This window comes from Puma concolor, chromosome B4 (assembly GCF_028749965.1).
Source record: "Puma concolor isolate L17-30 chromosome B4, mPumCon1.1.hap2, whole genome shotgun sequence".
NCBI lineage: Eukaryota > Metazoa > Chordata > Mammalia > Carnivora > Felidae > Puma > Puma concolor.
In genome coordinates this window covers 103,233,518-103,298,048 of record NC_141673.1, presented here as the reverse complement: position 1 = coordinate 103,298,048, position 64,531 = coordinate 103,233,518, and the positions used below count along the sequence as shown (strand labels likewise).

General features: G+C 45.9%; 1 protein-coding gene and 1 long non-coding RNA gene across 3 annotated transcripts; one reads left to right on the top strand and one right to left on the bottom strand.

Annotated features, from left to right (window-relative positions):
- The first annotated feature begins 5,307 nt into the window (after positions 1-5,307).
- Positions 5,308-51,543, top strand: KCNA6 (potassium voltage-gated channel subfamily A member 6). 2 transcript variants are annotated; one of them, XM_025930246.2, is made up of 2 exons: positions 5,308-8,492; positions 51,161-51,543. In XM_025930246.2, exon 1 carries the CDS (start codon positions 5,864-5,866, stop codon positions 7,448-7,450), a length of 1,587 nt encoding a protein of 528 aa, XP_025786031.1. In that variant the 5' UTR covers positions 5,308-5,863; the 3' UTR covers positions 7,451-8,492; positions 51,161-51,543. The 2 variants fall into 2 exon arrangements, with proteins under 2 accessions (XP_025786031.1, XP_086570391.1); XM_086714265.1 differs by having other exon boundaries at positions 5,308-10,606.
- On the bottom strand, positions 22,324-27,403 carry LOC147579379 (uncharacterized). The gene is made up of 3 exons (XR_015253862.1): positions 27,024-27,403; positions 24,797-24,890; positions 22,324-22,882 (listed from the first exon to the last, which is right to left on the bottom strand). It is a non-coding gene; the product is annotated as an uncharacterized LOC147579379 (long non-coding RNA).
- Positions 51,544-64,531: the final 12,988 nt, after the last annotated feature.

Sequence of the window (64,531 nt, the reverse complement as noted above, 5' to 3'; positions counted from 1 at the left end):
CACTGTTTTCTGGTCAGAGGAACTTCTACATTGGCCATCCTGAAGAGCAGAGAGACTGGGGCAGTGAGCCTCGCCCAGAGGTGAGACCATAAGATGAGGGACACAGTGTCTGACTCATTATAGCCCTGCCCCCAACCATCTCTGTGTGGTTTTCTTTCCACATTGGAAAGCCAAAAAGGGGGTGATTCTTCTTAGGGAGGATGTGTGTATACTTGTGCACTCAAGTAGGAACTGAGGGTGTTGACTACTTACCACTCTTTTCTCCCACAGGGGCCTATGGGTGATAGGGTAGGTAAAAAGAACCATCTCAAGATTATTCAGAGAAACAAGGCCGAATCTATGGCCTCTGTCCTCTCTCTCTAGAGAAAAACTATAAGGATCCTACTGTTGGGGTGAGGACAAGCACACACGTACATGTGCATACACACACACACACACACACACACACATACAGAGCAAAGTGGAAAATGTAATAAAAGAAGACTGGAAAATAGAATAGGGTGATAATTTACATACCTGGGATAAATACATTTTAAATTCCAGGGCAGAGATAAGAATACAAATGGTTATCAACTTTTGTGGCACATTGTATGTGCTCATCTTGGTTAGTACATACCTCCATTTTAAGGTGACCTTTTTCTTCCCACCCTGTGCTCCTGATCTGATGGAGATATTGTGTGTATCTGGAAGTCAGCATGGCCTTGTGAGATTTGAGCCTGGAGGTCTGGTCACAGTTGTTGGTTTCCAGGACAAACCCTTCTCCTGGTTCTCCTTTGACCCCACTGACCACCTCCTTGGTCTCCTTTGCTGATTCCTCTTCTACCTGAACTTGAACTGTGAATTGTAGAGTACTGTGCAGGACTTGGTTATGTTTCTCTTCATTGTCCATATTCTGTCTCTCGAAGACTTTAGTGACATGGGCTTAAATATTTACTTTTTTTTTTTTTAACTTAAATTCAAGTTAGTTAACATGCAATGTAGTCTTGGCTTCAGGAGTAGATCCCAGTGATTCATCTCTTACATATGACAACCAGTGCTCATCCCAACAAGTGCCCTCCTTAATGCTCATCATCCATTTAACCCATCCCCCCCCACCTCCCCTCCAGCAGCCCTCAGTTTGTTCTCTGTAGTTAAGAGTCTCTTATGGTTTGCCTCCCTCTCTGTTTTTATCTTATTTTTCCTTCCCTTCCCCTATGTTCATCTGTTATTTTTCTCAAATTCCACACATGAGTGAAGTCATATGATATCTGTCTTTCTCTGACTGACTTATTTTGCTTAGCATAATACCCTCTAGTTCCATCCACGTTGTTGCAAATGGCAAGATTTCATTCTTTTTCGTCTCTGAGTAGGCTTAAATATTTCTAAATATTTTACATTCACAAATCAGTCATTTCTCTTTCATATTCCAGACCCGAATAAACAATCACTTCTTGATGTCTTTATTTGCATGTCTAATTTTCCTCTCCAATTTAATATTTCTAAACATGAGGTCTAGATTGATCCTAACCTCTTTAACCCCGTATATTCTCTTTCTTAATAAATGGCACCCCCCTCCCAGTTTCTCAAATCCCAAACCTGGCATTGGTCGCTTGTTCCTCATGTCCTATCCATCACCAATTCCTGCTGATTCTGTCTCTTAAATACTACCGCCAGCCCCACCTCATCCCCACTCTGGCCCTGCTCACTTTACCTTTATTCCAGCCCGTGTCACTATCAAGTTTTTTCCATACTACTGAATTTCCCTGGCCCATTTCTCCTTTTGCCACTTTGTAGCACATTCTCCTCACAGTCTTTACATAAATGATGTGTCCTCTCAGTTTGAGAACTATCACTGGCTCCACATCCATCACTCGTAAGATAGAGCCTAAACACCTCACTCACCTGCAAGAACTTATCCCTTGCTTCTTTTTCTTACCTTTTACATCTCTCCCTGTGCCCAGTCTCTTCTCAGAACATGGTCTTCTTTATTATCCTTGAACACCCATGACCTTTCTAGCGCAGAGCCTTACGCATTTGTCTGCCCAGATGCTTTCCCCCTGCTTTTGGATGGCTGGCTCATTCTTGATCTTTGAAATCTCAGTTGAAATATTATCTCTTCTGGGGGGAACTTTCCCAACCACTCTGTTCAAGGTTGAATCCCCAGGTTGATTTCTGACATAGGTCTCATTTATTTCCCTCAAAACATTTACTACAATATATAAAAATCTTCTCTATTATTTACTGTTAAAATACTCTGTCTAGAATGTAATGTATTTGTTGCATGAATACGTAAGCTTGTGGCTCAGTTGGTTAAGTGTCTGACTCTTGATTTCGGCTCAGGTCATGATCTCATAGTTCATGAGTTCCAGCCTTGTGTCAGGCTCTTTGCTTACAGCGTGGAGCCTGCTTGGGATTCTCTCTCTCTCTTTCTCTCTCTCTCTGTCCCTCCTCTGCTCATGCTTTCTCTCAAAATAAATAAATAAACTAAAAAAAAAAAAAAGAAAGCGTAAGCTCATACAAGCAGGTATTTCGTCTAGATCACTTCTAATCCCCTAGCACCTGAAACTATGATGAGCACCCAGCTGCTTGTCAATAAATGCTTGTTAATTACATGAATGACCTCTAACATCATTGCAAATATCTGAATTTAGATACAACAAGAAAAATCTATGCTGTCATGAAATAGGGGCTCAGTGAATGTTGGGGAAACATTCTCCTGTCACTGGAAGTGGTGTTGCAGTATATGGATGGGGTTGTGCCTTGTGTCTCTTCACCTGGGAACTGGCACTTCTGAAAGTGTGATTTTACTCACTCTACATATATGCTAGATAAGAATGGTCAAGGCATACAGCTTTCCTAAAGCTAAGAAAGGAGTCTCTTTCACAAAAGAACTAAAAACAGAACTCCGATTCATGAATTTGCGAATGGCTTTTCTATCCAGGGGAACCTCCTCCTGCATGGTGAAACATCTCCTGGGGCACAACCTTATGCCTGATGTGAAGGTAACCATGGAACATCAGCTCTGATGTAGGCTGGCGGGCAGCACCAGCCAGGTTTAACCCAGGGGTACTCAGTGGTGGTTCCTTTCACCTATTAGACTGTGCACCCTCCTGGCAAAATGCAGGTTCTTTCCTATGCTTCCCCAACATTTGTTTTGAAGAATTACTGACCTAGTTGACAACCTCATGAATAAAATCAGCAATGATGAAAACAAACATGCAAATAAATAATTCATTATAAATTTTGAAAACAAAGGCAAAAAGAATCATGAGCAAATCAATTTAAAATCCAGAGAATGACTGCAGATAATTGGACAAGGGTGAAAGAGTATCTTCTATATTGTATTTGTTGCTGTTTTCTTTTCTTCCCTTTTACATTTTTTTTTTTTTTTGAACGGAGCAACTTGTGTCAAGTCTAAATTGCTTAATTACATAGCCTGGAAATAGGGAAACAATGGACTGGATGACTGGTACGCTCACTTTCTTGCCTTTTAATGAGATATGCAAGGTGAGCGGAGGGAGTGGAAACCAACAGCAGGGGCACAGAAAGGAAGCAGAAGCTGTTGCCTGGTAGACCTGGTGAAGCAACAGCCTAGTGAATGAAGATGCAGTGGGTTGCTAGCCTCTCTCCTACACATTCCCTACCGGACCTCTGCCCTACACATCCAGAAGATTTAGTTCTCTACTCCCCTAGTCCCTCTGGCAGTGAAGGCTGCTGAGAACTCCTGTGATTTTAAAACACTCTGTGCCACACAAAGAACTCTTGCATGCATCTTGTGGTTTGAGGGTATCTTTACGTACCATTCCTATCGTTATCAGCAATGAACCCTTACTAACGATATAAAATGCAAAAGAAGCTACACAAAACAACTTGTAGTTGTCAGCCAATTAATTTCAGCCATAGACAACCAAAAAGGGAGAAACTGGGGCACAGAGAAGCAAATGTCAACCCTACCTGAAAGTGGACGTCTGAAAAGATCAGAGCAATTCTTTTCCACCAAACTCTAACCTGTCTGACCTAGTAAAGAAAGACTACATGGTCTCTAGTGGAAAAGGACAGAAAACCATTCTTACCGCCTCCCTCCAGGAGAGTTAGGGATAGTCTCTAACAACGAACTTTGGTCCCTACCCAAATACTGCCAGGGGAATCTTCACTGTAACATTACCTAGGAGCAGAGGACATCTTTTTCATTGGGGTGTGAGATAGTGTTGTGAGTTAGCACAGGTAGAGCTCCTGGAATGTGGCCAGCACATATCAGATGCTCAGTAAATATAGCTATTCTTTTTATCAACATTCTTACATACCACTTTCCACTCACCTCCTCCTCCTTCTTCTTGTCTGTGCAATAAGCAGACATTCCAGAAGAGTTCCCAGAAAGGCTGGGAGCAAATGAATTTCACGGTATGCTTCCTTGGACTATGATGCCTCTGAGATACCATCATCTTCTGGCTCTTTCTTCACAGGGGCTGCTGCCTAAGTTCCCAGGACTCCGGGGGGGGGGGGGGGGGGAACTTCTGATGGGGAAGGCAATGGGGGACTTCCCAACACTTTCTCTGCTATGGCTTTGCGATTCTAGGACAGCTGCAGCCTCACCCTCCCAGGTTTGCAAAGGGAGATGTGGGATTCTCTGGGGACTTACATTGGAAGACCATCTAAATTGGAAGCTCTGAAGACTTCTAAAAATGCTTTCTCTATTTTTTTTTTTTTTAAGTAGAGATTAAGGAAGCTGGCAAATGGGTCTTGGTAAATACAGAGGGACGAATTATGATTTGATTGTTTCATGAAATTTCTGGATGAGTGGAGACACAGTGCTCCGCGTTGTGTGTTGTGCGGTGGGGCGGGGTGTGTTTTCTCATGGATGAAATGCACTGCGCAGATCAACTCCCGTAAAGCGAAATAAGGAAAGCTGATTGCGGAGGTGGAGGGGGGTGTGGTATTAGGCTGCTGGTGCTTGGTTAGGGGGGCCGCGATTGTGAATGCAAGGGAGAGGCGTGCCAGGCGTGCGCGGGAAAGATTACTGGTGAGGCAAGTGTGTGTCTATTTCCACAGCGCCCTGGCTCGCTGCAGCCCCTGGCTGGGCGAGGGGTGTGATGTGAGAGTGGGGTGGGAGGGGGCAGCAGGCGGGGCCTGCCACGTCACTTGGAGAGTGAGTGTTGGGAAGGAAGGGCAGAGCGGAGAGCCGAGCCGCTGCAGCTGCCGCGGCTGCAGAGAAGGCTTGAGCGGTGGGGAGGTGGGTCCCCGCGCCCCGGCGCCGGGGCAGCCGCAGGGCCCTCTCCGAGGCCTGAGGCGCGACTCACAGGGAGGAGGTGGCGGCTGTGGCGGCGGGAACGGCGACCTTGGCCAGACGGGAGTCCGCGGTGCACGTAGGGCGGAGGCCGAGCCCCGCCAGGAGTCTTTGCCGAGCCGGAGGGAGGCGCATCTGGCGCTTCGCTCCCAGCGGCAGCCGGGGGGCTCGAACGGCTGGAGAGCGCAGTGGGAGCTGGGAAGAGCTAACCCGTCCGGAGGGCGGACCCCCGCGTCCCAGACCCCGGGCTCAGGCACGGCGAGGGGCGAAGCCACGCGTCTTCTCGGGCAGCCGGTTTCACGCGCGCCAGTTTGCTGTTCCAGGTATCCCAGTAGGCTGTAGCTGTATCCCAGGCGCGGCTGTCTTGGAGGCGCGGAGCTAAACCCTCTGCGTCCGGGCCCCCTCCCCAGACCCAGCCTTGCAGGGACCGGGGTTTCGGAGCCCTCGGACCCAGCGGCCAGGCCAGATCTAGAGCTCGGAGGAGCGCGAGCCCCACCCTAAACAGAGAGCGCCGCTCTGAGAGCCGGGAAGAGGTGCCGCGCTCCAGAGGTGGTGTCGTGGGCGCCGTCCTAGTGGCGGGGAGCGCACCGCGGAGGGGACATGAGGTCGGAGAAATCCCTCACGCTGGCGGCGCCGGGGGAGGTCCGTGGGCCGGAGGGGGAGCAACAGGACGCGGGAGACTTCCCGGAGGCCGGCGGGGGCGGGGGCTGCTGTAGTAGCGAGCGGCTGGTGATCAATATCTCCGGGCTGCGCTTCGAGACCCAACTGCGCACCCTGTCGCTGTTCCCCGACACGCTGCTGGGAGACCCTGGTCGCCGCGTCCGCTTCTTCGACCCCCTGAGGAACGAGTACTTCTTTGATCGCAACCGGCCGAGCTTCGACGCCATCCTCTACTACTACCAGTCCGGGGGCCGCCTGCGGAGGCCGGTCAACGTGCCCCTGGACATCTTCTTGGAGGAGATCCGCTTCTACCAACTGGGGGATGAAGCCCTGGCGGCCTTCCGGGAGGACGAGGGCTGCCTGCCAGAAGGTGGCGAGGACGAGAAGCCACTGCCCTCCCAGCCCTTCCAGCGCCAGGTGTGGCTGCTCTTCGAGTACCCTGAGAGCTCGGGCCCCGCCAGAGGCATCGCCATCGTCTCCGTGTTGGTCATCCTCATCTCCATCGTCATCTTTTGCCTGGAGACCTTGCCCCAGTTCCGTGCAGATGGTCGAGGTGGAAGCAATGGTGTGAGCAGAGACTCCCCAATTTCCAGGGGTAGTCAGGAGGAAGAGGAAGATGAAGATGATTCCTACACTTTTCATCCTGGCATCCCGCCGGGGGGAATGATGGCAGGGGGCTCATCCTCACTCAGTACTCTTGGGGGCTCTTTCTTTACTGACCCCTTCTTTCTGGTGGAGACCTTGTGCATAGTTTGGTTCACTTTTGAGCTCCTGGTTCGCTTTTCTGCCTGCCCTAGCAAGCCAGCCTTCTTCCGCAACATCATGAACATCATTGACTTGGTGGCCATCTTCCCCTACTTCATCACCCTGGGCACTGAGCTGGTGCAGCAGCAGGAGCAGCAGTCAGCCAGTGGAGGGGGTGGCCAGAATGGGCAGCAGGCCATGTCCCTGGCCATCCTCAGGGTGATCCGCCTGGTCCGGGTGTTCCGCATCTTCAAGCTGTCCCGCCACTCCAAGGGGCTGCAGATCCTGGGCAAGACCTTGCAGGCCTCCATGCGGGAGCTGGGTCTGCTCATCTTCTTCCTCTTCATCGGGGTCATCCTCTTCTCCAGTGCCGTCTACTTCGCAGAGGCTGATGATGATGATTCACTCTTTCCCAGCATCCCGGATGCCTTCTGGTGGGCAGTGGTTACAATGACCACAGTAGGCTACGGAGACATGTACCCCATGACGGTCGGGGGCAAGATTGTGGGCTCGCTGTGTGCCATCGCTGGGGTCCTCACCATCGCCCTGCCTGTGCCGGTCATTGTCTCCAACTTCAACTACTTCTACCACCGGGAGACGGAGCAGGAGGAGCAAGGCCAGTATACCCATGTCACTTGTGGGCAGCCTGCACCAGACCTGAAGGCAGCTGACAGTGGACTTGGCAAGCCTGAGTTCTCTGAGACCACTCGGGAACGGAGACCCAGCTACCTTCCCCCTCCGCATCGGGCATATGCAGAGAAAAGGATGCTCACTGAGGTTTGAGTGATGCAGGAAGGGCATCAATGAGAAGGACGACACTGAGCAAACAGTCTCAGGCTTCCTTCTCATTCTCCACTCCCTTCACCCGACCTCCAGCCGACTTCCTGACTCCCTCCCCTGCACTCAGTCCTGATACCTGGACTGTCAGCCTTGTTGCTTGATTTCCGCAGCATTCAAGGTTCATCCATCTAAGTGACATTTTTGAAATTCTAACGGTGCCACCCATTCATGCCCATCTTCTGTCATGTGGATGAGATTTCCGTCTGACCTTCCCTCATGACTGTAAATTTTCATGTCTGGGGCTTGGAATTCTCTAGGAACAAAGATGTCAACCGGATGGAAACCAAGCATACCTGGGTCCTATTTCTCTCCTTAGCATCCTTTGCTTTGGGGCATGCACCTGTCAGCTTCTGGCTAGGTGGTAACTAGCAGAAGCTGGAGGACAGAAACAGTGTTCATCTTTCTGTTTTATTCCCGTGCCTGTGACACCTGCTAGTCATCCTTCAGAGGACCCTTGGTAAAGCCTTTAGCTGCACAGCCTCCAGATATGTCATTCATCTTGAATCTTGGAAGGAATTAGAGAAACTACAGTTAAACTTGGCCATTTGGAGGCCATGAGAGTCAGTCCCAGACCAAAGGGGCCAATGGATTCTTCCAGGTGTCCTGGCACGGTGGACATCGGCCTTTGGTCTGCATTCAGTCTTTCCCTCCCCGACTGTCTAGCTTCCAGGAAGGTTCCTTCTCAGAGCCAAATACTCTTTTTGTGCAAGTGCCTTCCTGTGCAGAGGAACTGGAAAGAGGGAACCACAGAGCCAGGAGAAATGGCAACTAGCTTGACGGAGTATCTACAGAGTTAGTATCAGTTAAGCAGCCACTGTCATCTGGGAGGCGTGCAAAGAGGAGCCTTGTTGCAGATGGCAAGTTTGTCTTCTTTGCTTGCCCCCCAACCCTCTCCAGCACCCCACCCTCCTTCTTCCTGGGAATTTGACTTAGGATTGCAGTTGAAGGTTTTCCAAAGCAAACTCCAGCTTACACCTGCAGACAGGTAAAAGCACACATTGGATGCTAGCGCGGGTTTCTTCCCGTTTTATGTGCAATGGAATAGGTTTAGAGTAAGGAAGAAACATCATTCCTTTGTTGACAGCCTCACCGTTAGAGGTTTTTTGCTGAGTCAAGCAAACATTTACCTGGTCTGCCCCTTGAAGCTGCAGCTGACCTGCTCTAACTGGTAAGGTAATGTTACCACCGGGACTAAGTCATCCTCTTCCAGCGTGAAACTGCTGCCTTCACCCCCCACCCCCCACTTCCCCTCATTTCTCTCCTGGTAACATTGTCATTTGTTTGTTGCCTTGAAAAACTGTGATGTACTGTTCTGAGCTCTTCTGGGTGCAGTTCAGAAACCGAAAGGACTGTTAACATGTTTTTAATTTTGTATCTATGCTTTAAGACTCTTTGATGAGGATTTAAAAAAAAAATTTCTCAAAGAGCAATTTATGAGGGATGGCCTTTTGAGGGTTTTCTTGAGAGACACTGTGGCTCCTGTGAGTGCCAGATCTAAATCTGGATTTTGCCACAGCTTTACAGGGTAACACAGTTCCTCTTTGTGCCTCAGTTTCCCCACCCATTAAATGGGAACATTAATGTCTTCCCCTCCCTACCTCATGGGGAATGTCAATGTACTGGGAAGCTGGGGATGATGCTATGCAAATGTGTGAATTTTAATAAGGGTATTGATTTTTTAGTTCATTAGCCTGTTTCCTTCCGTGTCTCCCAGAGTCAAAAGCTCCCCGCAGAGTTGCTGCCTTGGATTCAAAGCCCAAGAGTAAGCCACACTGGGCTATTATCTCCTTAAATCCCTCCTTAACCTCTTGAACTGGGCTTCAGTCTCTTTTCTTACCCTTCAGCAAGGAGGATGCTCTTTAGACAGGTTCGGTGGGATCCTTCCAGAGCCAGAGGCCGCCTTGATTGGGAGTTTGGCTTCTCCAAGCCTGAAATACAGATAAGAGGAGTTCATGACTCAGTAACCTGCTCTGAGACCATAAAGTTCCAGTTTTCCAAATTCCTTCAGTTGCTTCTGGCTATTTGGGGAAAGGAGAAGGGCCCACTACAGAGGCAATAGGGATGCTTCCAGTGAGGGTAAATGTTGGAACATGTATGCATGTATCTCTATATGTGTGTATGTGATCATCCTCATCACCATCCCTAATGAAACATTTCCTTTTCAAGTCAGAGCATGCCTGAAAGTAAAGGGTTTGTGGAGAGCTGGGCTCTCCAGGGACTCTGGTTGCCATAGCAACCTTCCAGACTGTTCTCTCTATCTTCTGATTTGGGCAGCAAGTGAGAATGGGAGGCTACAAATTCCCAGTTTCCGAAATGAGAACACCTCCTACATAGTGGTTTAGGGGCTGGTAATGACCGGCAGGATGTGTGACCTTTGGAAAATGAGGGGGATACATACAGCTCCCCCAAACTTCCTCCCTGGACCTTTCTTCCTGGCCTTCCCACCCAGTCATCGAAACTGCCTCATCTCACCCCTGATTCTTCAGAAATCTGAATGCTAAGCAACTGCCAGTTAAACCAATGTCAGTATTATCTCTTTCAAAATGACAAGGGGAGACTTGGAGGGGACACGCTCCTCAAGAGGCGGCCAGGCTGGGCCTTGCCAAGAGTCCTGACAGTTATGGTCCGTAACAGTATCCTGGAGGTCCCGTCTCCTCAAAGAGAGGCTCCTCCCAAGTCTGAGAGAGACGGAGAGAAATGCCACTTCTTCCTCCCAGGGAATAATCTAGCTCCGTTCCTAGCAGTCTCATAGGTGGCTCTCCTTAAGACATCGAAGAAACACAGAGAGGCTGTGACCTGACCTAGTTTCTGTGAAGGATTTTGCCAAGTGATCCCTCTCTGACTCTGAGCCTCTTTATGTGGATTCTGTGCCCCAATAATCAAGAGAATATGCACCCCGTGCTTCCCAGATGGCTGGGGTGGCGATGTCACAGCTGCCGGCAAAGGCAGGGGTCAGTCCTTCGTTACACCTGACTCGAGCCGGCAGGAGCTCCCAAATGCCTTCCTGGATCTGGCAGGCACGGCGGAGATGTGGAATAGTCCTCCTGCCCTGATCATCCCCAAGAGAGAGTGGGACAGCTGGCCGCCTTTGCATCTGAGGTAGGTTCTACTGTTGGGGAACTTGGTTCCTGGCTCAGAGCTCTGGGTCAGATCGGAACTGGGGGAGGTGAGCGCCTGCATTCTGGAGACTCAGGGCTTTGATTTCCCATTCCTCAGCGGCCACCTCCCTCTCCTTCTGTGTATTCTTTGTGACTGCATGGACTTCAGTGTCCTTCCTTGGTTTCTGCTCTCTCACTGCTGTCTCCCCAACTCTTTCTAGTCACCTCCTCTTCTCTGCACCTCCCCTTCCTTCTAGTTACTCTCATTTTCTCTGTTTTTTTTTTCCCCCTTCTTGTCACATCTCTCTGACATTTGCCCTTCTGCTGTTTTAATCTCTTCTTCCTTCTATATGTGTCTTTCTATCTCTCTCCTTGTCTCCACCTTTTTAGTGGCTGGGGGCAGCTGTGGCATTTCTGTTGAGATCACACCTTGAACTCTAGGACAGCAGTGATCTGGGGTGTTTGATAAGGAGTCTGTTCTCCAGCTGAAGGATGCCCTCCAGCCTTTCCTGCCACCTCAGTGTACCATCATTTCCTGCCAGGCTGGCCCCTGTGTGTTCAAGTCCTGAACTTACAGAGCAAGATGAGATTGTGCTGGGTTTAGAAAAATGTTTCTGCAGAACTTTCCTGTATCTTCCAAAATAAAAAGAGAAAGAAAAAAAGGGGGGGGGAAGGGAGAGACAGAGAGAGAGAGAGAGAGAGAGAGAGAGAACCTCCAAGTCCCTCAACCTTAAGAAGCTTATAGAAAGGTTCAAAACAAAGAACAGTACACATTTTAAAAAAGAAAAAAAAGAAAAAGGGGTGCCTGCGTGGCTCAGTCATTTAAGCATCCGACTTTAGCTCAGGTCATGATTTCATGGTTTGTGAGTTCAAGCCCCATGTCAGGCTCTGTGCTGATAGCTCAGAGACCGGAGTCTGCTTTGGATTCTGTGTCTCCTCCTCTCTCTGCCCCTCCTCCACTCATCCTCTGTCTCTCTCTGTCTCTCAAAAATAAATAAACATTAAAAAAAAAAAATAAAAAAACACAGTAGAAACAGTAGGCTAAATGCAAAAATGAGGATTTAGGACGAAGGCATAAGAGTGGAATTAGCCTCAAAACACCTTAATGCAGGAGTGGCCATCATACTGACCTAATTCTTGAAGGTCCCCATAGCGTCCAGCTGTCTGTCTTGCATACTGAAAGCAGAACAAAGCAACAGCGTATATCCCAGGGGTGCGAGGTGCACAGGATGCTCCTTGCCAAGATGGATTAAAATTCTCTACCCAGTTTGTAAGGGGAGCTGTGTGTGCTGGAGGAGGTGGGCTATAGGCAGTCCCGCTGCATCAGGACATTGGGGGCTTTTTGGAGGGTAATGGATGTTTTCTAAAACAGGATTATGGTGATAGCTGTATAACTCTATAAGTTAACCAAGAAAAGTCATTGGATTGTGGGTCGGGGGAAAGTGGCATGAGGTTGATAACCTGGGAGTTTCACACCTTGGCTGGGAGAATGGTTTGGTTTCTTAAATCTAGAAAGTTAGCATCTCTAAAGATGGACCAGCTTAAATATCCAGGATGGAATGACAGATTTTTTCTTCTGCCACTTGGGGACACTTTAGAGCTTTCATGCAGTTTGCTCCTTTCTACTCAAGTGTGGTGCCAAGAACTGCCTTTTTTTTTTTTTTAATTTTGACAATCATATCATTGTGGGATTTACATGCTTTTTCCTTTTTGCTCGAGCAAAAGAAAGGTCAAAGCCATTTTTGGTAAGCGCAGGGCATGATTAGCACATATTGGACTAGGGTAAGTATGTTGGACGTTATTCATTACGTAGGACTAAGGCAGTGAACCTGCCCGAGGGGTTCATACTCTGCTGGCAAAACACAAAGAACAAAAACTTCAAAATCCCCACAAACAAACCAAACCCCCCCACCTAGTCTCTGCACCTGTAGACTCAGGATTCCTTAAGAAATTGTACAGGAATCAAGGTTTTATTCTGCCGGCAACCTTTCCACTCTCCTCCCTGACCCTTTACAACCGCTGTGGGGTCCCCGCAGTCGTTGGTGTTTGGACACAGCAGTGGGTGGTGACCACCTTCCATCAGCTCACCCTTCTCTGTGGCTGTCTGTCAGACATTGCTCTTCCCCGGTGGCCCTCACTGGGTGCTGTCCTTCCCTCCCCATGGCACTTCTCATGGGACACCTCTCAGTCCTGTTGCTGATCATTCCTTCTCTGCACTGGCTGAGCCCTTGGTCTTGGCAGTATTCCTGTCACCCGGCATCTCTACACAAATGCCAAGAGAGATTCCCAGAGAATACTGTCCTCCTGGGACAATCTGGCTGGAACCTCCATGCCAGCCCTCATCGGGCTTGACTGTGTGCTATTGCCCTGGGAAGCAAAGTGTGTTCTGATCCTAGCTTGTCAAGGTCACTTAGGGAAGGAAAAGAAATCTGTTAATTCTTTAAACCGTAGGATTTCCTCTCTGCATTCTGCTTTACACCCAGCAGCCTCGGGTTGCACAGATAGCTTCTGGCAGAATATGGCCTCGGGCTTGGGGCTTTAGTGAGAGAGGGAACTTGCCAGATGCAGTCCACTGGGAGTAAAAGACAGATGGGCTCTGAGTTCTTATGTTACTGTATCTCCCAGTGAACCACCTTCCTGTTCTGGGCTTGAAGTCCCTGTGGGATTGGAGATGGTCATGTCGTGTCCCTTTGCTCTGAACCCCTAGAGAAAGGATTTCACCCTGCTTCTAATCCCCTGGGTACCCCAAGGAGGGAGTGGTCATCTGTTAGTGACCACTTTGGAAGGACAAACAGGGAACTGACTCCCTAGTTCCCAGAACAAAAGAGCGAAAGGGGCCACAAGTATCATTAATACTGGTCTCATCTTGGCTACCACTTAACCTACTTAGGGCCTAGCCCTGGTGAGGTTTATAACAATTTTTTTTTTTTTTAAACACAACTCTGACCTCATCATTGTTACTGTGAAGGGGATTTTCCCTTAGTCTGTCATGGGCCTCAGCAGACAATCTTTGCCTTCCCCTAGAAAACATCTTGGCACCATAAGCAGCTTCTGCTGCAGGCAGCAGGAAGCACAGACAGACCCCGGCTCTTTGGTGAGAGCAAAACCAACATTTCAAAAGGAAATCGCAGCCACGCAGTCTGCTGGTGCTGCTATTTTTGACATGCTTGCTGTTCTCTCAGGGCTTGACAACCTCTGTCTCCAGGAGACAGACAGACCAGCCCTTGGCAGGAGAGACACTTTGCTTTGAAAAAGAACCTAGGAAGATAGTCTTGCGGCTGGAGGGGGCCGGGAGAACAAGCCATTCCTCCCCTCTCCTCCAGGAAGCTGGGCTCCTGGCCATCAGGGTCTGTGGATCTGAGGCTGGGGCACCATCCTGGCCTGGTGAATCCTTCCTCAGCTTTGGTCCTCCCCAATGGGAGTGGTCCTAACACGAATGAGGATGACACCATCCATTTAAAAAGCATTTAGGGCGCCTGGGTGGCGCAGTCGGTTAAGCGTCCGACTTCAGCCAGGTCACGATCTCGCGGTCCGTGAGTTCGAGCCCCGCGTCGGGCTCTGGGCTGATGGCTCGGAGCCTGGAGCCTGTTTCCGATTCTGTGTCTCCCTCTCTCTCTGCCCCTCCCCCGTTCATGCTCTGTCTCTCTCTGTCCCAAAAAAAATAAACGTTGAAAAAAAAATTTTTTAAAAATAAAAAATAAAAAGCATTTAAAATGCCTTCAGTGCTCTCAAACATCACGTCCTATAACAACAAGATTAGGAGCATGGATCCTGGAGCCAGGTATTCTGGGTTCAAATCCCACCTCTGCCATTTGCCTGCTGGGTGACATGGAGCAAGTTCTGAAACTTCTCTGTGCCTCAGTTTCCCATAAAGTGGAGGGAGAGTAATAGTACCGATTTCATGGAGTTGTTTTGAGGATTAAATGAGCTAATAATATACGTAATGTCTACGTAATATGTAATAATAGGTACACAGTATAGTGTGTAACAATATATGAACACTCTACAAAGATTGGCTGTTACTATTATCCTACAACAAACAAATGAGGTAGGTAGGCCAGGCATTGTTTTCTTCTGGCAGGTAAGACAGTTGAGGCTCAGAGGGCATGTTCAAGGGCACACAACTAATGTGTGACCCATCACCCTCAGGGGAGATGTAATTTACAGAACTCGGTGAAGGTCTGATTAATACTAAACAAGAAGAAGAAAAAATGAATTTGTAGCTCCTAAATGTGTATACAGGCTTTTATTTACATGCTAATTTGTCTCTTTAAGGGAAAACCAGAAGGTGTCCTATGTATATGTGTGTGTATATATATATCTCATATAGCTATATATATATATATATATATATATATATACAGATTTTATATATATGCAAATATATATATGTGGGTGTCAAGATGGACAGGTTTCCCCAGCTATCCAAAAATAGAGCATTCCTATGAAAGCTTTCATAAGCCAAATGAAGTAAAGCAAAGAAGCAATTACCATTTCTTAAAAGCAAAAATCATCTTCAGATTTCTTTGGGATAGTGAGATCAGGCACCAGCATAGGTCTTTAGTAAAAGCAAACCTGTATATATGTTAAAAAGAAAAAAAAAAAAAAAAAAAGGAAAGTGGTGTAAAGCAAACTTTCGGATAACAGGGAAAACCTGTTGTTCTTTCTATAGACCCCTCCTCATTGTCACCACTGCTTTCCTCCCTCCACATTTTAATAACTCCATTACAGCCTTCCTCACACACTTCCTCTGCATCTTCCTCCTTGGGACAAATGCAGGGTCCCACAGTTAGCCCTGAGGCCAGAACACATGTCAGACTGCAGCTCAGTTTTCTTGTACTGTTCTAGTGGCCCTCACAATCCCACCTCTCCCGGTCCTGTCTTCAGCAGCTCCCTTTTTCCCCAGCCATCTTCATGACTGTACACCCCACCACCACCACTTTGCAGGTGGTAACACCCTGTAACATTCCTAGGGTGTTCTCCAGCTTCCTTTTCCTCCTTTCAGGGGGAGGAGACAGGAGGTCTTAGAGTGGGGAGAAGCTAGCCCCTCCTACTCCTGTGAGTCCGAATTTGCTTCCACTGAAGTTCTCTCTGGGGGTCCTGGACTGAGGCCAGAATGCTCCACTCACCCTGTGCTCCCTCCCACAGCCACGCCAGCTTGCACAGGGAACCTGGCCCAGGGCAGAGCAATGGGACTGCCTCCTCACTCCCTATTCTGACTTCTTGGCTTGCTTGCCTTTGGAGGTAGAGAACTTGCCTCTGAATCACCATTATTAGCTGCACCTCATTTAACCTCTACAGTTTTGTCATCTGCAAAATAAGAGAGCTAATTCCACTTGCCTCACACAGTTGTTGGGAGGCTCAAACAAGAGGCACGTTAAAGAGGTTAGTGGGAAATAAACTCTCAGTGGAGCACGGCTGAAGGGGCCCCAGTGACACTGAACAGCCACCAGGGAGTGGGGCTAAAACCACCTGTACTCTCAAAGAAAGGCAGGATCCCTGCTGACTTCAGTTCTATTCTCTGAAACAAACATTGAAATGAAATATGATATAAAAAATAGACTCGTGGTAGCTAGCTATTTTATCCAGAAGGCTCTTTGCCTGAAGCAGTCACAGCAGAATCTGTTTAAATAATTGCACTTAAGATGTGATTTAATATATAGGAATGTAATCTGAATGTATCTTGTAAGAATAGAATGGATATACCAGTAATATTTTTTCCAGCCAAGGTAGATAATCCTTCCCAGGAGCACCAGAGCATTGGAAACAATACTGAGGGTCGCGGGGGGGGGGGGGGGGGAACAGGAGTGCTAGGAGGGGCCCTAAATGCTCCTCTTTGTGAAGGAGAAGGCTGATGCAGACAAATGGAACAATTAACCTATGATCACAGGCAGTTCAGAGCATAGCTGGGTCTAGGACTCACATTTTCTAACTCCACCACCGGTATATTTTTCTATGGAAAAATGGAAACCTAAGGATTAAACTTAACCAATTGTATTCATTTCCCACCCAACCAAACTCCTTAGCACAGTTGTCCATAGGAAGTGGAATTAAGTGCTTTTTAATTTCATCTCTCTCTTCCCTGACTTTCCGAGGTACAGAGGCAGCTGGCCTAACTAGAGAAATTCTTCATCAGATAACCAGCTCCTGGATTTGTAAGGAATGAATGACTAAAAATTGTTACTCTAGTAAGTACAAAAGGTATTTTCACATGGGGCAAATACAGGCTCATAAATAGGCACTGGCCTGGGCAGCCAGGCCCTGAGCTTTTAATCTTACCAAGAGGCTCTGTGTAACCTTTTAGGGCTATACTTTTAATGTTAAATTTAGTGACTAGGCTGCAGGAAACTGTCACAAATTGGAAGTCAGGAAAGCAAGAGGTTATTGGAGACTTCTGTATTTTAAAGAGAAAAGAAGAGGGGCGCCTGGGTGGCTCAGTCAGTTAAGCATCCGACTTCAGCTCAGGTCATGATCTCGTGGTTCCTGAGTTTGAGCCCTGCGTTGGGCTGTGTGCTGACAGCTCAGAGCCTGGAGCCTGCTTCTGAGTCTGTGTCTCCCACTCTCTCTGCCCCTCCCCCACTCATGCTCTGCCTCTCTTACTCTCAAAAATGAAAAAAAAAAGTTTAAAAAAATAAAAAAATAAACAGAAAAGAAGGCACGCAAAAATTGAGCATCTTACCCAGGAGTGCCAATTTTCTGATGACCTAGGAAACAGAGATCTACTTCTAGATCCTTCCCTGTACTTTGTTGTCCTGGGAGAGAAAGAGAAGTCACTGTTGGTTACAGATGCCTTTTATAAATCACTAGTGTCAGGAAGAACAAAGTTTCCAGAAGCCATAGTGGCTGAGCCATAAATCAGACAGGCGCTCCCCAGCTGCTTTAAGGCAATTTGGCATTGCTGGAAGGAGAGAGAAGTCTGGCATAATGGGGAAAAGAGTTTGTGTCTCTTGTAAGACTGCTGCTCTCTGTGCTTCGGGGGAGGGGTCACATTCACCCAGGAGCAGCACACACGTGTGTGCATAGCAGACCCAGGCTCTCACCCCCCCCCCCCCACACACACACACTCAGCCACACTCCAGGCCTGGTAGTTGCCCTCAGCTTCTCTGGAGGTTTGTTTGGTTTTCATTTTATACGCTTAATTTTTTTTTTGCACCTGCAACCCTCTGGTAGATGGTTTTATAACCTTGCAGAATTCCAAATAACAATCCCAGAGTACCTAACCTAAAACTGTGCAGGTTGTTCCTCATAATAGGTCCTCAGTCAGTGACTTGTGGATCACATATGATTCAGTGTTAAGAAATAACTGGATATGCAATTTTATCTCAATAAAACTGGGAAAAGATACAATAAATATTGGGAGATTTTACATGCAGACTTTGACTTTTGTTTTCTTTTGAAAAGTCAAAGGTCTGGTCTTGATGATCTTGCATTTCAGCCTTCCACCAGCTGAGTGAGCTGCCCCCTTCAGAAGGGGAGTGGGTTCTCTTTTGTCCAGTGCCCTCTGAGTGCCACCCAGTGCCCAGTGGCCATCTGTCATTTTTGTTGTGCCCACGGCATTGTTTTCCTTCTAGGTGGGAAACATTTCCTATGTGTGCATTTCTACTAAGGGCACTACGCCCCCAGCCCACTTCATCTGGTGATCCCATGGATGCCTGTGCATGACCCCTCTTGAAGCCTTCCTGCATGATCTCATTGAACTGAGTCGCAGTGTACTGTTAGAAGGGAGTGGGGGTAGGTGTGGTTATTGGGAACAGAGTGAAAGCCAAAGCGAGGGCTGGCAGCCTATGAAGGAGGCAGTCACGACTCCAGATGAGAGACAGAATTGGGTGGCTGCTTGGAGAGAAGGGACCCTGCAGGAATCAAGAACATGTTAAGTGATGTTCTCTGTCCAATTAAGTGGGCAAGGAGATGTGTGATGCAATTAAGGATTTCCATCTATAATTATTAAAATACACACACACACACATACACACACACAACCCCAAAAAGGCAAACATCGGTGTTTTGGTATTTCTGATTTGAAGCCAGCTGCCTACTTCTGTGATGTCAGATAATGAAACATCACTCTGTTCGTGCTGGCTGGCACTGAGCATTACGAGTCAGGGCTCATCTGGCTTTCCTGGGTAATGGTTGGCCAGCCACCAGCCATGGGCTCTGCATTAGTGCCACATTGTGAAGCCCATGGTCACCCCCAGATCCTTTATTTCCTCCCTTCCTAGACTCTTCTCTGTCAGTTTCAGCTCTTAGGTAGACTCTCCTGTCTGTGAGCTTATCGGCTCAAAGTGAGCTGACCATAGAGTTGGAACTATGTCCAACATTATTGTATTGGGAGAGAGGTAAGAAATGTTCTCCTCTTTTCCTTGTTTTACCTCTTATTTCATCAAAATGTTTCAGGGCCAGAATTCAAGTGGGGAGTGTCAGTAGCAATTTCGGCTAGAGATAGCTCAAAATCCTTAGGGTCCCAGGAGTGAAGCAGATTTCATGTTGGCCATGCCTTACTGGGGACAGCTTTCACTTCTGAAGACCCAAATTTAAAAGGATTCTATGAACTTGCCACCACCCTCCTCCCATACTGCCCCTTCTAGGAGCACAGGAAAAATTAAATCAGGTGGGTTAAAGGAAATCCATCAAGGGCCTTCCATCATAATGCCTGTCTGCCTCATCATTTCCAATAGATGTTCTGAAAAGTTGTTTTTGTCATGACTGTGTATGTGTGCGTGTGTGTGTAAAAGTAATAGAATCACTTTCCTATCAGAGGTGATTTTAGGCAGGGGCTCTTTCACGTTTAAAAGAAATTGAGGCACCTTGGTGGCTCAGTCGGTTAAGCATCTGACTACAGCTCAGGTCATGATCTCACAGTTCATGAGTTCAAGCCCTGCATCAGGCTCTGTGATGACAGTTCAGATCGTGGAGCCTGCTTTGGATTATGTCTCCCTTTCTCTCTGTCCCTCCCTCCCTCATGCTTTTTGTCTCTCCCTCTGTCTCTCAAATATAAATAAAAATATTAAAAAAAGAAAAAACATCACAGAATATAGCTAAACTTAAAAGAAAATATATGGTCTATAGAAAAAAATGCACTTAAATTAGTTTATGGCATACTTCATACAACTGTAATTCTGTCTGCTAGTGGAAGGACAGGGGATGCTGTGGTATTAGAAATGGTGGGGATTTCGGACCAGATTTGAGAAAGAGCTTTTTTATTCACTGGAGGAACTAGGGGATATTTTTCAAAACACATGTTCAAAAGTGGGAACTCTAACAAACTCTGTTACAATTTTCTCATTTCCTTGCTGCATTTCTGACTGTCTAGATGATGAATTTCCAAGTATATAGCATTGTATCTCCCATACCTACAGCCGTGTCAGCTGAGAAAGGATGGGAGAAATGAGGCTGTGGCCCTAAGTCCCTTGTGTCTCTCTATAACCATGTGGGAAGGGGTGATGATGGCAGTCACCTCAGGAGTCAGCACCCAGGGCTGCCACCCTGTCTGTGTAACTGTGTGGCCTAGGAACCTATCTGAGCCATGGTTCTCTCCTCTGTAAAATCAGGCCATTGATAGAACATCCCTCATGGTGGCCAGTGGGGTTAAAGGAGATGATGCTAATAATGAGCATTGCAGGTCCTGGTGTGTAGTATGCATTCAATAAAAGTAGGTTATTTTTTCCATGGTCTCTTTCTCTTTGGCCCAATTCAGCACTATGCTTACTGAGGCATAGGCAGGGCCTCTAAAAATTGCCCAACCTTTAGAAGTAATTAGAACCACTCAAAGCTCATGTAAATCTAGGTCTTCAGGTAATATATGTGCAATAGTTTCTGTCACTTTGTAGATTTGGATTTCCTGACCTAACACTGACTATGATTCAGGTAGGTAATTATCCAATACTTGGTTGTAACACAGGCGACTCATATAACAGAGGCTTAATACCCCCTTAGACAGAGCACTGCTTCCCTGCTAAAACAAGGCAGCGAAGAGAATACTCAGTGGTTCTGATAATCCCTTTAGAAAGAATATAAGCAGGGGCGCCTGGGTGGCTCAGTTGGTTGAGCCCCTGACTCTTGATTTTGGCTCAGATCATGTTCTCGTGGCTTGGGAGATTGAGCCTGGTGTTGGGCCCTGTGCTGACAGCATGGAGCCTGCTTGAGATTCTCTCTCTCTTTCTCTCTCTCTCTCTCTCCCCCCTATCCTTTCTCTCTCTCTTTCTTTCTAAAAAAAAAAATAAGCAAAATCCTGGGAAACAGTGAGAATTTCCAACACACTTAGGAATTAACTGGAACATCAAATAACTGAATGTAGAAAGATCATGTGGTTCAGCTACTCACTTGCCTGACTTTTGGGCTTGCCTTGAGTGAAAGAATGAACTGAAAGGAGACTGCACAAGAACCCAGGAAGGTTTCCTTGAGTGCTGAACAAGCCCATAAATGTGCCTTTCATGATGCATTTGGGGTTGACCTTCTTCAGAATTATAACACAAGCCAGTGGAAAATATGATTTGATTTATGGATAATGTCTTTCTTTACATACAACATTTCAGGAATGCATTTAATTTGCAAAGAAGTCAGCTGAACTCAATGATGTATAAGTAGAGACTAAGACAAGATGACATACAAAAACTGAGCAGGCAGTGGCTTCCAAAAGTCAAAGAATCCATTACTCTGTCCTGCATTAGGAAAAGTCCCTCATTATCCCAGGCCTATTCTGAACCCCCCCCCCCACAATCACGGGATGGGAGGGAGAGAGACTTCCAGGGATGTTGTAGGGTTGTTTTTCTCCTATCTCAGTTACACATGTGCTGCTGTACTTTAAACTTCCTTCCCACTATTTTGTACCAACTGAGATGGATACTCAACTGACCATATTACCTAGAATAACTCGTTATGCCAGAGTTCCTCAAATGTGATATGCAGAGTATTAGTCCTCCACAGCATTCTCATGGAAAAATAGTCCCCAGCTACTACGTACCTGCTTCTTGGAGATACACAATACATGGGATTGTAAGATTAAAGGCCCGGAGAAATCCTGCAGTGAATAAAACTATTTCACCTGTTAAACCAGTGTTGTTCAAATTATTTTTACTGTAGTATCTCCACCCCCTTTCTGGGGGGAACTTCTATTCACATCCTACAAAAATTGTAATCCAAGGAATAAATTTTGAGAAACTCAAAGACATCTGAAACTCCTTATGAATTTCAGTCCATGGAACTTCAGCCCTTAAAGGATTTCTTGAATGGACCATTTTGTGGCCTCTTGTCAACCTTCTGAAAGTTCTCCACACTCCTTTTGAGTCATGCAGATACATACAGAATCAATGTTTTGATAGGGCTCTGAACCATGTGAGAGAAGATACCTCCCCTTTGGTGACCTTCCAACCTTCTTAAATAGGAGCCTTTGAGAAGAATAACTGTAAAATTTGGTCTTATTGGTTCAATTTAGAGTTTCTGTTCTATTTGCTGCAAATGTCCACACTTGAGATGCACTTCTCCAGATTGATAGCTTACTGATGGCATTGCCTTGTGGTGTAACAGCCCAAGTTCTATGCACATCGTTAATAAAACTGAAGATTATAATGTGTGTCTCTGTTTACAAATGCTTTTCTAACTGAAACTAGAACTTTGCATAAAACATTCAAGCATGCCTCTGCTAATGATCATATTTAAAATATCTTATTCACAATCTGAACAAGACTCAAAAAAAAAAAAAAATACTAGCAGTGAGCTCTAAGAACCCAGGCTCCTCAGTCTTTTTTCCTTCCCTAAATATTTTTTTCAAGGTATTTTCCCAAGGTGCTTCAGGTGCTGGTGCCTCCAGTTGGACCCCGTTCCTCCAGTGCTGGGACTTCAGTCCTCTGGGCACCTGCTAGGTGCCACCAAGGGCTCTTACCTTTGACTCTATTCATTCCAGGAAAGATCTGATGCTCACTGTCTACTCCTCCACCACCTGGCCCAGGACTACAGTCCTTCCTCCATGGGTTGATTCCTTTCTGTGTTTAGAGGTAAAAAGAGAGAGGATGTAGGTGCTCTTCACCTGTTGTTACCTTTGTACCCGTTGTTCCTTTTCTGGACATTGTGGGCTGTGAGGAGTGCCTGCTAGCCAGTTATTTCTTGCATCTTTAAATCTTTAAATCTGCTGAAAGTTTGAACAAGTGGACTGTGGAGAAGGTGGGCATTGCATCCAGTTCTGGGTCTGTCACTGACCCGCTGTGTGACCCTGAGCAAGTCGCCTGTCGGGCACTCAGCACATGGCAGCTATTAGTATTATTCTCTCATACAGTGTCTTTATCTGTAACATGAGATAGTTGGATTAGACAATTTTTGAGTCTTTGCTTGAAAATTCTGTGGGCGTCTATCTTATTCATTAAATGTACAGCTGGTCCCCTTGATAACTTGGCAAACTTTATTGTTTGACTTTTGCCACGGGAATGATCTTTTAAAAAGAGAGCCGGAGTTACTAAATTTCAACTGTATCTAGACTCAATGAATTTCAGGGTTCACCCACTCCATCCTCTTATTTTACAGACAGATTTCAGAACTTACCACTTACAAATATACTGAGCAGGTTACAGCAGACTTTTAGAAGAGATATGCTAATTTTTATGTAATGTCGAATGGGATAAATCTCTTCCCTCTGCTTTTCCTCCTTCCTTCCTTCTTTCCTTCCTGCCTTCCTATTTTTCTTCGATGAGCTTTTAGTTATTAAGTGCTTCCAGATCTTTTTTATTTCAAAGTTGCAAAATAAACATTCCTCGGTTTTGGCTGTGTCAAGTATCTTGGCATTATGATTGGAAAAATGTTGGGCATGCAAAGGCACTTCTATATTAAGGAGAAGCAGGGGGGAAATGAAGACCAGCAGGGGTGCTAACTAGTATTCTCTGGGTCTCTGGCTCCCCATTTACCAAAGGAGCCTGTAGAGAAGACAAGGGAAAGAAAAGTTGGTACAATTCTTTGCTATCTTAGACAAAGTAGAAGCTGACTTTGTCATTTCTGGGAAAGTGGTAGTGATCCCAAGGGCAGGTGCTGGATTATATGCTGGCCCCACTGTGCTGTGCAGTGGCTCTGGATAGAAAGGTCTTGGTTGGATAGAAAGTGCCCAGCTCTGCCCTACCAGCTTAGCCTTGGGAGCTAGAGCTACACAACCAGACCAGGGTTCCCCCTGTGCCGGGTCCCTGTCCTGCATGGCTGTGCTGGGTCCCAGTCTTGCATGGCTGCATTGGTCTTGGTGCTTTTTGGTGTTTGGTTATCATGTTCATTCCATTTAGCTTCCCTTGCTATTGCTAGTGCACCAGATGAAGCAGCAGAACCCTGGACAGGGATAGAAAGCCTGTGTGGGCTCCTAATGCACTGTTTGGCCTTGCACAAATTGCTTGAAACATTTTATTTTCTGACTTTTTTGTTCACTATGGAAAAGCATACAAGTCAGAAACATGTAAAGAAGAAAATAAAAGATCCCATAAATGCCACAGCCAGAGACATTCAGTATTGGCCTGTTTGCAGTTTCTCTTCTAGATTAGCTCTGTCTCTGTATCTATATCTCTGTAGAGGTCATATTGTATTTCATTAAAAAAAAAACCCTCCTATATGGGGCGCCTGGGTGGCTCAGTCAGTTGAGCATCTGACTCTTGATTTCTGCTCAGGTCATGATCCCAGGGTTGTAGGATTGAGCCCCACATTGGACTCCACCCTGAGCATTGACCCTGCTTAAGATTCTCTCTCCCTCCCTCCCTCTCTCTGTGTGTGTCTCTCTCTCCCCCACTCTCTCCCTCTCTCCCACTGCCCTAATCCCCAACTCATGCACTCTCTCTTTCTCTCTCTAAAAAAAAACCTCATATATCTCTAATATTCTCATGCAATACATCATATAGATACACCATATTTGTTAACCAGCCCCCTACTGTTGGACATTCAGGTTTCTTTTCTAAATGATGCTACAGTGACTATTTTTAGTGTGGATATCCATCCACATTCATGATTATTTCCTTAGGTTTTATTCCTACAAGAGTCATGAACAAATGGAGCAAAACATGTTCTAGACCCCAGCTTCCTTACCTGTAATAAAGCAGCAGCATAAACAACAATTATAGCAGCACCTGCCCAGCATATCATTTGCCAAGCCTGTGTCTAAGAGCTTTACATGTCCTAACTCATTTAATCTCCACAGCAGTCCTGTGCATATCTCTCTTTCAGAGAGGTGGCTTACCCAAAGTGGCACAGCCAGTGAGTAGCAGGGTAGGATTTCAACCCAGGCAGTCTGGCTCGCAGTCCTTGGTCTGAATGGCTGTGCTCATATGTCCCTGTGAAAGAAAAGTACTAGACCCAGCAATCCTTAGGCCACCTTTCCTCCTAACATTAGCTGCATTATTCTGTTCTACACTAGCAATGTGCCCAGATGACAAGGTTGCCTGGTAAGAGTTGGCTGGCTCCTTAAGTCCTCTTCATCTGCCCATTTGAGTGCCTGATGAGGTTGGGGTCTCTATGTGTGAGTGGGTGTGAGTTTGTGTGTATGTGTGTGTGTGCTTATATAATCTTTGGAATGGAACAGAGTCAGAAGAGACAGCATGAAACAAGAAAGCCTGAACTATATATTGGCAAAACAATAAAACACGGGTAATCCCTGCTATAGTTACAGATAACATCATGGTTTCCTCTTTATCTTAAGGTTCTCAGGCTCTTTGCCTGGGAAATTTGTCACTTCGTCATTGGACTGTCACCTCAGTGCAGCAGGGACGAGATTGGATGTGACTGTCTAGCACAACTCCATCCCAGAAGCACATGTTCGCACATACTATCTGAAGGGCACTTCCCCTCTCCGAGCTGCTATGCCTGCACTGTAAAAGCATTGCTGGGTATGATTTTTCATTCTGTAGGGAAGGAGATAGTTGACAGACTCATCAATGGAATGACGTATCCATGCTGCTTTTATTGCTTGCCCATCGTAGAGATTGCCAGGCCTCCTTGGGATTCTGACTGAGTAGATCTGGGAGAAGCTGGGAGTCTGCCTTTATAAAACATGTGCTCCAAGAAATTACCTTCAGGAAGTTTGGGAATCTTAGGTAGTGGGGCTCAAACTTCACAGGACATCAGAACCCCAGAGAAGATTTTATAAAAAAAAAGTACTACTTCCTGGGGGTGTCTGGGTGGCTCAGTCAGTTAAGTGTCAGACTCTTGGTTTCCACTCAAATCATGGATCTCACAGTTCGTGAGTTTGAGTCAGGTTCTGTGCTGACAGTGTGGAGCCTGCTCAGGACTCTCTCTCTCTCTCTCTCTCTCTCTCTCTCTCTCTCTCCCTCCCTTTACCCCACCCCTGCTCATTCTCTCTCTCTCTCTCTTTCAAAATAAATAAACTTAAAAAAATACCACTTCCAGTCCCCTCTGCTGTCTTGCCCCTCCCCACCCCCAGTTTGAATAATTGATCTAGGATGGGGTCCAGGTGCAACATTTTTGAAAAAGGATTATTATTTTTGAGAGAGCGAGAGAACGCGCACACATACAAGCAGGGGAGGGACAGAGAGACAGAGGGAGACAGAATCTGAAGCAGGCTCTAGGCTCCCAGCTGACAGCAGTGAGCCCTTGCAGGGCTCAAACTCACGAACCATGAGATCATGACTCAAGCCAAAGTTGGACACTCAACCAACTGAGCCACCCAGGTGCCCCTAAGTGCAGCATTTTTAAAAAGCTTCTCAAGAGACTATAATGTGTATCTGGAGTTGGGAACTGCTAGTTTAAGAAATTCTGGCAAGAATAATTTTACACCTTTCCATTGAAGTGCACTTCATACTTTACAGATGGCTTTCACAAGTGAGCAGCATAACAATGCACTACAGTCAGTAGGGCAGGCATTTGTATGCCTGTCCTTGGCCCGGAGACGGTGACTGAGTTGCCCAAGTGTGCACAGCTTCTCCCTCAGTCAGCAGCAGCTGTTCTCTGCCCAGCCCAGGCCAGTCCTGCCAGGCCCTCCAGGAGGGGGCAGCTTCCCCTCTCCTGAAGATCTTCCAGGACCAAGTTTTCTTAGCTTCCATCAGCCTTCTCACCTAGTGTGGATGCTGGGGAGGCTCTTTCTGTTCATTCTCACCCACATCCCTTCTACTGCAGCCGCTCTTCCTTTTCACAAAGCCTCCATGTGAAATGTACAGCTACGTTTTCTTCCCCTCCCAAGCTTCGTCCCGCTAAAGCGTTGGATAATGGCTCCGAGAAACAGAAGCCTGGGGACCTGGACAGTGCATGTCACCCACAGCAGTCTGACCTCAGCCTCCCATGTAGCTGGCAGGTTCTGGGAAGCCACATCCACAATCAGCTGCCTCGGGGATGCATTCCCTTCTCCCCAGATGGCACCTGCCATCCTGAGTTCTCGCATTCACCCCCAAAGCTTCTCTACCCTGCACCTACCCACCCTTCCATCCCCCACCCCAACAGCCTTAAAAGCCCACCTGAGTCCTTCCTATGAGGCTGCTCTGAGGGCCAGAGGCCCTTGCAGTGGTGAGTCCCCACTCTGGACATCTGGCTGATCAGAGCTCAAGGTAGAGCAGGGAGAGAAAACATAGCCAGGTAACTGCCCCTCCACTGTCCTCCACCCAGCAACCAACTATTTGCTCAAACTCTCCGGACTCAAACCAAAGACTCTGGCTGCCCTTTACTCTTCCTCCTCTTGTTCAAACCTTTTCCCTCGCACAGGCTGTGTCCTGGAGCGGCTCCCAGCGACTGCAGGCTCTCTGTGTCAGGATCCTGCAGCCTCAGTACCAGGGATGCTGGCTGCGGGGGCGGGGAGAAGGCGGGGTTTTGTCTTAACAGCAATGCGGGTGTAAATGCCCTGCCTGGTTCTCTTTGCCTAACCTATTCAGCAGCCTTGTGACTGAGGTGAAGCCTCCACCCCTCAGATTCCTGCAGCAATCTTGTGTTTCCCTCTGTCAGGGCCTGCCCACTGCTGGTTGTTAGCTGATTTAAGGGGTTGGTGTGGAAGGTCAATCAATGTCCTCAATGACATTTGATCCCCTAGGACTGATTTTCAGGAAAGGCACATTCTCTGCTAACAGGGCTGGCCCCCTCCTCTTAGACAACAGCCCTATATGGATTTTCTGCCCCATCAGAGGATTTGGAAGAAAGGGAGAGGACATGGGATGAACAAGCTTTCCTTTTTCAAACCAAGGGAAGCAGTGGTGAAGTTTCCCATGGTTGGGAACGACTCGCTTGGTGAATCATTACTGTTCTGGTTGGACATCATCAGATCGAATGGTTATGAGAAGGTTGAAGAGTCCTTTACAGTTGCCCCTTTATCTGCTCCATTGTCACCCACAAGGCCGAGGCTCCAGCAGCTAAGTCAATATTCTTGGACCCTTGACACGGCGGAATGGAGGAGGTTTGGATCTGAACCAACCTTATCCTCATTCCTAGAAACTGTCAGTAAAGGGAGATCAGTCTAGGCTAGCTTCTCTATGGAAGAGATGGAAAACCTCCACCCATGGGAACTGGAAGGGGTCTGATCTATTATATAAATTGACTTCCTTATTTTATAAATGAAAAAAAAAAGAGAGAAATCATGTGATTGAGCCAAGGCTACAGGGCTGTTATGGCTGTTATGGCTACTTCATTCCAGAGCTGTCTTTTTTTTTAATGTTTATATATTTTTGAGAGAGAGAGTGTGAACAGGGAAGGGACAGAGAGAGAGGGAGACACAGAATCCAAAGCATGCTCCAGGCTCTGAGCTGTGAGCATGGAGACCGACGTGGGGGCTTGAACCCATGAACCGCAAGATGGTTACCTGAGCTGAAGTCAGAAGCTTAACCGATTGAGCCACCCGGGCGCCCCCACAGAGCTGGTTTGAAGTCTAAAGTGTTAACTCACTGACTCTCTTGACTAGGGTATACCTCTACAACTAATCCCCTATGAAAGCTTATGTTCCACTGACACTTTGAAGAAATCCTAGTAGTTAAGCCCTGCATGGGGGCTTTGTGGGGAGCCCCCAGACTTTGGCATCGAACTGACCTAGGTTCGAATCCTGACTTCCACTCACTAGCATCAGGACTATGGCACATTTCCTACTCTCTTGAGGCCGGTATTCTTCAACTGCAAAATAGGAATCATTATATTTATTTCAGAGAAATATTGTGAGGGTTTTCTAAAGTGGACAACATGTGCTTAGCACATAATCATTGTTCAGTAAGAGAAAGATGGCTTCTTGGCCAAAATACAGACTTCTTCCCTTCTTCTCTGTGCTCTAATTCTGAAGCTGATTTTCAGAATTATTTAGTGCTCGCATGCTTGTAGTTGGGAGAACAGAGGGCTTCCTTTTGCCTTTTCTCCAGACTCCAAGGGGGGGTGGCCCCGCACAGAGCCTTGGTATCAATCTGCTAGGCTCTGCTCATGCCTCTCAGGCCCGAGGCAACTCAGATGTAGAGAGAGATGTGGTGGACTCTGGTGATTTGAAAGAAACAGGTACCTCTCTGTTACCTTTTTTCTAGGCTTATGAAATCCATTCATCCTGTGATCTAATCTTTATTAAAGTTCTACTCTACAACCCCCTCCCCTACCCCAGGCTATCAGGTGGCCCACTGAGTTAGAGAACGTGAAGAGTACATGGGTCACACTGGTAGAAAGAGACTCTTCAGGCCTGGTCATTTCTGAGGTCATGGGCATTGGCCTGTTGACCCCTGAGACCATATGTTTTTTGAAACTTTTTTGAGAGTGGCTAGGGAGAACACTGGTTTGTACCTCCTGACAGGTCTGTCTTGTGACCTCACAGAATTAACCTTTGCTGGACCTATAATGAGAAAGCTGTTTTTTCCTCGGTGTGTCCTTTATACCTTAAATTATCACATCCAAGCTTGCCTCTTGGTCATTCACCTTTTCCCAAAACAGATTCCCATGGAATGTCCATTCTCCAGGGCCAGAGAGGGGCCCGCCTCTCTCCACCTCCTCCTGGATTCTTATCTCTCTCAACCCTAAACCTCCTTCAGAGACCATCCAGCTCAGATCCAGCTTCCTTCATGAAGCCTTCAGATGGACTAGCCTGCTCATTTTGCACTGTGTGAAGATTACCTTGTGTTGATATGTATGTTTTCAGACTCTAATCCTTTCTTTTTAAATTTGTTAATTTATTTTGAGAGGGAGAGAGAGAGTGAATCCCAAGCAGGCTCCGTGCACTATCAGCACAAGGCCCAATGTGGGCTTGAACTCACGAACCATGAGATCATGACCTGTGCCAAAATCAAGAGTTGGACGCTTAAGTGACTGAGCCACCCAGGTTCCCCCAGACTCTAATCTTTTCTACAGATACACACAGCACCAGTTCTTTACCTCAAAGTGTTGACAGCCTAGTTAAAAGATACACATCTTAAGTCCAGTTAGACCAAAGGCAGAAGCCCTCTCTCATCTTTTCACTCCTGAGAAGGAGGAAGCTATCAGGAAGCTATTGGCTGCATCTAACCATAGGATTTTTTTAAAGTTTATTTATTTATTTTGAGAGAGAGAGAGAAAGCATGAAAACAGGGGAGGGGCAAAAAGAGAGGGAGAGAGATAATCTCAAGTAGGCACTGCACTGTCAGCACAGAGCCCAACACAGGGCTTGAACTCACAAACCATGAGATTGTGACCCGAGCCGACATGAACATTTGGATGTTTAACTGGTTTAGCCACCCAGGAGCCCCTAACCATAGGATTAAAAAGAAAAAAAAAAAAAAAAAAAAGAACACGATACCAAAAGATCATTTACTATTTTTTATAACTTGGAGTCTTGAGGAGGGACAGCTCCAAGATTGGTAAGTCAGTTCATTATTTCTATGTAACTAACCACTTCAAAACTTAGGGGTTTGAAACAACAACAATTATTTCTTAGCTCCCAGTTCAGCAGGTTAGCAGTTTAAGCTGGGCTCAGCCTGGCAGCTCTTCTGGTCTTGCCTGACAGATGCTTCCTTATGCCTCAGTGGCCAGCTCTGGCTTGATCAGGTGGTACTGCCTCTGGGGGTCAGTACCCTGGGGGTCCCTATTGGCCAGGGACCTTTAGCTTCTGCCAGTGGCTTCCTCATCCCTCTGGAAGGTGGCCTGGGCTCTTTCTAATAGTGGATTCAGGGGCCCAAAAGCAAGCAGATGTTGTTGCAGATTTTGAGTCTAGAGGTCTGTCTTGTCCAGCAGGAGAGCAGCTGCAGAATTGAATATGAGAGAAGCTAATGTCTGGAGGAGAAAAGAGCCCTGAGTAAGGGTCCTTGCTCTGTAGTTTTTAGGATCAGAAGGCTTACATTCATGATGGATATGCAGAAAGAGACAATAAAACAGTGATCATTAACTCATGTGTGTGAGAGAAAGGGGGTTTTGAAGGTGTGTGTGTTAGGGGTTAGGGTCAATACAAATCAAAGCCCCAGTGCCAAGCAGATGGCTGTTTACTGCAGGCATTAGGCATCGTGTCTGTTTATCTTAACTTTTCTAGGGGCTAAGATAGATAGAGCACGCTACGTCAGGGTTAATAAGCCATTTTTCTTGCTAATTAGCTCTGGACATTTTCTCCCTGCTGTGGGGGCTTTCCACTTCTACCTGTTCTCAGACGCTTTTGTCCTGTGGAAGTGGCTTTCTGCTCTACCCTTTGTTCTATGCTGGGGGTGTTTTTGCCCTGTGGCTGCTTCCCACCCTAAGCCTTGTTAACCCATTGATGCAAGCTCAGGGAATTCTTAGACTTATTCCCCACAAGAAATGTCAATGCCACTTGAGGCAAAGAGTGAAAATGAGTACAGTCACTTCTGCTGCCTGATACTGGCTAAACTGATTCACTAGGCCAGTACAACTCAAGTAATGGGCAATTACCAAAAGATTCTGCTTTTTGGTGGAAGAACTTTGAAGTCATATTGTAAAGGGCAACATGGAGAGTTTGAACCGTTTTTGAAGTCAGCCTGCCATAGCTGTGTTGGGGCTCAGGGGATTCTTTTCTCTGAGACTTGCTTGGCTTCCCTCTCATTTGCACAAATGACAGCACTGTGCCCTCACACCGCAATATCCAGGGGAAGGAAAAGACAAACCTTTCTAAGAATGAGGAAACCTTCCCCAGGTGTCTCCCACCAACATCTCTTAAGCCACACTTAGGACACAAGCCCATCATATCCCATTTCATCAGAAGCGGGTAGAATTACTGTTCAACATAGTGCTGGGGAGGGCCTCAACTTCTCTGAGGTGGTTGGTTTCCAGAAACCTGAACAAAACTGGAGTTGAGAGAAAAGAAGTAGGGGTGGGGGGTGGCAGCTGGGCCAAGGATCAGTAGGGAGTGGAGGAATCACCTTACACAATATCGTGTACCCATTCATTCTTTTCTTTTTTTTTTTAATTTTTTTCCAGACACAGAGTGTGTCCAGACACAGAGTGTGAGTGGGGGAGGGGCAGAGAGCGAGAGAGAGAGAGAGAGAGAGAGAGAGAGAGAGAGAGAGAGAGAGAATCCTAAGCAGGCTCCAGGCTCTGAGCTGTCAGCACAGAGCCCAATGCAGGGCTCAGACCCACAAACTATGAGATCATGACCTGAGCCCAAGTCAGACGCTTAACCGACTGAGCCACCCAGGCTCCCCCAGCCCCTCCCCACCCTGTTCGTTATTTTCTAATAGACCTTTATATTAAGCTTGCTTGTGTCAGGCCCTAGAGAACCAAAGGTGAGCAGAACATTAATGTTCTTAGGGGGCTGATTATAAGAGATAGCAGACACAAGTAAGCAACCTACTATAATACAGTGTTGGTGAGTGGCAGACACTAGGGGATAGGCCTTCAGGCTTACGTGAGGGCCCAGATCTTGCCCTGTTGTCCTTCACTGATCACTACTGTGTTCCGGCTGGGGGACTGAAGTGCAAAGACAAATGCAGGAATAAAGGTACAATTTTATTATTATCCAGGTAGCACCCAGTTACCTGCAACTAAACTGCCAAATTGAAACCCAGCTGAGATTGCAGACAAATGATGTTGGGGGGGGTCTTTATTCCTACCTACCTTGGAACCAGAATCCATGGCCAGCTGTCTTGGGAGTGGCTTGCAGGACAGTGGGAGAGAGCAAGACTCCAAGGTGGCTGTAGCCCACTTTCCCAGCTGGTTTCAGGAAGGTCACACGAGCTCTGACCCAAGGAGTCAGGAACTGTAAGGTGGGCTGGTTATGAGGACTAATTTAAGGCACAGCAAATGTGTTGGGCTCTACAGCAACAAATGGTTGGGCTCTACCATTGGGATTAGGAATTTAGCCTTCATTGGAGGCCATGTGGGGAAAACTGCAAAATTGCTACAGTAGATTCATGTAGCAGGTGCTCTGGATAAGGGAGGAAGGGTAACGAATTCTTCCTGGGAAAGGTGTCCAGGAAGTGGACATGTCAGCCAGCCTTGTAAGAGGAGTTGGAGTTTTCAGGATCAAAGAGAACATTCTCAATGGAAGGAATGATGTGAACAGAGGCACAGACCCTGAGAAAGGGATGATGTGTTCAAGGAACTGCGAGCTTGGGATACATGGCATAAGAGTGCACAGGCAAAGCTTGAAAATAGGTCAGACTCAGACTGACTGTGAATAACCATGACGCTGCTAGAAATTGGATTCATTCTAAAGGCAATGAAGGGGAGAACGTAAGAGTTTTAAAACAGAGGTACGACAGGCTCAGGTCCCATTTTGGAGGGATCTCTTTGGCTGAAGTGGGGCAGTAGTGGGAAAGAGACTAGGGGTGGTGACCCAGGTCCACTCTAGGCGGGACAGCTTGACAGATACAAAATAAAAAGCAGTAGGACTTTTTGGCCAGTTTCATTGCTGTTTTTAAATCCTCTGTCTGTGGGTGGGGTGAGTGTGAGGGGGCAAACCTCTTTCAAGGCACAGCCTTCTATGTGCTACAGTGGAAGGCTCCTATAGGAATCCAGGTAGAAGCGATTATAGTCACGTACTGAGTATGTGCCAGGAGCTCGTGGATGGACGGGCTGAGTCTGGGCTCTGCAATTCAGAGGTGGATTTGAAAAGGGCCTTTGTATTTGGCATTTTGCTGCACCAGGCTCCAGAAAATTGTCCTCTGAGGGTTTCTCACTAGTGGAAAATGCACACACACATTGGGAAAGCAAGGAGCAGAAGTGGAATGGGCATGGTTGTCATCATCTCTCTGACCTCAGGGGACAATGTCACAAATTCCATCTCTTCAGGCCATGCTGGTCTCCCCTTGACCCTCTCCAGGAGCCTGAGAAGCTCCCCCTCAGCCTGCTGGGAGGCGGTGGTAAGGAACAGCATCTCTTTTGTTCCTGGAGCTTCCATCGTAAAATATTTAGGGCTGCCAGGAAATAGTCAAGGGGAGATGTTTGACAAACAGGCGTTCCTCACTTTTCAGAGTCACTTGGACCTTCATTATCACATTCATTTGGGCTGCACTTGAAAAGCCATCAGAGGTCCAGGATGCTGCCCTCACTGTCTGCCCTCCAAGGAGGGCACCTACATTATTCATTGGCAGCCTCCCTGCATGAATGGCACAATGCTACTGCTTTCCTGGGCAGCAAAAGTGGGAGCAGGGGCTCCTATGGAAGCTTGGAGGGGCAGAGGCCACCAGGAAAAGAGTTTTGGTTTGTTTCTAGATCAACCTATTTGTCAACAACATTGATAATTCTATAATCTTAAAGTCTGATTCAAGGACTCCGTGTGTGGCTTCAGGAATTCCTTATTTGAAGCCATGGACATGTTCCTCATCATATTTTAGTGTCAATTTATCTAAGCTCTGGCATCTTTCTCTTGCAAAAAGAGCCACAGAAACACCTGGATATAGTAGATACTTGCTATTTTTGTTCATGTGTTTGTTTGGGGTCTTATCTGTTTGCTGTTGACCTGCTGCCTGACTTTGCACAGAGGACATCACCTCTCTGCTGTACCTTAGTTTCTTGAGAGGTATATTTCACAGAGCTACTATGAAAGTAACAAAAACAGGATGAATTGCACATAAAATGTCATGTCACAGGTAAATATGCAGGAGCCATTTTATTTATTTTTATGTATTTGTAGAAAACTGAAGTGATTTGTTAGATATCTAGTGATTCCTCTGTCTCAGGTCTGCCTTTATATGTAGAGCATGTCCAGCCTACATGGTTTTAGGCAGTGTCCATAAACAGTGGAAAATTTGCAGTTGTTTGGTTAATTTCAACAATGGAACTGACCTTGATTAACTTGACAGTACTCAAGTGAGCCAAAAACTTGCTTTCAGATCATAAGCCTTGCTTGGAAATTAGAGAAGACTGTAGTGAGGGCTTTCTGCATGCGCTATAAACTGAAGCTCTGTTCCGGCACTTTTTATGTGCTTGGCTTCAAATCAGAGTGGGAAGTTAAGCTTTCCAGTGGTCATTTACTTCAACCAGTAGTGAACCTAAGCCCACTGGAAGAATTCTCTCTGTGGTGTGAAATCAGAATTGAGAATTCTAAGTCTAGATTGGAAGGTAGTATGGTACAGTGGCAGAACATGGGCTTGGTGTCTTGGTATACTGGTTCCATGAGCCTAACTGTGCAATTTGGGGTGAATTATGTAACCTCATGGAAGCTGAGTTTCTTCATCTCTGAAATAGAGAAAATAATGTCTATCTCAAAGGATGGGTGGGTTTATTCATGAGATACCATATTTATTTTATTTTATTTTTAAAATTTTTAAAATATTTATTTATTTTTGAGAGAGAGACAGAGCTTGAGCGGGGGAGGGCAGAGAGAGGGAGACACAGAATCTGAAGCAGGCTCCAGTCTCCGAGCTGTCAGCACAGAGCCCGATGCAGGGCTTGAACTCATGAGCTGTGAGATCATGACCTGAGCCAAAGTCGGATGCCCAACCGACTGAGCCACTCAGGCACCCCGAGATACCATATTGAAAATGTCCTGGGGTGCTGGGGTGGCTCAGTGGGTTAAGCATACAACTTCGGCTCAGGTCATGATCTCACTGTTTGTGAATTTGAGCCCTGCGTCGGGCTCTGTGTTAACAGCTCAGAGCCTGGAGCCTGCTCTGGATTTGTGTCTCCCTCTTTCTCTGCCTCTCTCTCAAAATAAATAAATAAATAAATAAATAAATAAATAAACAAACAAACAAACATAAAAAAAATTAAAATGTCCTGAACACACTTAGTGATGAATGTAAAATGTAGCTATTACTATAATTAGGCCATAGAGCTTAGGTGTTGGTGGTTCTACAATTAATTGGGTTCAGTTAGCATTCTTTTGGTTATAAGAGACTGGAAATCTGGCTCAAATCTTCTTAATCGAAAAAGAAAATTTTATTAACTCCTATAACGTCAGCTAGAATTGGGCTTCAGTTGGCAAAACTACTGTAAAGCAGGGTGAAACATGGAAGGGTTGTAGGAGTTAAACGACTCCTCAGTAAGGCCACCAAATTTAGCAAATAAAAATGCCCATGCCTAGATAAATTTGATAAAACCCCCAACATCTTAATTTATTGAAAAATGCTGAACATAGGGCATTTAGGGGGAGAAAAGCCAATAGAGGAAGCAGGACAAAAATCATTAAATACGGGACATATCCTGTATATACAGGATGCCTGGCAACTCTTCTCCTTAGGGTATTTATAACAATGAAATTCTACTCAGACCTGTAAGCAGTGTTTATAACTAGTGCCAGTACATTCAATTAATTTCATTCTCATATCAGTCAAATTAGCCAGTGCCTTTGCTGGGAAAATACACAATAATTCTAGGGTCCATACTATGTTACTTGAAAATGATAAAATTCTTCTGAAGAATTTTGTTTTAAGAAATAATAATATTGAGTTTTAGTTTCCGTATGATCCAGGAGGTAAATTTTTGTTCATCTCTCTCACTGTAATTTTGCTGTCCATGTTTGGTTTCGGATGGCAGTAAGATGGCTAGTAACTCCAGGCACATATCCTCCTGGGTTTCAGTCTAGTAGAAAGAGTATTTCTTTCAGCCTGACAAAATCCATGATCTGCTTTTCACTGATCGGAATTCTACCTCCTTATCTTATTGGGGTGAATTATTAGGTCAGGGGACTGGCATGCTCTGATTGGATTTATTTGGGTCATATGCACACCCTTGGAATCAAGGTTGGCGTTACCCCAAGCATGTGGACTGAGCATGAGGTCTGGAGATTGTTTGTCTGAAGGAAAAGTGGTACTCAATAACAAGAAGAAGGGATAAAATGGATGCTGGGTAGTGAAAAAAAAAATCACTCCCCCAGCCCTAAACAAAAGGAACCAAAATAGCAAATGTCTACCACATCCAAGTGTTTCTGTGGCTCTATTACATGATAAAGATGTCATAATTGAGGTAAATTGACACTGAATTATGATAAGGAATGTGTCCATGACTTTAGGTAAGGAATTCCTGAATCCACACATAAATTCCTTGCTTCAAATTGTCAGATTATGGAGTTATCAATGCTTTTGCATACTTCTCTTTTACTTATTTTTCCCTTTAAAAAATTTTTTTTAATGATTATTTAGTTTTGAGAGAGAGAGAGAGAAAGAGAGAGAGAGAGAGAGAGAGAGAGAGAGAGAGAGAGAGCATGAGGGGGGAGGGGTATAGAGAGAGGGAGACACAGAATCTGAAGCAGCTCCAGGCTCTGAGCTGTCAGCACAGAGCCTGACATGAGGCTCAAACTCAGGAACGGTGAGATCCTGACACTGTTCCGAAGTCAGATGCTTAACCAACTGAGCCACCCAGGCACCCCTGCATACTTCTCTTTAAAAAGTTATGAGTACATGGGGTACCTGAGTAATTCAGTTGGTTAAGCATCTGACTCTCCATCTCAGCTCAGGGTCTTGATCTTAGGGTCGTGAGTTCAGGCCCTATGTTGGGCTGTGCTGGGTGTGAAAGGTTGCAAATACTTTTTTCAAAATTGTAATAGAATTATTGTTTTATTCTGATTATTAAGATAATACATGCATAAAGGGATGTAGAGCAAAGTAAAAATCACCAGTAATCCCACAATCCAGAGATAACTCCTGTCAATATTTTGGTATAATTATTCCAGATGTTTTTACATATGTGTGTGAGGGATGGTGTCTTGTTAAAATTAGTAAAAAAAAAAACAAAAAAAAAACAAAAAAAAACTTAAAATTACTTTATTCCCTTTTAATTTTTTTAATGTTTATTTATTTTTGAGAGAGAGAGAGAGAGAGAGAAAGAGAGAGAGCCAGCGGGGGGGGGGGGGGGGGGTAGAGAGAGAGAGGGAGACACAGAATCCGAAGCAGCCTCCAGGCTGTCAACACAGAGCCCAAGGCGGGGCTCAGACTCATGGACCACGAGATCATGACCTGAGCCAAAGTCAGATGCTTAACAGACTGAGCCACCCAGGAGCCCCTATTACCCTTTTAAATTTAACAATACATTGTGGACATCTTTTCATACTAATAAATATAGATTTTAAAAATGACAACTTTAAAGCTGCATATATTTGAACAAAAGTACCAGGACTATTCAACCGCTCTTACATTAATTTCATTTTTTATGATTATAAGCAATACACTGGTGAAATATCCTTACTTGTACATGTATATTTATCTAATGATTTGAGAAAGACAGAGACAGGATGAGTAGGGGAGGGGCAGAGAGAGAGAGAAAATCCTAAGCAGGCTCCGCACTGTCAGTGCAGAGCCCAACGTGGGGTTGAACTCATGAACTGTGAGATCATGACCTGAGCTGAAACTAAGTGTCGGACGCTTAACCAACTAGGTCATCCAGGTGCCCCTGAATTTTTTTAATGTTTATTTATTTTTGTAATAATTTTGATACAGAGCACAAGCAGGGGAGAGGCAGAGAGAGAGGGAGACAAAGAATCCGAAGCAGGCTCTGAGATGTCAATGTAGAGCCCAATGTGGGGCTCGAACCCACAAACTGTGAGATCATGAACTGAGCCGAAGTCGGAAGCTTAACCAACTAAGTCACCCAGGCGTTTCCATATGAATTATTAAAATGCCAGCCAGGAGGTCATGCCTGTGCTGGGTAGGGTTGCCAGATAAAACACAGGGTATTCAATTAATTTGAATTCTAGAGAAACAGTGGATAGTTTTTTATATAAGAATGTCCCAAATGGGTAAGCTGGTCATTTTTTGTTTGTTTTTGGTTGGCTTATTTCTTTTTTAGCTTAAAAAGAAGAAAAATCAAAGAGGAAAAAGAAAAGAAGAATGTCCCAAATATTGAAAAATCATCTGAAATTCAAATTTAACTTTTGATCCTATATTTTTACTTGCTCAATCTGACAACTCTAAAACTGGGTATAAATCTCTGTTCACAAATCCAGCAGGGGCTCTGCATCTCCATGAGCAGGCAGGGAATCCTGTGCCACAGGTCTGGACACCTTGATGTGCTTAGCAGTCATTCCCTTCAAGTTCTGGCCACCTCCCAGGATACAACCATCTAGTAGGATGTGAATCCTTGCTCTTTTCTTATTGTTGACCTCTGACCCCCCCCCCCCCCCCCATGTAACGCAGGAATCTCTGCTTCCCATATTGAGTTAGCTTCTAGGGCTGCTGTAATGACATATCACATGCTGGGTGGCTTAAACAACAGAAATTCATTTTCTTACACTTCTGGAGAGTAGAAGTCCATGATCAAGTGCCAGCAAGTTTGTTTTATGGTGAGATCTCCTGGTTTGCAAACTACTGTCTTCACACTGTGCTCTCATATGACCGACCCTCTGTTCACAGAGAAAGAGAGAGGGGGGCGGGGGAGTCAGAGTCTATTCTTCTTTCTAGGACACCAATCCTACAGGACCTGGGTCCCACCCCTATGACCTCATTTAAATTTACATTAATTACTTCCTTGGGAGGCTCCGTCTCCACATACAGCTAGCTACACCAGGCATTAGGGCTTTAGCATATGGGTGCTGGGAGGACACAGATATTCAGTCCATAACACATATCCTTCAAGGTGTCCTCCTCTTATTACTGCTTTCAAAGACTCTCGAGCAATTCAGACTTTTGACAAACAAAATAAGCAACCTCTGGTTATGAACCAAAGAGCAAAATTTGTCATATGAACTCAAAGGATTAAGGAAGAACTCTATTGAAATATTTGTAGCCTTAATAAATTGAATATTTATTTATCAAAGCAGTGTATCTTCTACATAATGTTTTTTGGGGGCACACAAAAGCCATTTTGTGGAAACATAAAATAGGCACCATATCACCATATCTCTATCTATCTATCTATCTATCTATCTATCAGCTATCAGCTAACTATCATCTATCTATCTCTTTATATACTGGACATATATTAATAAAGCAACAGTCATAGCTACCAGCTACGAGTGACTGTGCCTTATACGAATATTATCTTAAATCCTCACAGTGTGAGGCACCTTGAGTTATTGTTTTCATTTATTTGATGAGGCCACCGAATAAGTAACTGGGCTAAGACTGTCACACTCCAAGAACAATGTTTTTTTTTTTTTTTTTTTTTTTTTTTTTCTAGGTAGAAGGGCTATGTGTGATTTTAAGCATCTCTTTTATAGTTTTCTGTGGGCCCTTCTTGCTGGAGCAAGGTGAAAGAGAGCATATTTTTTTAGGATAAGAAAAAATTATTTCTATCTTGAAAAATGATAAGGGGTGGTTATAGAAATTAAGAGAGAAAACAGATAAAAGAAATCATTAGATCTGTATGAGAGTGTTTACGGCACTCAACCAACTGTGAATGTTCTAGCTGGGCTATCGATTTGATGGGTATTAAATGGTATCTTGTTGAATCAGTATTTTGTTGGCAATTATAAGGTACACACGTTATCTTAAAGGTATTGGTGAACACTAAAACCATGAGTGTCTTGACAGTTTCACTGTGGTTGTCTGAAGCATAAAATACAGCCCTAAACTTGTTGCATGCCTCTTCTCTACCTTTCTGGGAATATACAGGGCTTTGGTGATACACCCCAGAGGAGCAAAAAAAATTTTAGCAAGCTCAAGGTTTCAAGAAATGCCAAATTCCACATCACTCAGAGAAATGACAGAGTGCTTGGGGAAGAGCTGTTGAGTCTAAGTCTGTAAACAGCAAATGTAGAGAAGAGGTTGAGATAGTCAGCGGTTCACACTGGGCCCAGGAAGCAGCAAGATTGTCCAGATTCTGGTCCCAGCCTTCCCCTGCTGATGTGACATGGCCAAGCTTTGGGGAAGTCAGTCCATTTGGAGAGTGACCCTTAGTAGCTACCATTTCCAGAGACTGATTTTGGGGGCAAAGGAGGGGATTTTTTAAAAAAACACCTGCATGGGGAATTCTTTTTTTTTTTTAATGTTTATTTTATTTTTGAGAGAGAGAAGGAGAGAGAAGGTGCGTGCGCAACTGTGTGCACACAAGTTGGGGAAGGGCAAAGAGAGAGAGAGAGGGAGACACAGAATTTGAAGCAGACTCTTCACTATCAGCACAGAGCCCAACACGGGGCTCGAACCCACAAACTGTGAGATCATGACCTGAACTGAAGTCGGATGCTTAAACAACTGAGCCACCCAGGCACCTCTGCATGGGGAATTCTTGAGTTTAGTATTGTTCAATTATATTAAATTTCAGACATAAGAAATTTAGGACTCTCCATGACTATATTAGCTTGTGTCTGAAGGGAAGTTATTTTAAAGGAAGGCAGTCTGATAGTCCTATTCTCTACAAGGAACTTTAAAGAATATTTGGTTTCTCATACAATTCTAAATGAGACAAAAGAAAAAAGATTATTTTTTATTAATTTTTTTAACATTTATTTATTTTTGAGAGACAGAACATGAGTGGGGAAGGAGCAGAGAAACAGAGAGAGACACAGAATCTGAAGTAGGCTCCAGATTCTGAGCTGTCAGCACAGAGCCCGACATGGGGCTTGAACCCACAAAGTACGAGATCATGATATGAGCTGAAGTCAGACCCTTAACTGACTGAGCCACCCAGATGCCCTGAGAGAGGATTAATTTAAACTTGTTTTACTCAGCAAAGTGTTAAATTAGTATTGGATTATCAGATAGTCTCTATATGCACAGGAACTGTAAACAAGTGGTGTTCAACATTGTTTAAGTTTAGACACCCCCCATGCCCTGTCTTATGCTAGATTTAGAAGTTTGTGCACTAGCTGACAAATGGTCATTCTCATGATGGCTCCATCAGCTAGCCAATGTCCCCATCTTCCTTGCACAGTAAAGAATGTGTAATGATTTGGCTATAGCACAAAGCATAGGTGTTAAACTTCATTGAGATGAGACAAGATAAAAATCATCAGGGTTACCTAAAGTGCTGAATCTTTAGCTTTAATCAGATGTTTACTAGAATTCAGCCTTTTGAATCTGTATTGAATTGTGAGGGAAGATAACACATTTAAAGATCATATGTGAAGTGCTAGAAATGTATCCTGGATGATAATCTCTAAAAGGCAAGGTGTAAAGGCTTTTCTGATATGTAAGCTCTCCAGGATAGAAACCCCATAAAACATAATCTTTGCATATGTTATGTACATACACATTTTGAAAAATTATGTGTGAAGATGGAAATTGGAAAAATAGAGAGGAGTGAGTAGCAGGCTTTCCAAAAACTAACAAACAAACAAACAAACAAATAAATAAATAGCATGCAGTCTCCAAGTTCTAGAATTTTAGGACAGAGATGAGACTGATGAATAAATGTTATTCTAACCCAAGTGATACATACTGATTGTTGCAGTAGTAAAAGGTGGTGTTTCAACAGATTCAATATATTGGCATTAAGTTTCTACTATGTACTAAGCAATGTATAATGATAAGTGAAACAGAGGATTTCCACCTTTAGTGGAGAGCCTGTGAGTGTGCGTGTGCCTGTGTGTGTGTGTGTGTGTGTGTGTGTGTGTGTGTTGATGGTGCAGTGGATGAAGATACTAATCCAGTATGCCTAAATATAAAACTCCAACTGTAACAAATGTTACCAAGTACAGCTATCCAGGTAGCTGTGCAATAAGAGCTTAAAATAGGGGGATTTGACTTAATGACATTGTCGCTGGTATTTGAATGATGAGCAGAACATTAAATAGGCAAACGTTCTAGAAACAGCACACCGGGCAGTGTTAACAGCATGTGCAAAGGTCCTGTGGAAAAAAGATGATCAGCATGAGAGACTGAGGTGGCAAGGGAAAGGGCAAGCAAGTAAGGTGGAGGGTTAAGAGCTTTATCTTTAGCCAAGGAGCAATGGGACACTGTGGAATGTTTAAAGCAGGTGGTGATGGAGTGATGTGATCAGATTTGTACTTGAAAATATCAGCCTGGCTACAGTGTAATAGGCTGGATGGACTGGATGGATGTAGGGGCCCATTGCTAAACTTCTGCAATGTCCAGGTGGAAGATGGCACTAGGGTAATTAGAGATGGAGGTGAAAGGTGAATGCATTGGAGATCCATGAGGGAGGTAAGAGCTTTGGGACATGTGGATGGATTAGAGGCATTGGTTAGAGAGAAAGAAGTGGATGAGAGGAAGAGGATGGCTTCTAAGATTAATAATACAAAAGGGTAGGGAATCCAATAGTCGCTTCCTTTTGGTATCAATATGAAATATGATTTGGGAATGTGTGTAGGACGTAAAAGCAGTGAACATACTTAAAAACCCCTTTAATTTTTATTAAAGTAATACATGTACATGCTTTAAAAAGCCAGATGATGCTATAAGGCTTCTGAGGAAAACCAGCAAGCCCTGCCTCTCTCTTTACCATGAATCCGAGTCCTGAGAGGCAACCACATTCAAGAATTTTAAAAGTTTGTTTCACATATTTACATTTATTTTTCTCAACAAATACTTACATGGCTATATCTTGAATTCTTTTTTTCATTTAACAAATATTTGTTAAAGCTCCTGCTATGTGCCCATCACTGTTCTAGACGTGGATACATTAGTGAAAAAGTCAGGGGTATGTGAAAATTTGCATGCCTGAAAATGCCTTCATTCAGTTCTTAGACTTGGTTAATGATTGTATGGATATAAAATTCCGGGATGATGGGGCGCCTGGGTGGCGCGGTCGGTTAAGCGTCCGACTTCAGCCAGGTCACGATCTCGCGGTCCGTGAGTTCGAGCCCCGCGTCAGGCTCTGGGCTGATGGCTCAGAGCCTGGAGCCTGTTTCCGATTCTGTGTCTCCCTCTCACTCTGCCCCTCTCCCGTTCATGCTCTGTCTCTCTGTCCCAAAAATAAATAAACGTTAAAATTCCAGGATGGACATTGTTTTTCTTTGGAATTTTGAAGGCATTGCTCCACTGTTTACAAATTTCCAATCTTGCTGTGAGAAGTCAATGCTTTTCTGATTTATTTGCATGTGACATTTTTTTCCCTCTGGAAGTTGTTAACATGTTCTCTTTATCCCCAGTGTTTTTTAGTGATACACTGTGTACCTTGGTATGCATGTATCGGGCCTCAGGCTACTTAATAAAATAGAAGACCCCCATTACATTTGAATTTCAGATAAAGTAAGTACTTTTTGAAATATTTGGGCACATACTTTTTGTAAAAGATTACTTGCTGTTTATCTGAAATTCAAATTTAACTGAGTGTCCTTTTTTGTTGTTTTTGTTTGTTTGTTGCTACATATAACAACCTTAGAACTTGGTCTTTTCAATCTGAAGACTCATGTCTTTCAGGTTAAGGAAATTTTCATGTATTATTTATTTTTCTTTAAGTTAAAATATGAGTCTAGGTTTAAAAAGATAAGTTATTTCAAAAGGCTTATAACCAAAATAGCAGTCTTTGCCCCCACTCCTCCGCATCCCTATCCTGTATTTCACAGAAGCAAATCTATTTCAACTCTTTAGGTCTTTATTTTAGATTTGCATTTCTAGACTGTATTTCTCAATAATGCACTTACATTCCCCTCCACAACCATTTTTTTTTTTTAATTTGAGAGAGAGAGAGAGAGAGAGCACACAGGGAGATGGGCAGAGAGAGAGAGAGAAAATCTTGGGCAGGCTTCACACCCAGTGCAGAGCCTGACATGGGGCTTGATCCCATGACCCTGGGATCATGACCTGAGCCAAAATCAAGAGTAGGAGACTCACCTGGCTGAGCCATCCAGGCCACTCTCCCCTTATTTTTTAAGTCTTGGAAAATTTGACTTGCTTTTACGGATGATAAGGATTTTTCTTTCTTACACGATCTCCATTACTCTGCACAAGGTAGACACACAACTTCTCAACCCTTTGTGGGATAAGTGGCATAATGTTTATTTGCTCAATATGCTCCTTTACTTTATTATGACTATAATATTATTTCTCCTTGAGCCAAGTAGTGTGCTGCAATGTAACTACATCTCCATTCTTGTGCTTTTTGTTTTCCTACGGAGCTACTAAATATCTTTTTTGTTGCTTAATTTTCTATACACCTGTCACAATCTGATGTCTAAAAGGAGAGCGGGTAGGGGCACCTGGGTGGCTCAGTCAGCTCAGGTCATGATCTCACGGTCCATGAGTTCGAGCCCCGCGTTGGGCTCTGTGCTGACACCTCGGAGCCTGGAGCCTGCTTCAGATTCTGTCTCCTCCTCTCTCTGCCCCTCCCCCATTTGTGCTCTGTCTCTCTCTGTCTCAAAAATAAATAAACATTTATTTTTAAAGGAGGGTGGGGCTCAGCAAACTTCCCACCAGCTATGTAGATATCCTCCTATTTATCTGCAGAGACACCAGGCTTTCACCTTCGTCTGGACTGCTTGGGGCCTTTCCACCCTCCTGCTCCTGTCTGGTGTAGGTCTGTTGCATGCCTTCTGTCCCATGACACCCCCTCATTTTCATCCAGGGATTCACTTCATGCCTCTGCTCTGGTAGTCTCCTGATTGCATAGGTATAGTATTTTAGGCTGCAAATCATCTCCATTGTCTTCTAGCTTCTAGATTTGGTAGAATCTGATGCTGTCCCAGTTCCTAAATTTCATGTGCCGTGCCTTGATGTAGGTATATTTTTATCCATTTTCATGGACTTTCAGTGGACTTTCTTGGCCTGGAAATGCCTGTTTTTCAATTTTTGAACATTTTCAAACTATGTCTTTGATGATTTTCTTCCATTCTGGTTTTGTCTGTTCTCTTTTTTCCAGAACTCCTATTAACTGACTTTGGATCTCCTGACTGGTTCTTAAATTTCTTTACTCTAAGGACAACCACTCCTATGTGTTTCCTTTAATTTTATACTACACTCACAACACTACTGGCCACAAAATGTGTGTGTAGGGTTTCCCAATCCAAGCAGTTCTCAGATTCTATGGTCACCATCTGGATGTCCTGTAATTCAACTCAATTCTGGCACTCTCTACTTGGAGACAGTATCAGATTCCACAGGTTAAAGTTCAGTCCCACAGGACTGCCCTCTTCCCCATTTTAGACATCAGTAGAAAGTCCAGGGTGATACTTGTGCTTCTAAAGACTGGCTATAAATTAGAGAGTATCCCCCTTTCTGGTTCAATTAATTTGTTAGAGCAGCTCACAGAACTCAGGAAAACCATTTACTTACTAGATTATCAACTTATTGTAAAAGGATATAACTCAGGACAGTCAGATGGAAGAGATACATAGGGCAAGATTGGGGAAAGGACCTCCATGTCCTCTCTGCAGGCGCCTTTCTTCTAACGCCTCTACGTGTTCACCAAGCTGGAGGTTCTCTGAACTGTGTCCTTTTGGGGTTTTCTGGGGGCTTCAGTACATAAGCAGTGATGGAGTATAACATTGGCCATTGGTGATCCATTTAACCTCCAGCCCTCCCTTCTCCCAGGAGGTCTGTGGGTGGTATAGAGGGAGGGGGAGGTGGGATGGAAAGTTCTAACCCTCTAATTCTGGTTGGTTCCCCTGGCAACCAGCCCCCATCCTTAGGGACTCTTCAAAAGTTGCTGCAGTCATGTAAACTCAAGTGTGGTTCAAAGGGGCTTCTAAAGGATACCCATTTGACCTTTGTGGTTCTGAAGCTATTTCAGAAACTGAGGGCAAAACCAAATATTATAACAATAGATGCCCCTATTATTCTAATCATTTAGGAAATTACATGGGATTTACCAGCTGTGATCCAGGAACCATCAACAAAGACCTAAATTTGTATTTCTTATGAATGACAGTATCACATTTACTTTACTCTTTTTCTTTATACTTTTTGGGAGATTTCCTTTAATTTATCTTCTAGACCTATTTCAGTTTTATTTTGGCTATATTAAAAAGAAAATCAGACTAGAGATGGAGTCACTTGCCCTTGGGACAACCTCTCCAAGAGTGGAATTTTAAGCCAATTAATCTGGAATTTTCTGGTCGCACCAACCAGGCAATCAATCTGTCAGCTGGGCTCTCCTATCTTCAAAGGAAGATAAGGTAATCTTCATGATAAGGGCCCCTAGGGGAAAGGGACATTGCCTGAAACAATCCTTTTCTTTTCTTTTGAAAACAATCTTTTTCTTTTCTTTTCTCTTTTCTTTTCTTTTCTTTTCTTTTCTTTTCTTTTCTTTTTCCTTTCCTTTCCTTTCCTTTCCTTTCCTTTCCTTTCCTTTCTTTTTTTCTTTTCTTTTCTTCTTTCTTTCTTTCTTTCTTTCTTTCTTTCTTCCTTCCTTCCTTAATAACTTTCTTGCCCACCCTTTCCTATAAAAATCTGCCATTTGGGGGGCACCTGGGTGGCTCAGTCCTTAAGCCTGCAACTCTTGAGTTCAGATCCTGATGTCATGGTTTGTGAGTTTGAGCCCTGCGTGGGCCTCTGTGCCCACAGTGCAGAGCCTCTCCCTCTCTCTTTGCCCCTCCCCATTCTCTCTCTCTCTCTCTCTCTGTCCCTGTCTCTCAAAATAAATAAATAAACTTTAAAAAAGCCTTCCATTTTATACTACTCAGAGCTTCCCTTTACTTGCTAGATGGGATGATGCCTGATTCATGAATCAGTTAACAAAGCCAGTTAGGTCTTTAAATTAAGTTGATTTTTTTAAACAGCTATTATACTTCACATTTCCTGGAATTATTTTCTTCTTGGATGCTTCCTTCTTTATAGCCGACTATTCTTGCTTCATGGATAAAGTATTTATCTGAGGATTTCCAATATTTTTGAAGTTTTTTTTTTCCTGGCATGTTCTATTTCCTCTGAATTTGTCTGTTTTGGCCTGTTCAAGACTTTCCTCTGATGTTTGTGATTTAATGATATCTGTGTATTTTAAAAAATGAGGTGTGAAGGGGCTTCGGAGGCTCAGTGTCTGTGGGGCTTGTTAAGTGGTGAGTTCATGGCAGGGTAATGATGTAGCTGGGACCACGCCATCTTTTTGAGGATTTCTTGGTATCCATGTCTATACACAGAAATAGGAAGAAATTCTCCAGTTGTTGGCCTGAATATCTGGCAGCAAAGCAGAGGAGGTGGCAAACTGTTCACACTTCACATGTAGACACTCATGTCACATGTAACCCCCCTACTTCCAGTATGTGCTTTCTGCCTTACTTGGTACAAATGACCTTGAACCCAGGCCTTTCAGGTTTAGTTTCTCCTCAGACTTCTCTTTGATGGGGTAGCAGGTGGGTAAATGGCTCTATGGGACTGGGGAAGAGACCTGGAAGGGTAGTTTAACTGCAGCCAATGTTTAGCTCTCCCCCTTGACCCTGTTTCTGAGGTGTAGGGTGCCACCAGGTCCCGAGCCTCCATGGGTTCTCTGGGAGCAAACCTGCGCATCTCACTGACCCTCATCTGCAGGCACTCAGGTTTCAAATTTGCCCCTCTCTTAAGCCCAGTGCTATTCTTCCACTGGCTTCCTGTCATCTACAGATTAGCTCTTACATATATTTGATCCCCTATCCTGACTTATTTGTCTTTGTAACTTTACTGCCCTGTTTAAAAATTCCCCTCACAGTGTTGCAGGATTTTTTTTTTTTACCTCAATACCCAGGATTCGTTATCTTACTTCCAAGAATGAAGAGGTGGACACAAAATGAGCAGCAGGCAAATTTTATTAGAGTCTAAGGTCAGGAAGCAAGAATAGTATGAAAGCATTCTTCACAGGAGGGGATATTTGAAAGTGAATGCCCACAGCTATAAACAAGAGTCCTCGTTTTATAAGGTTCTGGTCAGCCCTCCCATCCCTCCCCCCCTTGTGCCTTCTCAGGTCCTACCCTTATTGGCTGGATAGCTCTAGGTGTTGGGTTGTCCATTTCCTGATTGGCTCAAGTCCATCGTATGAGGGGTGGTCTATGGCCATATCATTCCTTATGGGTCATATGTTTTGTGGTCTACTACTTATTTTTAGTTAGGTCTTTTGTCAAATTCCTGAGGGAAACCTGAGGGGGAGCGGGTGATGTCTGTTACATTTTTAAGAGGAACCTGAGGGGGTTTGCTGTGGGTCAGACACTATGTGTTTTTTTCCCAGCCAGGGACCTCAGGTCCTAATCTTTCCCTCTCCTCCTACTGAATTCTATCTTCTCCTATCATAACATGAGCACCTGGGTGGCTCAGCTGGTTAAGCATCTGACTTGATTTCAGCTCAGGTCATGATCTCGTGGTTCTCTTGAGCTCAAGCCCTGCGTCAGGCTCTACACCAACACCATGGAGCCTGCTTGGGGTATTCTCCTTCTCTCTCTGACCCTCCCCTGCTCTCTGTCTCTCTCAAAATAAGTAAAAATAAACATTAAAAAGATAATAAAAATTTAAAAAAAGTAAAAATTTCCCTGACAATTATTTTAGTAGGTTTCGAACAACAACAAAAAATCCCATGTTTTTGATCTGCCATTTTAAACTCTAGGTCAGATGATTTCTCAATATGCATTCTTTGGGCTAATGTGAAAATTGTGAATTCCCCGAGAACAAGTGAAGAGCTGTAGGTGAAGGGCAGCCTTGGAATAAAGGCCACAGTGTATAATTTACATTCATATCAGGAGAGGTGAGCCTAACACATGTCCTTGGCATTTGGAAGTTGATACAACACCAAATTTGAATGCAGAAGTGCTTGTATAGGCTTCTTCCCAATCATGAGTGTGTGAGAAGAGCAAAAATTTTCTGTTCTTGGGGCACTTGGCTGGCTCAGCTGGTGGAACATGTGACTCTTGATCTCGGAGTCATGAGTTTAAGCCCCACATTGAGTGTAGGAGATTACTTAAAAATAAATAAACTTAAAAAAAAAAGTTTTCTGGGCGCCTGGGTGGGTTCAGTGGGTTAAGTGTTCAACTTCAGCTTAGGTCATGATATCACGGTTTGTGGGTTTGAGCCCCATGTCGGCCTCTGTGCTGACAGCTCAGATCCTGGATCTTACTTTACATTCTGTGCCTCTCTCCCTCTCTGCCCCTCCCCTGTTAGTACTTTGTCTCTCTCTCTCTCTCAAAAACCCATATTTTTACCATTTGCTAAAGTGTTATCTTTCACTTGATGACCACTGGAACATCACAAAGAACAAAGGTTTTCAACCCCTTGTCAGAGATTATCATATAGACGACCCACTGGAAAGCATGTGGGTGCAGGTCTTGTGAGGCCAACGCCAGTGGTTGGTGACACTTAGCCATGAGGTGAGTTGCTGTGCCCAGAACACCAGGCTTGCAGTATGCTTTTGGGTCACATTTGTGCTTTACTAAAATTACAGTAACTCCATGTTATGAACCTCTGGGTTTGTTCCCAAATAATTAAAATTACAAATATCAAGTAGGAGGAGGCTACTACACAGGCCCAATAATATTTACTAGCATTTTAGTTAAGGCTTACCTTTTCCAAAGTGGTTTCGCTAACATCTGGTCCCTGTGGTAGCCCTAAGAGGCTTGGAACACACCTCTTCATGGCCATCCTCGCAGAGACAGAAGTTGCAATAAATTGTTGGTTTATTTGTGTTTAGCCAAATCTGGCCTGCTCTTGAAGTGTCTTGTGGTCATAGACACATACACACGGCATCAGGAGGGTAAGCACGGGGTCTAGTTTTCTTTGCCCAGGGCATGGTAGAGGCTGACCTTGAACATAGGACTATGTGCCCCAGCTATCACATACTTTCCAATAGAAAACATTACATGTGATACAGTGTAGGACAGCCCATAAAGGCAGCAGAAAATCAGGGAAGAGAGAGATCAATTGTCTTGGGATGGCTAGAGAGGCTCATGAAGGTAGTGAGTGGGTCTGGGCTTGGCCTACAGGGAAGGTAGAGCTGAGGAATGTCGGGGGGGCGGGTGGGGAACAAGAGAACCCCATGGGTGGCGCAAGGGAGTAGCCAGGCCAGGGACAGACCTCTTTCACAGAGGGAATGATGTGTCTGGTTATGTATGCTGAGGGTCCGAGATGAGCCCCTGGGACCTAGATGGATGGTGCAGGGCATTAGAGAGAAGGGAGCCCAGCTGAGTAGATTGTATGAGGCTTCACTTTACAGGGCCTTAGGGGGTGAGCACATTGCTTGGACTTGATTTCCTGGAGGCCTTTTGAGCCATTAAAGGTAGAGAATTAGTGACTGAGCATCTATAGACAACTTTTGCAGGAGTAGATTCAGGTCGAGTGTGCTCAGCAGTGGCTGATGGGTTGCAGGAACCCTCGTGGGGTGGGAGGTATGGTTTGAGTGAACCAGAGAGCCCAGAAAGAGAGGCCAGCTGAGGGACCATGATGCACATGTCAGAGGAGCCAAGGAAATGCTGGAGCTTGTTCCCAGGTTTCCTGGTGCCATTCCTCATGCAGATCACCCTCATATCCCTAACTGCACTTCCTTTTGTTCTGGTTCTCCCTGGCAGGGAAAAGGCTGGCACAGTTGTCCAAACAAGGAGAACTACACATACATTTCTGGTAGCGGCTGGACAGAGAGGGCCTGGACACCCAACTTCTCAGGAAGACGAGACCCCTCCTTGGATCATGCAGCCTGACATCTCTCCAGTGGCCTCCCACAAGCAGTGACCAGATTAGAAAAAGCTGAGACCAGACCTGCCAGCATTAAAGATGGGGCCCAGGATGTTGGGGTGAGGCTGTGGGGGGAAGGTGAAAGGTGGTGGGAGGGTCAAAAAAGACCACGTATGGGGAGGTCAGGGTCAAGGGATCCCAGAAAGTGCATGGCTGTGCTACAGACCCACCCAGGGAAAGGGTGACCATGAAGACTAACAAATAAATATATGACAAAGTCTCAGGGGCTATGTGTTTTGCTGTGTGAAAAAAATCAATAGCTAAGTTAAGGAGACAAGTCAGGTAGTCATGACAAAAGCAAACAGGTAACCAGGATGCCAGAATAGCTGGGCAGCTTTCCAGGTGCCACACACAGGTGATCAGAAAAGGTGCTTGAATACCTTCTGCATCAACCCTACCATGGACTGGGGACATTCTCCAAGAAGGCAACCCATGGGCTAGGAGTTGTTTGCCTTTTATATATACATGCCGATGGGCAAATGTCAAGGTCAGCGTTATATTTCTCATGACTTTCCTAGGACCCAGGTGATGCTGTGCATGGGATCCCCTAGGAGCAGGAAAGACTTCTTTCTGGTGTGTGAGACCCTCATTGCTCTTCTTGTCGTGGCCTGTCCTCAGGGGAAGGAGAGAAAGATTACTTCTGGAAGGTCCCTCCTTCCTGCCCACATAGTCTCTCTCCAGCTTCCTTCTAGGTGCTCTAGAGGGGGAGATACCACCTGGCTGTCACTCTTCCAAGTATGTTTTTCTCTTGGGGAACAAATCACATGACACTGATTTTTCCCTCTGAATTTACTTTCCTAATTAAGTGTGGCTGGAATTACAGTTTGCTATAATGCCTGGGCCCTCCCAGATATGTTCTGAATGCGGGGATTTGTTACCATAACTGTGGAAATCTCTACAACAGGGACCATATTTTTAGCCATGTGCCCATGTAATATCTAACAGGGCACCTGACACAGAATTATCACTCATAAAATGTCTGGTGAATGAGTGAATGAGGTGTTGACTCTAGTTAATACATAAAGTTAAAACACTTATACACAAATCATCAAGAACCACATATTGTTTATTACAAATGAAAATATTGTCAAACCTCCCTGCAACACACACACACACACACACACACACACACACACACACACACATACATCCTTTACCCTCCTAGGCTTCTCTTCTTACTAGAGAAGCTCTATAACCCTAACATTTCTTGTGAAGGTCTTTCTCCCAAGCTGTGTCCACCATTTGTTTGATCTTTCATTCAACAAGTGTTCCTTGAGTATCTCTGTGCCAGGTCAATGAATAAAAACAAGAATCTATGTCCTTATGAAGTTTAGGTTCTGGTGTGGGGACACAGGCAATGGATACAATAAATTACTCAAATATATTGTTTACTAGGTGAGTGTGAAGGTAATAGAAGATAATCAAGAAAGGAGCTATGGAATACAGTGGGGTGCGGGGGTAGAGATTAGCTTAAAATAGGGGAGACAGGGAAAGCTTGACCTAGAAGGTAATGTTTAAGTCAAGAGCAAAAGAAGTCAAGGGGTGAACCATGAAGGCAGCTGGAGGAAACATTCTAGGTAGAGGGGAGAGCCAGTACAAAGACCCTAAGATGTGAGCATCCCTGGCATGCTCTAGGAACAGCAAGAAGGCCAGTGTGCCCTCAACTGTGGCCGGAGGGCAGCGGGCAAGCAGGAGAGGAGCAGGACATAAAGCCTGAAAGAGCTGGGTGGCCAACCAGGCAAGGTATCACAGGCTCCTGAAAAAACTTTGCTTGTACTCTGAGTTGGAGGGAAGTCTTTTCCCCAGGGTTCTGAGCAGAGAAGCAATAGGATTTTAATAGAGTTTACCAGTTAGGAGGTTGTTCGAATAGTCTGGGGGAGAGCTGATGTCAGGTTGGGCCACTGTCAGCAGTGGGGGTGATGATGGAAGGAATTGGATGAGGGGGTGTGAGAGAAAGAAGCAAGGATGACTCTAGGGTTGGGGGTTTCAGGGTGTGTGTGGAGAAAAAGGAAGACGTGGAGGCTGGACAACCCTTTCTGGCTGCTGCTGGAGGCCCGGGGGCCCCCTCCCAGAAGCTGGCCAATGGGATGACACTCATCCAGGCAAGCAGGCTGTGTACTCAAATCCACCCCAACCTCAGCTCCTCTCTAGGAAGCCAGTGGGAGAGCCACAGCTGTTGTCATTCCTGCCCTGTTCTCTTCCTGACCCCATATCTGGGATGGGCTACATCTGAGCTTCTGTGATGCATTCTGTGTCTCAGTCTCCCTGCTCCACATACCCACTCCCTGATTTTATTCACTACCCTCTGCCCATTTCTCATTCTCTCCACTCAAACAAGAGCAGCCAAGTGACAGAACACCCATAAGTAGAGTACCATGGGACCAGGAGACTGCCACCCAAGTCTATGGCCACAAAGACAGATTGTCTGGAAGGTTCTTTTTCAACTCAGACCATTCCTGGAAAGTTGGGGACGTGACTGGCACTGGCCCCAGCTGGGAAATGACAGGCAAAGTGTTGTCACATCCCGGTGGAAACCATACCTAAATAAGAAGCAGGAGGCAAAAATACCTTGGAGCAGACACAATGGGGAAGGAAAAGGTGGGGTGCATGGAAAGGACCGGTAGAACCCCAAATCAGTCTGAGAAAAGAAGAAAAATCAGTGGGAGCTGAGAAGACCTTGATCATGGCTCCTGAAGAGGGACCATTGAGGCCTTGTCCAGAGTAGATGGATAAAGGAGGATGGCCACCCCTCATGTTATAAGCAGGAGGACTAGTCTCACAGACTGCCCTCACACTGTCCCTGCTCCCTACCATCTGACTACCTGTGGAATGCACCATTCTAGGGTGACTATTATCTTTGTTTTAGGTAAGGTATCAGGCACTTTTGGGTGCCTGAAGCTACTGTCAGACGAATTTTTTCTTCTTGAGCTCAGATGGGTTGGCTGAAGACAAGGGAGCTGAGTGGGCCACAGAAGGAATGGTGTTGGGGGTCTCTGTTCATCTGCTTAAGTGTGTGATGGCCACAACATGGTAGAGTGGGAAGAGTTTTGGGCTGAGACTCTGGGAACCTGGGGCCAACCCTAAACTCACTATGTGATGCACATCAAGACCTTTCACCTGAAAAATGGAGAACTGGACCAAATGATCTCTAGTATCTCTTGCCATGTAGTAATTCCAAGATCTTTAACTCCATCGTGTTCATGATTCTGATTCCAATTACAATGTGTGGGGATTTTCCAACATCACCAAACAATTGTTTGACACCAGCAGGGTCCCTTCAATTCAACTCATTCTGACACTGTCTACCTGAAGGAAGCCTCAGATCCCTCAGGCTGAGGGCTAAGTCCCACATTGACTGCACCTGCGCTTCTGACTGACCAGTTCTTACAACACCCTCCTTGCATTCCCGTAGTTTGCTAGAGCATCTCACAGAAGTCAGAAAAATGTTTTATTTACTAGATTATTGGTTTATTATAAAAGCCTGTAATTCAGGAACAGCCAGAGGAAGAGATGCATAGGGCAAAGTATAGGGTAAGGGGCACAGGGCTTCTATGCTTGCCCCGAGTTCACCAAATGCCCAATCTCCATGTGTTCACTTCTCCAGAAGTTCACTGTTCTCTTTACGGAGGCCTTATTCCATAAGCATGGTTGATCAAATCATTGGCTGTTGACACTTGATTCAACCTCCAGCCGCTCTCTCCTCCCCAGAGGTCAGAGAGGAAGGGCTGAAAGTTCCAACCTTCTGATCACACGGTGATTTCTTCTGGCCACTAGCCCCCATCCTTAGGTACAGTCCAGAAGTTGCCTGTTAACATAACAAAAGTTAACAAAAGTTAACATAACAAAAGACACCTTGATAGCTCCTATCACTTAGGAAATTCCAAGTGTTTTTGGAGTTCTGCACCAGAAACAGGATGAAGACCAAATATATATTTCTTTTTGTAAATCACAATATTACAATGTGGATAACTGAGGGCAAACTAATTTTCAGGTACATAATGGAAAATGAAAGCCCTCTCCCCTTGCTTAGGGAGCAATTGAAAGAACACAATTCTTACAAGGCATCTATACTCAGTGGCAGTCAGTTATAAAAGCCAGGTAACTTTGGCTCTCAGCAAAATTATTCTGGTATCTGTGCAAGAATGGCAGGTTTATGGATTACCTGTGGCAGAGTTGTTGTGAGGATAAAATGAGTTAGTATATAAGAAGAGTGTTTAGAACTGTGCCAGGCCTGCTGGAAGCATGTCTAAGTGCTAACCATCATTATTATTCCCATACCTACCATGGGATGGGCCACACAGACATTTCTCTCCTGCTAAGGAAGAGTGGAATTTCTCAGTCTCATTTTCACTGAGCTCCAAACTCAAGCCAGCAGCCCTGATTAACTCTTGGCCAGGAATCTGGCTCTGTGGGCCACATGGGAAGATCCTTCATCTCTGAGCCCAGTCTCCGAACACAAAGCCAGCCTGTTGGCTGTGGACGATTCAGAGAGGTCAGGATAAGGTGCATAAGGTGACGGTTGAGAGAGCAAAGTGCAGTGATGTTCATGAAAGTTCTTGGTGACCTACAGGCTCCCTCCAAACATAGGAGGTTTGAGGAATGCTGTGTCTTCCTCCTAGATGAGCAATAGACAGTGAGCTCATTTCAGCCAAAGTGTTTTAGAGCATTTTGGAGACAGGAGATCAGCAGGTTGACCTGCACTCCACCTCCAACAAGCCCCAGAGAAGTGAAAGAGGTTTGTCCATGGTGTGGCAGTGGCTGGAAGGGGCTTTCCGCATAAGACGTCAGAGTTCCTGGCTTTCTAGCTTCTGACATGTTGCTGACCCTGAACCTTATAAGCCAGAGATTAAGAGTGCTGGTCCCTGAAGTCACAGCCTCCCATGCTGGAGGTGACAAAAACAAACAAAACAAAAAGCTTCCTTCCAAAACTGTATGTACTACTTGAGATGATGTACGTGAGAATCTGGGCCACACTCATCAGCTCTGAATCTCCAGCAGGTGCCTTCCCCAGCCAGTTCAGTTAGAGCCACTTTCCATTTCTGACAACTCCACTAGAGGGAGCCACGACCACTTGTATTTCTCCCACAGGCCAAATGGAAAACAAAGACCCAGAGCTGCCCTTGGGTGCCCATGGCACCTCCTAATTTGGAAGAGTTTATGAGACAGGTCATTCCACAGGGTCCTTTCATGACCAGCCAAACCTGCTGTGTGAATCCACGCAGGGCTGAGAGTCTGCATTGTCCTTCCTCAGGGTCTGTCCGGGTCCCCTTCCCACAGTCCTAGGTGGCTGGGTGTCCAGAGAAATGGGTTATGACTTGCTTTCCCCTACCCGCCATGCATGAACGGGATGAGGTGCAGTGTGGAGTGGAAAACACGGCTGCTCAGAGATCCTGGGCCCATGTGGTGGGCTCCCTGATCCTATCAAGCTCCCACTAATGCCAACGCTGCAGGTCAGGACATCATACTTTGAGCAATACTGGCCTGGAGTGCAGTGAGGACGCCCGTTGTCGTCTACATCCAGTGCAGCAAGTACTGAGCTGACAATAAGCCAGGGATTGTCCAGCTTATAGAGAGCAGTCCACGCAATAAATGCGTGAGCAGCTAGATCTCCAAGGAAACAAGGACAGTCCCTTTTCCCACCTTTAGTCAATGAGCTGAACTACTAATTACCACGTTTGAGGGGAGATCCCAGTTGGTGCGGGGAGCTTCTGGCCAGCAGGGGGAGCCAAGACTGCTTCTTCGCAGGCCTGAGAGTCTGAGAAGAGGAAAAGTACTGAAAAGAGTGAGCAAAACGGAGCCCAGCCGCAGCAGCATAGCACTGCAATCCTGATGTGCACGGACACCTTGGCGAACTGGGGTTTGGCGGGAGTGGGGATTTTTTTTTTTTTTCCCAGGTGTTTGGTTTCCCTCCCGTTGTCTCAAAGCGCATACACGGTGACCCTGTGAAGCTAGAGATGCATCAAAGAGATCAAAGAGATCATCTCGGTGGTATGAGATGATAACTATCCCTGTTTTTGTAGATGGAGAAGAGGCAGAAGGGGGCTTGTGCAAGGTGACAGTAGGGGAGGGCCGGGCTGGCTGCACCAAAATGTTTCCTGCCCAGGTGTGTTGTGGAACGGGTGTAAGCCTGGGGTGGGTGTGGGGGGGCAGCTCCGAGGTCTCTGTTGACCCCAATGACCATGGTGCTAATCAGACTGTGCTCCTTAGGGTGGGGAAGGTGAAAGAATTATTTTGGGAGAAAGACACCAAGTGAGGCAGTCCTCAAGGCTAACACACAAAATGACCAGGACGGTATTTACCTGCCCTGCCCTTGCAAAGAAGCATGTCCAGGAGCTATTGTGTGTTCCCTCCTTGTTCCCCATTAGCCAATGTCATCTGGGGACTCCTGCATCCTGAGCAGCACCACAGGCAGGCAGGCAGCGAAGGAGACGCACTGCCCACCTTCCAGGAACTTGCCACCGGATATTTGCATGGCATCCCCGCCTCTTCTTCACTCAGTAAGCCCTCTTCTCTCCACTGGGTGGGTGGACATTGGAGAGAGCTGAATCCCCCACAGATTATTTGGAAGGGATTTGCATTCCAGCCACCAAAAACCCCTTTCTTTCCTTTCTTGGCATGAAAGTGGCTGCCTAGCAATTTTGGGGAAAAGATACGAGTCCAGGCAACACTAAAATAGGTAAGATCATTGGTGCGCTGGATGTGTATTTTGAGCCCTAATTCATTTGAGGGACAAATTTCTATGTGTGTGTAAGTGTGTGCCATTCTGTGCATGTGGGAGTACCACCTCTATGGCAAATTATGGTAACAAAACATAGGCAGTAAATATTTAGTTTGGGGAGTTGGTGCATATTTCCCAGATCCACCCATACTTCTCCTAAGGGATCCTTCTCTTGCCCCAACAATCCTCTAATTAGCTTATGAACATTTTCTTGTCTTTGTGACCAACACGCACAAATCCAGTGTTCAGATAGAGCCCCGATTGCAACTAAATGGTGGGACCAAACCTTTTCTTTACAGGCAGTTGCCTGATTTTTCTCTAGCTTTACTGTGATAGCTTTTGGTATGAGCAAATGAGCAGAGTCCTTCTTTTATAGATCTAAATGAAAAGGTGTGTGTGTGTGTGTGTGTGTGTGTGTGTGTGTGTGAATGCATGTGTGTGTGTATGTGTGTGTGTGTGTCCTTGCCACCTCAAACACACTTTGTAAAGCATTTTTAGTAAGGAAAACCATGTCTCCATGCCATTCTGTCCTACACAGCTTTCCTTCCTGCCAGCCACTGAAAGGGATCTTAAATAAGAGCCCATGGGGTTCCCCCCACCCCCTGCACTGATGTCCTGGATACAAATTCTGACTTCCTTGTGACAATGTCCAAAAAAGCTTCTTTGTCTCTTGTTGAGTGCAAAAGCAGCAGCTTTTCAAGACAGAGCATCTGCCCTCAACCCTTAGCCATTCTGCAGCTTTTTGGATAGTAGGAACTGTCAACATCAGATGCCAGCCTGATGCACTGCTCTCCCTGAACTCGTGTCTTTGGGACACTGCAGGGCCTGCCCCCAGGTCCCCTCTGCCAGTCTGCACAGCTCCTGTGGCCAGCTGAGGCTCTGCAGCTCCCTTCTGCTGTCTTGAGTGCTGTCAGGTTGCCGGGACCAGGAAGGGGTCCAAGGACCAGAAGTCAGGGACTGGAGAGCAGCGTGTGCTATAAATTGCTATGTTGATCCTCTTCCTGTCCTTGTGGGACCCCCATTCTCCCTTCCTCCCTCCTTTCCTCCCTGCCCCCATCCTAGCCTTCCCCACTGCTGTAACTGACCCGGAACATCAGAGGCAGGAAAGTCACTGCTCCAATTGAATTTTGCTGCAGTTTCTTTTTTTCCTCCCCTAGCTGCTGAGAGTTATTTTTAGCCACAGATTTTTTTCTTTTTTCTTTTCTTTTTTCTTTTCTTCTTTCTTTCTTTCTCTCTTTTATTATTATTATTATTTTTTTTGCAGGGGATCCACAGTCTATTTTTAAAGCCCTTACGGTGGCCAGATCATTGTGTTTCTCCCAGGGACTTTGGTGTTAGGTGGGACAGGCCATGCAGTGGGGACCAGGGGTCTTCTTGAAGAGAGGAAGGTTGGCAGAAGCTGGACCCTAGGCAAGAAGAAAGGAGGCTCCTTTCTTATGCTGGGGAGCCCATGAACACCCACCATGCTCTTCTCTCCAATGTCCCAGGGCTTCAGGCGAAAGCAACCTGACTCTCAGCAGCTGCAATGACATTGCCTTCAAAGGCAGTAGCAGTTGGTTTAATTTACCATGTTTTTCTCTCCTTTTCCCAGATGTCTATGCTCAGATCTCTTCCTACCTGCCCTCCAGTGGCACCACCTTATAGAGAGGAGCTGCGTCACGGGAGGTTTTGGACAACGGATTGGACACAGAGTCAGCCTTGGGAGAGGAAGGCACAGACAGTGGCTGGGGGTGGGTGTGCTATGCATGGGGCAAGAAGGCAGCCAGGCAGGGATCTGGGGGCCATGGCTCCATGGGAGGAAGAGAGCAAGGAAGAAGTCCAGGACTCAGAGGGCAGGGTTGCATTTGGGAAAGCTTGGGAGTCAGTTGGGAGTGACTTGGACAGAGATGCTAATGGATGGCATGCTATGTGTCCTTCAGAGGCTACTTGAGACCCTGTCCCTCCCCCTCTTATTCCTGGAACTTAGCCATTTACCCCAAGGCCTTTGGCAGGTGGGGGAGGGGGCCAGAGCTCTGAGTGCCCTGAAAAGACCCCCACACTCCCCATCCTCACATATTCCCACAGCTACCTGGCTGAGACTCGGCAGATCCCACGGTGGCCTCTTTGCTTATTATATCAGGCTCCACACAAGCCCGGGGTTCTGGGATGCCCCTTTTCCTGGACTCTTACTTCCTCAATACTCAGTGAGTCCTTTCCTGATCATCCACCTCCCTTTCCAGCACTCTCTCATGCTTCTCCTTGCTTAATTTTTAGTTTATCACCACCTGATGTACCATATATCCTACCATCTTTGGTTTATTGTTTGTCACCCAAGTTCCATAAGGATAGAGATGTTGCCTCTTTTGTTCGCAACAAATCCCTCAGTGCCCCGACCAGTGCTGGCACATTTTAGGCACTGAATATATATTTATTGAATGAATTAATAAAAAGAGCAAAATGTGCCATGGGAAAATCATCCATGGGAGGCTTTCTCTCTGACCCTTCCAAAACACTCTCCAAGCCAGTTCAGGAATGGGTTGAGGGGAAAATAGTGACCACCCTCCACCCCCACACACACATACACACATACATACATAAGGTTAGGTCCCAGAATGGGAAGCAATTCAGAACCTTAGCAGGAAGAGGCTGAAGACACCCTTAGATCTAAGCCTCTCATTTGTGCAGAAGAGTTTACACACGCCCAGAAAGGTGCAGTAACTTGCCCAGAGTCACACAGCCCACTAGTAGCAGAAAGTAGAACCTTGGTTCCCTGCTTCCAGGCTAGAATTCCATAAGTTCCAATGGCCACTGACCACTCTTTGCCTAACAATGTGGGATAAACATTGCATTCCCTCCCAGGGTAAAGAGGCAAGTGCCTTACTGACCTGCGGGGAAGAATGTCCCTCAAACTGGGGGCAAAGAAATCAGCAAGCCAGAGCGTGCAGGCTCTCATCCAGCTGGAGGGCTCAGGCAGGCTGTGGAAAGTCTGCCTATGAAGTCGCCTGCTCTCAGAAGGCCCCAAACTATGAGCTGTAAAGAAACCGCGTCAGCAAAGAGACAGATAGGCTGCCTCTAGGAGGTGATGGAGGGCCGTGTCAGCCTCATCCCCTGTGGAGTCAAAGTTCCTACCAAGGGGAGTTCTTGGGGTATTAGGTAGGGGGCTGCAAACTCCATGCTTTCCACACCTGGAATGGCCTGTGTGGAAGCCACTGAGCCTGATGGCTGCAGGGGCAGCTGAGTGGGGACAAGACAGTGAAGTGCCTCTTATTCTGGGACAACAGTCCACCAACCAGCCAACTCATCAGTGACACTGATTCCCACCTGGCATGGAATCCCATGACCCTGGAGAAACAGAGGCATCCCTGAGCTCAGGACCCTGTGTCATTGTGGGGAGGCAGGAATACAAAACCAGGAGCTGCAAAAAAAATCATTTATGAATCTGCAAGTACAAATTGAAATGATGACAGCCATGTAACTTGAAAATGAGGACAGCAGGTCATAGAGCAATGGTATAAACCAATAATAAAAGTGAGTTTGTGTGTGTGTATTGTGTGCACTAGATATTCACATGTATAATTTGCATCAAAACAGTTTTAGGATGACTTAATTCATTTTGCTATCATGTTTACAATGTTCCAAGTGCTTTTCACACCCCTTTATGCTGCGTGTCTTCACAATATGCTCCTGAGACCAGCCGGCCAATGACTTATTGTCTGTGTCCATGGTTAAGGAAACAGAGGGTCAGAGAAGTTAAGTCCCAGGTCCAAAGTCTGTCCCACAGGGAAGTGGAAGAGATGGAACTTGAAACCAGCACTAATGGATGACAAATGCTGGGGGCAGGGGGAGAGGGAGGGCGTGGCTAATCAGGGCTGGCTTCAGGGAGGTGGCTCTGAGCCCAGTTTAGAGGGAGGGAACTGCCTTTCTGGCCATGGAACATGCCAGCCTGGCCAGGGCCCACCTCAGAGGATGGAAGAACCTTGTCATTCCAGGGAGTGCCCAGTCCAGCAGAGCTGGTGCATCTGAGCCTGCTCTCCAGGACCACGTGTCCACTCATCTCCACCGGTATGTGTGCGTGTGTGTGTGTGTGTGTGTGTTAGGGGAAAATGTGGAGACAGCAGGGCAGCATGAGGTGTGTGGTGAATTGAAAGACACGGAGGTGTGGGAAGACCCCCTTGTCAACACTAGTGTCTTAGGCTCAGAGTCCCAGAGTCCCAGAGGGCCTGTGGGAGACAGGAAAACACCCCATCCTCCTGGCCACCATCCCCTCACTCATACTACTCCACTGTCTGTGCAGGGAGTTTAATGGTGGCCTCCAAACAGATATGTCCATATCCTAGCCCTTGGAACTTGCTAGTGTGACTTATTCGGGTACAGAGTCTTTGTAGATGTAATTAAGTGAAAGACCTCATGATGCAATCATCCTGGATTATCTGCCTGGGCCTTAAATCTGATGGTAAGTATTCCTACCAGAGACACACAAAGGACAGATGACAAAGCCAGGTGAAGATAGAGGAAGAGTTGGGAGGCACCAGAAACTGGAAGAAGCGAGGAAGGACTTGCCCCTAGAGCCTTTGTAAGGGTTACGGCCATGCCAAGACCTTGACTTCAGACTTTGGGTGTCCAGAAATGGGAGAGGGTAAGTTTCTATAATTTAGCGCCTTCCCCTTCAGGACTCAGCACAGGGGCTTGATTCTCCAGACACCTCTCCTGGTCAGGGTCTCCTCTCCATGCCAACCTGAGCTTATCCCTGTGGTGACATTTGTCATTAGGGTGTCTGACCCTAATTTCTTTGTTTCCCCCTCAATCTCAGGGTGAAGGTAGGGGCCTTTCCAGTTTATGACCTCATCCCGCATATCTTCACGGGGTCCATTCCTGAGCAGGTGCCTGGGGCAGAGGACACCTGTGTGTGCCAGTGTGTGAGAGCATGTTAGGTCAGAGGTCAGAGAGGGAGGGTTCACTGAGGGAGGGAGATTTATTGGAAGAGGTGGGATTGGGTTCAGCCCTAAAATACAAAAGGGCAAGTGGGTAGGGGGGCACGTGGGCTAATGCACTGAAGCAAGGCTGAGTATTTTCCCACAAGGGTGCTGGGCTGCCAGGGTCTAGGAGACCACTAGACGGTGAACACCAGCTCTTAGTTCTCACACTGGGCTCTTGAATCCCTGGGACAGTCCTGTGGGATGGGCATGAGTATTGTCCTCATTCAGAGAAGAGAGAGAGCAGAGACACAGACGATTGAAGGCATTCCCCAGGGGCTCACAGTGAATAAGGGGGAGGGGCTGGAAGACTAACCCTGACAAGCTGAATCCGGGACTATTATGCCATCCTTCCTTCCCTCTGGATGAAGAAGATGATGGTGTGGTGTGCCAGATGCCACCCAAAATACTCTGCATGCATTAATCAGTTCAGTCCTCATATCTGCCCTGGAGGTAGGTTCTACTGTAGAGGAGGAAACAGGCACAGAGAACGTAGGAGAATTGCTCAGGCAAACCACCTCTGTTAGTAAGCCGTGGGGGTGCTTTGGGGAGAAGGACAGTCCCATTTCCCTAGGGCTGGGGAACAACCAGTATTCATAGGATATCACGACTGGAGTCAGAAGCTTTTATTTGCCTGGCTCTGCCTCTATGGTTCTAAGAGGAAACTCAGGTCCACCAAGATTCCTTCCACATGGTGTTGAGTGTCCCCAAAGTGCCTCATGTGCTCTAGGATTTGGAAGCGAATACTCGGTTCCCACTGGTTTCCTTTCACGCCCATTCCTGATTATTCCCTTGTTCTTCTCTGGCTTCTGGTGCAGTTTCCATCGTTTGCCTTAAAATGTTCCTAAAGTGACCTGCATGGGAAAGCCGACTTCACCAGCCCAAGCTGCTCTGTGCTGCCCGGCCTCAGAGATTTTAGTGAAATGGCTTCCATTCTTTTCCTGTGTTTCCATCTTATCCCCACTCCCCACCCCATCCCCCACAAGCCAGGGTCCAGTGTGGGTCCCAGGCCTGGGCCATCCGAGGGACACACAAAGGACCGTACTGTTCTCTCCCTTCCCCCCACCCCAGATGCTGTGCCGTTGCCTCCAGATGGAAAGTGTCCAGTCTCTGGGGCCCCCCCCTTGTCCCCAGAGGGCACAGGTTTCTCAGGACAATCACCTTCTCTGTTAGATTCTCCTCAGTAGTTCTTCAGATAAGTGCACATGGGTTTGAATATATGATGAAGAAGCTTCTGTTCTCTAGCTGATGTTTTGAGATGAGTCAGATGGGGAGGGACCAACAAACTAGGGAGTTTGAACACTATGTGCCTGGCCACAGGGGTCATTAAAGGCTACAGTATTGTCGCATTAGAACACGGATAGCATTTTCTAACTGTTACAAGACATTTGCTCTTACTGGGTCCTCTTCCCCTTCAAGTCTCCAGTGACAAACCACCAGATCTCCAAGGCACTTCTGCTGCTTTGGTAGGCTCTGGAGCAGGACTACCCCACACTAAGCTTCCAGTTGGAAGACACATAGCTTCCAGGAGGATATGC

Coding starts and splice junctions, on each gene's coding strand:
- KCNA6 (XM_025930246.2), top strand. CDS start 5,864: ATGAGGTCGGAGAAATCCCTCACGCTGGCGGCGCCGGGGGAGGTCCGT.